Source organism: Schistocerca nitens, chromosome 4 (genome assembly GCF_023898315.1).
Source record: "Schistocerca nitens isolate TAMUIC-IGC-003100 chromosome 4, iqSchNite1.1, whole genome shotgun sequence".
NCBI lineage: Eukaryota > Metazoa > Arthropoda > Insecta > Orthoptera > Acrididae > Schistocerca > Schistocerca nitens.
Window position 1 is genome coordinate 599,627,621 of NC_064617.1, and position 72,089 is coordinate 599,699,709.

Genomic DNA, 72,089 nt, shown 5'->3' on the forward strand with positions numbered 1-72,089 from the left:
TTTCTTAGGGAATATTCGAATTTGTATGAGTCAATAAATCATACCTGTCTTATGACAACGTATATAGCTGGCATCACTTGTAAATCAGTCTGTGTCTCTTAGGATCCTTTAGGCGATGTTGACACAACACTATCTTCTAGTCACTCCCCGTTTTTGTATGTAACGAAGTTGTGCCTAAGGGTGTTTCATTAATATTTTAGAACAGTACTTAACACACTTAAACATTTGGAAACCCTTGTCATTCAGTAATCTCATACAGCGTGAATATAGAGTTGGTCTCTCTCTCTCTCTCTCTCTCTCTCTCTCTCTCTCTCTCTCTCACACACACACACACACACACACACACACACACACACACACTCTACCCCGAAAAAAATCAACATCATAATGTCCATGATGTCATTAACCAAATTAAGAGATTTATAATTTACACTGCTGTTGGTTTATTGAAGGAGCAGTAGCAGCAATTATGTCTGAAATGATAAGGATACAGGGATCCAGGAGTGGTAAGCGGCCAAGACCACATTCAGCAAATGAAAATTTAACAATTTATTTCGCATCAGAAATTTTACATAAGGCATACGCTGGTGGACTCAGCACACTTCATTGTTCAATAAAACACTCTTCAGACAAATATTGAAATGCAGAAGGAGATTTTCATTCAGTAGCGGAGTGTGCGCTGATATGAAACTTCCTGGCAGATTGTAACTGTGTGCCGTACTTAGACTCGAACTCGGTCAACCAACTTCCTCTTTTTTTTTTTTTTTTTTGACCTCATTTTGTTCGTTATTGTTAGTTGCATTCGTTCGGGGATGGACGTCCGATGACACCTGTTCAGGTTCATTGCAGATCCCTTCACTCAGATCTTTTATTACAAAGAGCAGTTAACACTATGACCGAACACGCTGAGCTACAGTGCCGGCAACAGCTGAGCTACCCAAGCACGACTCACGATCCAACCTCACAGGTTCATTTCTGCCAGTACCCCGTCTCTTATCTTCCAAACATTACAGAAGCTCTTATGCGAACCTTGCAGAACTTGAACTCCTGGAAGAAAGCTCTTGCCCACGAAATGCAACACTGTATCTGAATTCGAGTCTCAGTCCGGCACACAGTTTTAATCTGCCAGGAAATTTCAAATACTGGAATGTTTAAATTACCTTTAAGTAAATGAAACACTTTAAACAGTGAAATACTTCCCCTTATGGGATATCTCTGCCTCAGCTTCCAATTAATTCAAAATTGGTAACTGAATGAATTCCAGCATAAAACGTTAAAATAAAATCTGCAAGGTCATTACAGTACAATGCCAAAACAGTAGACCAGTCGCCGACGAAGGAAATTGAAGACTCATCCTGAAAAAGTTCGTTGAGAATCTGGTATAAGTATCATTTACATTCGCCACAGTTCTCAATAGGCCTTCCCACCGGGTTTAGACAAACACAATAAAATATTTAGCCGTTAGAGCTCTAAATCAGATAGAAACAACATTGCCACACATGCCGTAACATCTTAAAACAATTATATACAATTTAAGCTAACAACCAGAGTTGCACCTTTTCCACCAATCATAAATCAATTTACCACACCAGCAACTCTGATTACATGCCTCCTTTGCCTAGTCACACATGTGTACACCGAGTACTGCCGTCGATAACGTATGTCCACATCTCCTCCTGAACCACTGCACATATTTCAACTAAACTTGGTATACATATCATTTACCGTCTGGAAAGAAGCACTGTGGGGTAAGAGCCATACACCTACCAAAGGTGTGGGGATGGAAAAGCAATGTAGTCCACGATGCTAGAATACACACACTTTAGTCGTCCAGTATTTGGGAATGAGAGCACTTAGAGACTTGCAGCAAACCTTACACATAATTTCTAACTTTTACGAAGATTTTTATCGCAGACGGCCAAATTATGAAAGGAAAAAATTTATCGGTTACTACATTTTTGCTGCTCATTCTACAAAACTGCCGCATAAAGCATGACGTTTTAGGTTATTACTTGTTTACTACTAACTGTATTCGTGACAGGTTTTGCAGGCAGTATTCACATTTACCAATGACATTACCAGAGCCGAGTGGATGGTCTGAATCAGAGGCTCAGACAGTTCTGCGAGCGTGTAGGCTGCAGATTCCTCGACTTGCGCCCAAGGGTGGCTAGGTTTCGGGTTCCGCTGAATAGGTCAGGTGTCCACTACACGCAGGAGGCGGCTACACGGGTAGCAGGGGCTGTGTGGCGGGGACTGGGAGGTTTTTTAGGTTAGAGTGTCTCGGGAAAACACAAGAAGGGCTTCAGTCACAAAGGGTGCATGCTGAACACATGAACATAGATACAGGAACCATTGGTATAACAGTTGTAAAATGTCGTAGCTGTTTTGGGAAAGTACCAGGGCTCCAAGCGCTAATAGAAAACACTGATGCTCAAATCGTTATAGGCACAGAAAGCTGGCTAAAGCCGGATATAAGCTCAGCCGAAATTTTTGCGAAGAACCTAAAGGTGTTCCGAAAAGATAGGCTAAACACTGTTGGCGGTGGCGTGTTTGTTGCTGTTAGAAGTAGTTTAACTTGTCGCGAAATTGAAGTAGATACTTCCTGTGAGTTCGTATGGGCAGCCGTCATTGTTGGCAACCGGAATAAAATAATAATTGGATCCTTTTACCGACCTCCCAGTCCAGATGATACAGTTGCTGAAAGGTTCAAAGAAAACTTGAGCCTAATTTCAAACACGTACCCGACTCATACGATAGTAGTTGGTGGTGACTTTAATTTACCCTCTGTAAGCGTATTGTCATATCGCTGGCTTAGTTGTGGAGTATCTTTGCGGGCAGCCGCGTCTGTAGAGTCGAGCGCGGGACACGGTACTGTTATGTTGTGTAGTGTGTAGCTCTGCATGTTTTTTAGTATTCAGGTTTAAGTGTTGCTACAAGTGCTGTTACAGTAAAGTGCTGAAATATGGAAGTGATTCAGAGGAAAGTGCGTCAAGAAGTAATGAAAAAATGAGCAGTGCCGTCGATAACGTATTTATGTCTCCTCTCGTTGCGTGTCGCACAGCATCGATCATCCGCGCCGTGTTCGGTCCCCCAGAATGAACCAATGTGAATCAGTAAAAATTAGTTACCATAAAATAGCGCAGGGAAGTGCCAGCGTCTTGTAGCGAGCGTGAGGAAGTGCGTTCGAACATCGCGTTTCCGCATTATCAACAATCAACCGCGCCGAGACAGGCGCACGCTCATACAAGTGAGAACTGAGAACTGAAAAATTAACTTTACGAAGAGTGTTATATCATTACTAGTGACAGGGAGGACTATTCCCAGGTATCTGTATGTGTGACGAGCATAAGAACTTTCGTTCGATGCAACCTGCGATTTTCCTTTAATCGTCTCAGAATATAGTTGTTCATACCAGACGTCGAATAGTGTTGTGTTTTAACGTTGAGTGGCTCCCCTTATTCGCTTGCATATTTCGATAAATAATTTTAGGCAAGCCAACAGCAGTGTGGAGCAGAAACAGTACGACCGCCGCGGGATTACCAGGTACGTAGTGTGGACAGGGCGCACGGTCACGAAACAACGAAGACAGTTTAAATGTACAATCCCCACCCATTCGTACTCCCGGGCATGTTACATGGCGATGTGTATTCAGGACTTGCAATTTTCGGATAAGAAGTGCCGAATAATTTATTAGGAGAGTGAATCATTTGTGTACAAACACTGATTGTTAGTTTATATTATTGAGTGACGTCATGCAAGCTTTGGGATGTGTAGGTCAAAGAACTTGTATCACAGTGTATATACTCGTCCGGTCCATGACAGTGCAAAGAGCTAGTGCTACGAAGTAAACATACTCCACGCTCGTGCGCTTTTGACGACGCTAGCGGTATCTACGTGCGAAAGGGAACAGTTATTTCGCAGCCATTATGGAAGACGACGCTAGTGGCACCTATGGGCGAAAGTGAAAACCTTTTGGCAGCCGTCATCGTCTACGACGTGAGCGGCGCCTAGGAGCGACGCTGCAAATATTACCACGCTTTGCAAGAGATGGCGCAGTGCTGACAGCCGTACGGCGTCAACTGAGTCGGCGCTACGCAACAGCCTCGACTACGGAGCCAGAAGACAACTCAAAGTAAGTCGCGCATCACAACGTTATCTCACGCAACTGAAGCAACGAGAGTAATTAACTGGCAGTGCAGATTGCGTTCTATAATTATGTAATTACAATCAGTAACAATTGAAATACTTTGTTCACAAAATTACGAGCCATAATTACTTTGCCGATCGTACCTAAAGTAAATGTCACTGTCAGACACTGCTTACTTAGTGATCTAATTTTTAATAACAGTTAATACAATTGCAGAACTATATTTACGTTAGCTTATATTCACTTTTTTTTTCTTTTACGTGATCTTGTATATTATATGTGCTTCTGAGCACGAATTGCAGCGTTGAATGTGTACGGCGTTGTAGTTTGGTTTTGGTTATTGCCATCCATTCTGTGTTGTTGTGATTTGTTTATTGCTCGCTTGCTGTGGTTCAATATGGCAACTAATGAGGTTCGCGCAACTGCAGTAGACAGGGAGATGAAAGCAGACTCTTTAGGCGAAAGTAATCAGGTGGAGACGAAAACAGAAGCAAGGAGTAGTAGAGTGTCGGATTCCGGTATAGGTGACAGTAATATATCAATAGAGATGGGAAGTCCTAATGCAGTGTCGTCACCAATCATGGAAACGCCTAGACGGGATGAGTGTAGATTTAGGTCTGACATGACTATCGTTGACATGTTCAAAACGTTATTACATGATAATAAAGCCGGCCGCGGTGGTCTCGCGGTTCTAGACGCTCAGTCCGGAGCTGCGCGACTGCTACGGTCGCAGGTTCGAATCCTGCCTCGGGCATGGATGTGTGTGATGTCCTTAGGTTAGTTAGGTTTAAGTAGTTCTAAGTTCTAGGGGACTGATGACCACTGATGTTAAGTCCCATAGTGCTCAGAGCCATTTGAACCATGATAATAAACAGTTGAAAGAAGACATTAAGCGCCAGAGGGAAGATATTATGTGCCAAAATGAAGATATTAAGCAATCGGTAGAGCAGATAAACGAACGACTCGGTAAAAAGATTGACGAGACTAATGAGGATCTGAGGAAGCTGGCTGAGTCAAGTCATCAAAGAATAGATGAACTGACCCTTCGGTTTGAGGAGAACGTTGCAGGCAATACTAAACGTTTTGAAAAGGTAGAATCAGAAGTCAAGGAAGTGAAGGAAGAAGTTAATTAAAAGGTTGAGGTTTACGATGAGCATTTCGAACAACTGGATGAGGAAGTGAAACACTGTAAACACAGGATATCAGCTGTTGCGCTAAACCAGGATGCGTACGCACGGCGAGTAGAAGAGGTGTGCAGTGAGTTAGGAAAGACTAAGGATCAGGTCGGTCAGCAGGCGAACACTGAAGTGAAATCACTATTACGTGATGGAAGCATTGCTGGAGATAGCTTAATTGGTATACAAAATGATGAGGTCTTCCTTGGCATAGGGAATTTTAAGAACTTCGAAACAAATGGAAGATGGCATCCTAAAAATTTCTTAGATCAATTTAAGGGCGTGTTGCCTGAATTATGGGATGAGCAAAGAAAGGTACGCTTCGTTGCAGCAAGATTGGAAGGTGAAGCTGGTACCTGGGGTATGAGAATTGGACATAAGTGTACAACCTTTGCTGAATTTGAAAAGGAATTTTTGCAACAATATTGGTCGAGACGGAAGCAAAATGAAGTACGTAACAGTCTATACCAGGGTAGAAGGTTTGAGAGAGGCCGTGGCCAGAACTTAAAGAAGTTTTTTCAAGATTATTATGAGAGGAACTTGTATTTAGATGAACCAATGACGACAGAAGCAATAGTGTCCCTGATCATCAGTAAACTACCGACAGGAGTTCAGGATAAGTTGCTAGCTATCCCTAAAGATGATGCAGAGGCAATGAAATTAGTCTCAAGACAATTAAACCCGTTGTATGAGTCACAAGGAAAAGGAGGAGGAGAAGATGATAGAAGAGTATCAGTAAGCGACGAACCCAATATAGATACTCATTCAAACCATGACAATAGACATAGTGGACGACATTGGAATAATTATAATGACAGGAGACATTACGGTGGTTTCTGTATCCATTGTGGTCATAGAAGCGACGGTGGCGGCTACGGATATCAGAATTCAAGGCACAATGTGTTGGATGACCAAGTGCGAAACTGGAAACATAGCAAGTGGAAAGAGTATATTACCTATTTTGAGGGTATAATCAACAGCACACCTCATGCCACAAGGGCAATCACCAAGTGGAAAAAATTAAATTATACTATAGTGAGCAAGATTAACGACTGAGTGATATATTGTGATGTGTCTGAATCTGTATATATATTACAGCTGCTATTGTCCTTAAGTACAAACATTAATTTCTGGTTATTATGAGGTTTCAAGAGGACACTCGAATTGAGTGAGATTTAACTAGGATGTGTTACAGCCATATGCAATTTTTTTCTTTCTTTTCACCTTCTACCTGTCTAACCTAGATTATATGCATTACATTTCTTCTTGCCCACACAGTGAAATGGTTTGAGTGATTACTAGTGTCTAGTGTATATAGGTTGTGATATCCAAAGGTTTTTCATTTAAAAGTTTCTTACCAGTCCTGCTTAATGATTGCTATTAATTTTTGTACCACTCACTTAGCAACTAAATTTAACTTAGTGGACAACCATATATTTTTCTTCTCAATAGCGTATGTGTTTATTATATCATATAGAACATCGTAATGTCTACTGTAGTAGTAAAAGACTAAGGCTAAGTTGAATAGACATTGCTAGGGCAACACTGAGAGCACCGTTAACCTGTTTCATGTTCGCCAATGGACGGATTACCGCGAGGCGAGAGTGGCGAGCTGACGACTAGACTGCACATCAGCTGGTCGGCGCAGCATCGACGCTACAGTCACTCTCCGCCCCTTTCAATGCAAAGAACGCTCCCTTGTGACGCCGTGTTGTTGTTATTGTTGTGATCTTCAGTCCTGAGACTGGTTTGATGCAGCTCTCCATGCTACCCAATCCTGTGCAAGCTTCTTCATCTCCCAGTACCTACTGCAACCTACATCCTTCTGAATCTGCTTAGTGTATTCATCTCTTGGTCTCCCCCTACGATTTTTACCCTCCACGCTGCCCTCCAATACTAAATTGGTGATCCCTTGATGCCTCAGAACATGTCCTACCAACCGATCCCTTCTTCTGGTCAAGTTGTGCCACAAACTCCTCTTCTCCCCAATCCTATTCAGTACCTTCTCATTAGTTATGTGATCTACCCATCTAATCTTCAGCATTTTTCTGTAGCACCACATTTCGAAAGCTTCTATTCTCTTCTTGTCCAAACTATTTACCGTCCATGTTTCACTTCCATACATGGCTACACTCCATACAAATACTTTCACAAATGACTTCCTGACACTTAAATCTATACTCGATGTTAACAAATTTCCCTTCTTCAGAAACGCTTTCCTTGCCATTGGAAGTCTACATTTCATATCCTCTCTACTTCGACCATCATCAGTTATTTTTCTCCCCAAATAGCCAAACTCCTTTACTACTTTAAGTGTCTCATTTCCTAATCTAATACCCTCAACATCACCCGACTTAATTCGACTACATTCCATTATCCTCGTTTTGCTTTTGTTAATATTCATCTCATACCCTCCTTTCAAGACACTATCCATTCCATTCTACTGCTCTTCCAAGTCTCTGACAGAATTATAATGTCATCGGCGAACCTCAAAGTTTTTATTTTTTCTCCAATGATTTTAATACCTACTCCGAATTTTTCTTTTGTTTCCTTCACTGCTTGCTCAATATGCAGATTAAATAACATCGGGGAGAGACTACAACCCTGTCTCACTCCCTTCACAACCACTGCTTCCCTTTCATACCCCTCGACTTTTATGACTGCCATCTGCTTTCTGTACAAATTGTAAATAGCCTTTCGCTCCCTGTAGTTTACCCCTGCCACCTTCAGAATTTGAACGAGCGTATTCCAGTCAACATTGTCAATAGCTTTCTCTAAGTCTACAAATGCTAGAAACGTAGGTTTGCCTTTCGTTAATCTAGCTTCTAAGATAAGTCGTAGGGTCAGTATTGCCTCACGTATCCCAACATTTCTACGGAATCCAAACTGATCTTCCCCGAGGTCGGCTTCTACTAGTTTTTCCATTCGTCTGTAAAGAATCCGTGTTAGTATTTTGCAGCCGTGAGTTATTAAACTGATAGTTCGGTAATTTTCACATTTGTCAACACCTGCTTTCTTTGGGATTGGAATTATTATATTCTTCTTGAAGTCTGAGGGTATTTCGCCTATTTCATACATCTTGCTCACCAGATGGTAGAGTTTTGTCAGGACTGGCTCTCCCAAGGCTGTCAGTAGTTGCAATGGAATTTTGTCTACTCCCGGGGCTTCGTTTCGACTCAGGTCTTTCAGTGCTCTGTCAAACTGTTCACGCAGTATTATATCTCCCATTTCATCTTCATCTACATCCTTTTCCATTTCCATAATATTGTCCTCAAGTACATCGCCCTTTAATAGACCCTCTATATACTCCTTCCACCTTTCTGCTTTCCCTTCTTTGCTTAGAACTGGGTTTCCATCTGAGTTCTTGATATTCATACAAGTGGTTCTCTTTTCTCTGAAGGTCTCTTTAGTTTTCCTGTAGGCTGTATCTATCTTACCCCTAGTGAGATAAGCCTCTACCTCCTTACATTTGTCCTCTAGCCATGCCTGCTTAGCCATTTTGCACTTCCTGTCGATCTCATTTTTGAGACGTTTGTATTCCTTTTTGCCTGCTTCATTTACTGCATTTTTATATTTTCTCTCCAGAACGTGTCGTTTTTTCTCAGTCTTGGTTCTCGTTTCTTTAAAAGTTCACAGAAGGTGTACTGCGTCATCCTAAAATATTCATAAAACGTAGTCTCATCATCTACGAGGTGAGAAAATAGTGTTCGAAACTCTCCCTATACTGGTCTTGTTTTCCAGGCACTGTGGATCCATAATTTTCTTCTTCTTGTTTGCCTTCGTTCTGTTTCCTCTTCGTCTAAAGCAAGTGCTACAAGTCCTAATTAACTATTACGAAAATTAGTGAACATGTTTTACAGCTTTCACAAACAGAAACACAGCTCACCGCGTCCGAGTCACTACAAGGAACAACAAAGACACGGACGTACCCCGGTCATGTGTGGCCCCTGCTGGAACGGACCGGAGTACGGCCGTCACTCATCCGACGCTCGGCCCTGACACGGCCCGGACGTATGTGTCCCGACCTTTATCCATACGAACGTCCAGCAGTTGAAACAATATATAAGATTAGCGTACCAGGACGGATGGACAAAGTTTTGTGAAGTGTTCCTCCGATTTACGGGCTTATATTTATACAGTTAAACGGCATGGTCTTCTTTCAAGGGATCATTTCCATCTGTAAATAAATGTTTTCAGGAGGATTAAAATAATGCAATACGCATTTCTTGTTTACGCCCAATTCTGATTTTAAGGTGCGAAACACAACCCGAAAGGTAATTTAGCATGTTTTAGAGAGAGTATCTTCGAAACCATGATTCAGAAAACGTGTGTTTCGTATGACAATTGAAATGTAATTACCGTCCTTTAAATCAGCTCAATTAAATTTTGTAATAGTTTCAAATTTTGCAGAATACTTCACCAGCATTCATTAAGTTTGAAAAAAGCATTTCTTTGCAGATTATCATTATTACAATGATAATGTATTATAAAAATGAGTTCATTACAATTTTAAATTAACAGAATACATGTATTTGAAATTGTAAACTAAAAAACAAAAAGAAAACGTGATTGTCAACCGTGAAGTAACAATTTAAAACAGAAAACAAAAGTAAATTAACAAATGATTAGAAGAATAATGAACGTTTACATACTTTAAATAGGTGTTATGAACAGCACTTTGTTCCCACGTTATTTTCCAAAAACGGTATTTCAGAAACCAGCTTTATTACACATGGATGTGTGTGGCGTGAAAGCGTCTTTAATTTATGTTGTAACAAAAGTTTTCATTTGTTTTAAATAATTTTGGTGGCGTATTTGGCAAAATTTCAGATTATTACAAAAGTTAATTATACAGTTTAGAAGAACGTTAATTACTTTTCAACTTTTATATGAAACACCTTTTTAATCTATAATGGGTTCGAAGATATTCCCTCTAGACCTAATATGCCAAAACATCTTTTGGGGTATGTTGTACCCCTTGGGAGTGAAAGTGGGCGATAACGAAAACATACGTATTGCATTATTTTGACTCTTTTACATACCCGCCAAGTTTCATAAAGGTCGTTTATTTACACTTCGGAATGATCCCTTTTCAACCGATTTCTACTTACTTTTAATTTGCGCTGTACTATGTCCCCGGTGGAATGGAGCAACAAGGGAACAGCAGAGTCATCTGTCACTAATCACACATGAAGCATTCATTGCTTGCTGCAAAAACATTGAATCGTGGTTTATTTGGGGTCTCATGGAGCATTATAAATATTACGTTGTTTGATCGATATGGGAACACGTAGGACGCGCCTGCAGCAGAGCCGAATGTTCAACAAAGTGCGCTGAACCGTGCGCTCCGGGAAATTTAAGCCCACACTAGCCTTGTAGTCTGTCGTCAGATCTGCCAATTTTCGATGACTGCTGCTTTACGTTTTTTGATGTCCAATGTCTTTTCGCCTACTACTTGGTTTTGATGACTGCTGCTTTACGTTTTTTGATGTCCAATGTCTTGTCGCCTACTACTTAGTTTCACCGTCCTTCGACCCCTTTCCATAGACGCCCACGACAGCAGCCAGCGAACAGCCGACCGGCTTAGCTGTTTCCGAAATACTCGTTCCCAGCTGCTGGGCTACAGGAATCCGCCGTTTGTCAAAATAGCGTATGTCAGTGGATTTTCCTCTTTCCAGCCCGTATTGTGGCTGCAATGATACCCCGATCGTCTCTGCTCCTCTTATATACTTTTTCCATAGCTCGGCAAGTGTTCGCAACACCAGCATGCGCCATTCAACATCGCGATGGGTGGTGCTCGTATTGTTTTGGTTCATCATTTTAAAACCTGAGTCAGAAAGAACCAAACTCGTTATGCACAGCTAGAATTTCATTCATTAAAAAATTTAGATATGAAAGTAATAGCATACCAATTTAAAAAATGGTTCAAATGGCTCTAAGCACTATGAGACATAACATCTCAGATCATCAGTCCCCGACACTTAGAACTACTTAAACTTAACTGACCTAAAGACAGCACACACATCCATGCCCGAGGCAGGATTCGAACCTGCGACGGTAGCAGTAGCGCAAAACTATTCAGAAAAGTTTGCGAAGGGCTGTCAAATGGTATAATGAGAGGATTATAAAGAGAGACAATCGAGAAAAACTGAACTATTAAGGAAACGGAACAGCTACTGATGCTAGGTGTGCACGTCATATCACATCTCGCAGGATGCCGAACTGGGAGATCGTACTGAAGATGTTCCTTTCCTTTGGTACACCATATAAATTTTTGAAGAAATCTTCAAATGCTCTCACAGTTCATAAATTTTAGAATGAGTACTTTTTGGAAGTAGGACCCGTAGAAATGGAGAAATCAATGCGACATATATAAAGGGAAAAGCAAACTAAACTCTGTCCAAACAGGGCTTGAAGGCCGAATGGTAGGGACCGATGGCAGTGTCATCCTCAACCCACAGGCGCCACTGGAAGCGGATACGAAGGGGCAGGTGGTGAGCACACCGCTGTCCCGGCCGTTGTCAGTTTGCGTGACAATAGCCGCTACTTCCCAATCAAGTAGCTGAGTGCACCCCGCTTGCCAATAATGCTCGGCAGATCCGGCGGTCACCCATCCAAGTACTAGTCAATCCCGACGGTGCTTAATATTGGTGATCTGACGGAAACTGGTGTTAATACTGCTGCAACGCAGTTGGCATGTAACCTGAAACTCATGGGATAATAGCCGAAATGTGTCCTCACTGAGAATTATATACTGGATCTTATCTCATAAAAAGTATACGGTCCAGTCACAAATCTAGTGCTGTATTCGATACTCAGTGTGTTGCTGAGCGACAATTTAAATTGTATTACAGTACGCAAGATTAGGCAGTGCAACATCAAAGTCACTGTTAATGTGACAAAATCTTTATGAAATTCTAGCAGCAGAGCAACATTGGCAACACATTCTATTCTCCTGGTTGTAGCAAATGAGTAGAATGAAAGGCGTTATGTGCTAATGCTGATTGTTAGATATATGGTGGTTCATAGAGACACACACAAAAAGTGATATGCAGTTATAAACGTGTTTGACGATACTGTATGAAGTAGACATCATCAAAAGTTTGTACATCTTTCATGCACCCATTCCTACGAAATGAAACTACACTGTCCCGTTAGACTAATGTGACCACTGCCTATGTTGCACTTCAAGAGTTCAATAACCACTGACAGACGACAAGTGACAGTATTAGCAGTGGAGAGAATATAAAGCGTAGAAGGGGAAGGGGTGCGGCTGGTCACGGCAAACAGTGTAGCCATTACCGTAAGGCGGAAACGAAGCACATTTATCTGTTTTTCAGAAAGGCAAGATCATTGACGTTCTGGCCAAGATTGGAAACATTTCCGAAACGGCAAAATTTTTAAACCGTTCGTGTGCCGCTGTGATAAAAATACACCGTGCTTGGTGAAATGGCTCTATCCTAAACTGACGCCGAGGCAATTATGGTGCACCACAGGCCATATATGAAGGGGTAAACTACGGCTGTGGAAATGTGTACGGGCGAATAGACTCGAGATAATAGACGTACGTACAACTGCTCAACATCTGAAAGCTCAGATGAACCAAGGGCGTCAACAGTGGCTCCTCAGCGCCAGACTAGCGAACGTTGCTCGTGTGGGACTTCGCAGCTGGTGCCTGGTTCATGCTCGCCTGTTGGCTGCTGTTCACCGCCGAGGAAGGCTGGAACATGCACGCCAGTACCGCACGTCCATGTTCACTGAGTGGCGACAGGTGGCCTTTCCAAATGGATCATGTTTTACGCTCCATGGGACAGATGGCCGTTAGCGTTTACTGCGTGTAACGTCTGGAGGAAAACACTCTTCAACAAGGTCTTGGGAACGTGTTCGTGTCATTCTCTAAGTGATGTTCTTCTGGAAGACACAATGGATCAACACAAGTATACATCTATTCTTGGAGATCATGTACACTTCTACACGCAGTCTGTTTTTCCTCGACACGATGACATTTTCCAGCAGGACAATGCAGGACAGCTTGTAATGTACCCGCGTATTTCGAAAAACACCAGGATGAATTTACCGTATTCCCTTGTTCACAAAATTACCTGGATTTAAGTCCAATCGAGAAACTGTGGGACCCCTTCGATCGGCCTCTTCACGTCATGGATCCTCAATCGAGAACCCAGCTGGCGACGTTACTGGACTCGGCATGGCTCCACGCGTCTGCCGGCATCTCCTTCTGCACGCCTCGCAGTTGTCCACGATGCAAAAGGAAGCTTTTCAGGCTTCATTTTGATGTGAATCAACAGTGTATAATGATCCAAGGTGATGAAACGCCTTGCTGGAAGAATGGCCAGGCGAATGGCGTAATCGATTACAGAATCTAATAGATAATCCTAATTTCTAACAATGCTTTTGGTAAGAGTAGTTATTATTTGTAATGAAAAATTAAATTTAACTTTCCAAATCTCTCTACTTTTATGAAATGCTACCACGTGCAGTGAATTTGCGTTCAACAAATCTGCTCTCCGAGTTTCTATTCATGATTACCCAAAATGAGCCAACACACGGTCTTATTTAGGCGTTTCTACTGCTACAAGTAGCACTTCAACAAAATAATAATCCCGTAACCTCACAGGGCGAATATCCATTCAAGAAATTACAGGACGTTTTCGCTTCCAAACATGTTGGCGCCGGCGCAGGATATTTGAAGACAGACAGCTTATCCCCTAAGACAATAAACGTTTAGAAGAAAATACTCATACAACGACCTACGGTTGAAACTTGCAATAGAAATTTCTGGAACGTTCAAAGGAAACCGTGACGAAGTGGCCATAATGTGAGACATGGATTTCGCGCTGATTGAGATACGAAACTTTCAACAAAATGACTGAGTATCGTCGGAACGTTGCACAGCAAAAGCTGCCGAGTTCATGTCTCAGAGACATTCCAACTTCACGCTGGAGTCCCACAGAGGGCAGTCATGAACCAATCCTACTTAATAAGAACGATTTATTGGCGCATTGCATAGTGCGGTATCGCTGAGAATGACATATTACGCCGAAACTGCAATTTCGATTAATAGATACATTTAAGAACAATCCTGTTGAACATGTTGTCCTTTCTAAAATATTGCAAGACTGTGGACGCGAGTAGCCTGAAAAGAATAAACAAAGGAAGTAACCACTAACAAGGAGCGCTTAAGGCAGGTTTCATGAACGCAAGGAAAAAAATGACACAGCATACGGATAAAAATGTAGTAGATCGGTGTTTGTAAATGAAGCTCCTACCATGTACGGTATGACAATGAAGATGCAAGCATTCTTGCCTAGGTAATCTACAGGCCATATATGGAAGATATATCTTAAGGCCTGGCCTTGAAGACAAAACAACTATAAAGGCAAAAGCTAAATACACACCTGCATAGATCAGTTGGTAGCACAAAACACAGCTGAAGGGTTCTCGCTCCTGGCCTCAACCATGTTATTATCCACAGGAAACCAAGCCACATCTGTGTGAAATAACCACCACAAACCGGCTATATTACGGTAGAGAAATGTGTATTAATTCTACCAAATGTGTATAAGGGGATGACACGAATGCTGCTAAACATATCGGATTATGAATCAGCAATCAACCCTAACGAAATATTTAAATTAAGAATAAAAATGTCGGCAAAATAGGACCTAACTGTAGATAATAAGAATCATCTATAACATTAGAATATAATGAACAAGTCAGATTTGGGAATAGCAAAAATACTTTCATGGGAAGCTGTCAACTGTACTCATCAGGAAAGTAGTTGTGCAAACGATATGTAGGTTAACGCTTTGGACTTAACGAGAAAGAAAACCATTGTGTGCACTATGCACCTGCGTGAAGCTGGACACGATTACACATAGGCTACGAAGATACACGAAAGAATTAAAGTAATTGTAAAAGATCAACAGCTATATATAGAAATCAGGTAGAAGTATCAATCTATAAACTGCAGTAAAATCAATAAACTATAAATCAACAGTCAAGTGATATAAAGTAGATGTAATTGTACAGAAGTTGTAATAAAAGTAAGAAACATGAAATACGACCCAAATTAACCGCGTACTTTTTTCAGGGGCGGGGGCAGGGGGAGAATAGCAAGTAAATAAATGAATAAATAAATTTACCAGTTCAGCGTCCCAGTGAACATTTTCCTTTCTCGACACTGCAACTCTTACTTCAACATCTGGACGTCAGCAGGATGCAATACTGTGACTGTTGATTCTCTCTCTACTCTGCCCAAATCGCAGCTGCCACCTATTAAACTGCAAATCCTCGGATTCCACTGAATGTCACAGGGCACAACAAAACTTGGAGCAACACCGTGAGATAGAGCAAATTCAGTTTCCCAGGGAGAATTGGGTTTCATTTACTCGGAAAACCTACTAATCGACCGTAGGTGGAAGTTAGAGCGTCCGGAGTGCAAGAGCATGTCGCTGTCTACACCAGACTTGCCGTGCGGGATTAGCCGAGCGGTCTCGGGCGCTGCAGTCATGGACTGTGCGGCTGATCCCGGCGGAGGCTCGAGTCCTCCCTCGGGCATGGGTGTGTGTGTTTGTCCTTAGGATAATTTAGGTTAAGTAGTGTGTAAGCTTAGGAACTGATGACCTTAACAGTTGACTCCCCCGGAGCAACGTTAACTCTCCAATCTGGAAACACCACGGCAACGCATCAGTCTCTCAGTCTGTTCGTTTGTCTTTCACGTTCCGTGGCATTTTACCTGCCTGGCTGAAGGTATTATCCGTGAATAGTGACCATCACAACATTTCTGAAGAGACTATCTTTACTTGAAGCAACTACACTAAAGCGCCAAAATATTGCTATAGGCATGCGTATTCAAATATAGAGATATGTAAACAGCAGAATATGGCGCTGCGGTCGGCAATGCCCATATAAGACAACAATTGTCTGGCGCAGTTGTTAGATTGTATACTGCTGTTACAACGGCAGGTTATCAACATTTGAACGAGTTTGAACGCGGTGTTATAGTCGGCGCACGAGCGATGGGACACAGCATATCTGAGGTAGCGATGAAGTGGGGATTTTCCCGTACGACCATTTCATTCGTGAATATCAGGAATCCGGTACAACATCAAATTTCCGACATAGATGCAACCGGAAAAATGTCCTGGAAGAATGGGACCAACGACGACTGAAGAGAATCGTTCAACGTGACAGAATTGCAACCCATCCGCAAATTGTTGCATATTTCAATGCTGGGCAGCCAGCAAGTGTCAGCGTGCGAATCATTCAATGAAACATCATCAATATAGGCTTTCAGAGCCGAGGGCCCACTCGTGTGCCGTTGATGACTGCACGACACAAATTGTATCGAGAGGATGGACGTGTGCGGTTTTGGAGACAACCTCATGAATTCATGGACCCTGCATGTCAGGAGGGGACTGTTCTAGCTGATGGAGGCTGTGCAGTGGTGTGGGGCGAGTGCAGTTGGAGTGATATGGGACCGCTGATACGTCTAGATACGATTCTTGACAGGTGCCACGTACGTAAGCATCCTGTCTGATCACTAGCATCCATTCATGTCCATTGTGCATCCCGAGGGACTTGGACGATTCCAGCAGGACAATACTACACCCCACACGTCCATAATTGCTACAGAGTGGCTCTAGGGACACTCTTCTGAGTTTAAAGACTTCCACTGGCCACCAAACTCCCCAAACATGAACGTTATTGAGCATATCTGGGATGCCTTGCAACTTGCTGTTCAGAAGAGATCTCCACCCCCTCGTACTCTTAAGGCTTTATGGACAACCCTGCAGAATTCATGGTGTCAGTTTGCTCCAGCACTACTTCAGACATTCGAGCCCATTCCACGTCGTGTTGCGGCACTTCTCCGTTCTCGTAGGGGCCCTACACGATGTTAGGCAGGTGTACTTGTTTCTTTGGCTCTTCACTGTACTTACCCGGTGTTTCCGTAATGTAATACTTTGCATTAATAATAACAAATGACTGTTGCCACTAAAGATGACATAATCTCAAGAAAATATTGCTCTCTGTTACTAATTTCTTACTTATTATTTTTCATATATTTATGAAATCTGAGTACGAAGTTGATTTTCAGCTTTGTGTAGAAGGTGCATCGTTATGCGTTTTGGATGAAAAGTGTTCTACAGACATCACCGCACTGGAAAAGTTCGTCATTACAACTTAAGATCTCTAATGCTCGATGTATCTGTGTCTGTCAGTGCATTGTGTGTGTGTGTGTGTGTGTGTGTGTGTGTGTGTGTGTATCTGTGTGTGTGTGTGTGTGTGTGTGTGTGTGTGTGTGCGTGAGTATGTGTGTTTGGATTAATCATAATACATAGAACAAGAACTGATGTTCTAAAATTTTAACTAGATGGATACTTTACAATAAACAAAAGTGAGTTTAGGAGGCATAACTTAATTCCAAATGCGGTCATTTCATCTGGGGTCTGTTGACTACAGGAGAATAAATTCATATAAAACATAGTCATATGAAATTTACCTAATAAAATAAAATTTTACAACTCAATTACCCTTCCGAGAGGATAAATTTTGTTGGAGCTTCCGGGAGTTGCGTCGGTCGATATCACTAAAATACAAGTGCGTTGGGGCGAAGCAAGGATCTTGAGGTGTGACATCTGATAGTAACGCACTTTATCCGAAAGTGGTTGAAATAAGCAATCGGGTAAGCAAGGATTTGTATGGAGTGTAGCCATGTATGGATGTCAAATGTAGACGATAAACAGTTTAGACAAGAAGAATGCTGAAGATTAGATGGGTAGATCCAACGCCACCTAGGAACAAGGCCTCACATCGTGAGTCTAAGGAGCCTGTGACGTCACAGGTAGGGGTCTGAGAAGCTAGGAACCGACTACCGACACACGTGATTCGTAGCGTTTCCATATTGTACTTTGTGCTGTTCGTGAGTGGTTATTTGATCTATACTCAGTTACGATGCCCCGAAGGTGTTGTATGCCGAATTGCAGGGGCAATTACGATAATGGACCTAAAGTCAGTGTATTTTATTTTCCATCTGACGAGAATTTAAGACGAAAATGGTTATCGGCTGTTCACAGACAAGACTGGACACCGAGTAAGCACTCTGTTGTAAGTATCAGTGTATTTGTTTGGTTAGTGTGTCGTAGTTACTTGAAATGTAGTACAGCTGAACAAAATACAGTAAACAGAAGAACGTATTTATAATCTCATACCTCATTAATTTTCGTTATATGTTTTAAAGAGAACTGTTTGCTTGTTTTTAGATATGTGAACTGCATTTCAACAAGGACGACATTTTAAGCAGTACCAGCATGTATGACCCGAAAACTGGTATACTCTTGACAGCACCGTTGGATCGTCGACGCTTGAGAAAAGGTGAGTTACGAAACACGCTCTTAGTAAAGTACAGTGGCATAAGAACTATCTTTATTTCACTTATATGCTGTGAGATCGGTTTCATACTTCGTTATTAATTTTTCAGATGCTATCCCATCGAAGTTGCCTGGATGCCCATCTTACTTGTCGAGTCATCAAACTGCAGTACGAGAGGACCCAGAAATTCGTAGGGGGTGTTTAGAAAATCGTGCTCTTCAAATTGCTATCCAAGAAAGTGTGGACACACATGCGAAAATGATTGATGCGATATCGTTCGATAGTTTAGAACAAATGAAAACAAAGTTGAATGAATGTGAAAAGCACAGTGACTGGGTAGTGATAAACAAATCTGACAGTGTGAGCCTAGTGTTACTAAAGCATAATCCTTACCCTAGAATTTTTGGCACGTAGTTATAAGCAGTTGTTTATTACTCAGTGTCTTCAATAATGATATTGAAGTGAAATGTATTGGAAACATGAAATTTCCCATGAAAGTAAACAACATACAGGTGGTAAGTGATGTTCTTAAGAACATTTATCTTCTGTATAATAGTTCTGAGGCTCCTGTAGATAACATTTTGTCTTTAATTGACCAGTTATTGCAAAATTTATTAGAAAATTTGCCAGGAAACGAAACTAAAATTACATTTTTGAAGGAACAGATTTCATTTTTGAAGTGCAGAAGTTCAACTCAATTTAGGTATGATACTAACTCTATGATAATGTGGTCATTAGTACATTCTATAAGCCCATATGCTTACAAATTTTTGAGGAACACTGACAGTTTTTCTATGCCTAGTCCTAACACCCTTTCAAGGCTTTGTAGTAAACTTTCAACAAATCCTGTCATTGAGCAACAGGGTCATCAGTTTATGAGCTACATCACAAATAAGGTAGGTACTTTATCCTCAGATGATAAAACTGTGCTCCTGTTGATGGATGAAATTCATCTGAAGTCTCAGCTTGATTACAAAGCTGGAAATGTTGTAGGATGTCCCTTTAACACTGAAAAATTTTTGTGTGCAACCAGCGCCTATGTTTTTATGGTTCAGAGCATGGAATCACCTTACAAGGATGTGGTATCTATTCTGCCAGTTCATACTATTCAGGATGATGTTCTGTTCTCTTCCATTAAAGCAGTCATTGTTAAATTAGAAGCAGTTGGATTTGAGGTGGTTGGTATAGTAGCAGACAATAATGCAATTAATAAGAAAGCAATGTCTAAGTTTTCTACTCCTCCAGATGTGAAAATAAAGTATGATCACCCTGTACAGTCTTCTCCAAATCGCCCATTGTATTATTTTGTGGACACTGTCCATATTTTGAAGTGTATCCGCAATAACTGGTTTAACCAAAAGGAGCAGATCTTGTGTTTTCCTGACTTCAGTGACAGTTTGAAGGGAGGTTTGTCTTCTGTTGGAGCACTGAAAGAATTGCACTTGATAGAAAAAGATGAACTATTGCAATATGGCAGTTCCTTAACTTTGAAGTCTCTATTTCCTAACTCAATTGAGCGCCAAAATGTCAAGTTAGTGTTGCGTATTTTCAGTGATACGGCAGTTGTTGCTTTGGACACATTTGGTTCAAAGAAAGCAATCAGCAACTGGGAAAGTACTGCAACATTCATAAAAATAATATATCGTTGGTGGGATATTGTAAATGTAAAAACATTACTCAAGGGACAGAGGTTAAGAAATATTTTCCAAGAACCTGTGCCTAGTAAATCCCATCACATACAAGAATTCTTACAGTGCTTCATCTCATGGTTATTTTCTTGGGAAGAGTGTAGTGATGAAAGAAAACTTACTCGAGAGACACAGCGCTTTGAAACACACAACTGCTGCTTTGATAGACTTCAGTGACTACTGGCTTTCTGAGAAAAACAGATCATATTTGCTGTTAGGAAAAGTACAGACAGACAGTTTAGAAGACAGGTTCGGCAAATACCGCCAGCTATGTGGGGGAAATTATCATGTTTCTCTAAGACAAGTTTTGAAACTGAACAAAAGGGCACAGTCTATGTTTTCCCTTGTGCTTCGGTCGAAAGTAGTTGGGGATGTTGTTATTAAGACCACTGATATTTTTTCTACTCATACTGAAATTCAGGGATTAAAAGAAACATCAATACCAGAATTTTTAAATGTAGCAGTAGATGAAAATTATGTTGATGGGGAATACTTGGCCACTGTTGCATTACATAGCAGTTACTGCTCACACCAAGCTATTAAAAAAAACCATTGTGAATATTGTAAGGTATTCCTTACTACAGATGAAATGAAGCAGGGTGGTGATGATTTGATTATGGTAAAAGACAGAGGTGGGTTGACATATCCTGCAGATGATGTAGTAGTGTGTGTGACATATGTCTATTTAACTCTACAGAAAATTCTGAAAGACCAGGAAATTTTATTTTTAGAACAGGCAAATCAGAGAAATGTACTTGTGAAGGTAGCATCCCACAACATTCCCAGCAATCTTTTTTATGGGTTTCACTGTAAAAATAAACACTCAATTGATTCAGTCATGAATTGCATACTGTTTTGCTGTGCAAATATTTTGCTAAACAATTACACCAAGAGGAGAAATGATGAAACTACTGTTAAAATGTAACTGTGTACAAAAGATTGAAAATATGTTAAATTATACTGTTTGGGGCTTGGGAAGATGATGTGAAATAAATGTTTATTTCTATTTTCTGTTTTTATTTCATGCACAGTATCCCATACATCTTGTTGGTAAATGTTATGTATTGGACCCCTTCTGCTCTCTTCGATATGGTGCAGCCGTAAACATGAGGCTTTGCTACAGATTAATTTGTTACCACAAATTCTCTGTGAAACCCCAATCTCATAGAATTAGGGGAATAGTCTTTTCTGTTCATCAGTAAATATATAATTAATGCTGCTCCTGCTCTGTGGTTGGCAAGTTTTTGTATATATTTTTATCCAGTCAGTAAATTAATTATTCTCACAAGGAGAACAATTCATTGCTAGTATTAGCATGCTAGTCTGCCATCATCATAAGTAAATATTAATCTGCAGAACAGGTCCAGTCTGTCAATACAACCAATATTTCGGGGAGGAGGGGGGGGGGACGACAATACATAACTTAAGCCATTCTTCATTTGAGAGAAATTGATAATGTTTTTGGAGTTTGGAATAGCAGTGCTTTTTTTCCTCTGGGACAACATTAAATAGTGAATAGTAAAAGAATTTGTCATTTAGCTATTGCAGCAATAGACAGTCAAATTACAAATGTTTAAAAAGTATACAGCATGTATACAAAAATTACTTTACACAAATTAAAAACAATGTTACAGCAGATTTTCCATGAAGTAAAATATTGAAGTTAAAACGATTTGTGTAGTACATCTTAAATTGAAATCATTAAGGAAATTATGGTACACTCACCGAGCAGTTATCACTGTGATATTTACACTCATACATTCAAGTGAGTAGGGAGGATTTACCGATAACCAACTGTACTACTTGTGCTTGAATAAATCAAATAAAGCTTCTACCCATTCTAGAGGCAGTTTGTTAAACAGCTTCATTCTCACTACATTGCTGTTCTATGATTTAGATAATCTGCAGTAAGGTATGTGAAGATGCATACTATTTCTAGTTCTGGCATTACTGAAGATTGGGATACCACTCATCTGCTTTCACAAATGGCACTATAGATGACATTTTAAATTTTTACAATGCTGTAATACCCATTGCCAATGATCAGTGTATCAAATGACAAGTATTTTAATTAAAAGATGGGGATCAGTATGTGGATGGGGGAATATAAATGGATCAGTTTGTACAGTAAAAAGTAATAACAGGTTCTTAAGATATGTCATTACATGAAGCTGATGGGTGGTGTCCCATTCTTCAGTTAAACCCCAGTTCCATGAAAGTGTAAATCCTGCCTAAGCTGGTATTCTGTTAAGTTAGTCTTTGTATACAGTAGAACAGTGTAAATGTGCAAGTTTATAACAGTTAATATTTTCAAGCTGATAAACAATGGCTTACAGTGGGCAAGTTTGTCAGAGTTTGTAATGATTCTGATGTGTGATTCCCATGTCAATTTATAATACCTAATAACTTAACACTACCTAGTCTTCTACTGGCAAATCTCTTAAACTAAGTAGTATGTAGAAGGTTCAGTGAAATTTACACAAGTTTCTGTACGGTAATGTTTTCTTAAGTATAAAACTGTAGATGATTGCCAAATGAGGTATCTGTCATACGAAACTAGAATTTGACATAGATACAAGTCCCAGAGTACCTGCTTCGATTCATTGTCAGTCTTTCCAATTGCGGTACCTCATTTTCAATTAAATTATGCAAGGTGACTTACACGGTGAAAATAGTGTTGTCAGAGTTCTGGAATTAGAAATTCGCATTTTCAAAACGCAAGTGACGGAAATTACGAAAAAGTATTTTCACCTTTGGAGCTATAGTTTACGAAATTTGAACAATTTAATTCTCCAGTGAGAATGATTAGCGTTTGTTTACAGATTTATGTATAAAACACTGAGTAGTCTACCAGGAAACTGTTTAATGTTTTCATATACGTGGCGCAGAGCCTAACAAGCCGCTCGGTATTTCGGACCCCTAGTCGTGACGTCACGAGTCGCGCTGTGAGGCCTTGTTCCTAGGTGGCGTTGGTACATCACGTGAACAGAATTGGGGAGAAGAGGATCTGTGGCACAACTTGACTGGAAGATGGGGTCGGTTAGTAGGACAGGTCCTGAGGCATCAAGGGATCACCAATTTAGTACCGGAGGGAAGTGTGGAGGGTAAAAATCGTTGAGGGAAACCAAGACATGAATACACTAACAAGGGAACCTCCCCATCGCACCCCCCTCAGATTTAGTTATAAGTTGGCACAGTGGATAGGCCTTGAAAAACTGAACACAGATCAATCGAGAAAACAGGAAGTAGTTGTGTGGAACTATGAAAAAATAAGTAAAATATACGAATTGAGTAGTCCATACGCAAGATAAGCAACATCAAGGATGGTACGAACTCAGGAGCGCCGTGGTCCCGTGGTTAGCGTGAGCAACTGCGGAACGGGAGGTCCTTGGTTCAAGTCCTGCCTCCAGCTGAAAGTTTAATTTTTTATTTTCAGTTTATGTGACAAACTCTTATGTTTCCATCACTTTTTGGGAGTAATTATCACATCCACAAGAAAACCTAAATCGTGCAAGGTAGAAGAATCTTTTTACCCATTCGCCAAGTGTACAACTTAGGTGGGTCGACAACATATTCCTGTCATGTGACGCACATGCCGTCACCAGTGTCCTATAGAAAATATCAGACGTGTTTTCCTGTGGAGGAATCGGTTGACCTATGACGTTGCGATCAAATGTTTTCGGTTCCCATTGGAGAGGCACGTCCTTTCGTCTACTAATCGCACGGTTTTGCGGTGCGGTCGAAAAACACAGACACTAAACTTATTACAGTGAACAGAGACGTCAATGAACGAACGGACAGATCATAACTTTGCGAAAATAAGAAACTAAACTTTTAACTCGAGGGCAAACTTGAACCAAGGACCTCTCGTTCCGCAGTTGCTCACGCTAACCACAGGACCACGACGCTCTTAGCCTCACATCCCCCTTGATGTTGCCTATCTTTCGCATGGACTACACAGTTTGTATATTTTGCTTATTTTTTCATAGTTCCACACAACTTCTTCCTGTTTTCTCGATTGATCTGTGTTCAGTTTTTCAAGGCCTATCCACTGTGCCAACCTACAACTAAATCTGAGGGGGGTGCGATGGGGAGGTTCCCTTGTAAGCAGATTTAGAAGGAAGTAGGTTGCAGTAGTTTATAGGCTGAAGGCCACAACAACAACAATAAGCACGAAACCAAGTAATGTCTTAACAGTTCTTTATAAGCGTCGACTTCTGTAGACCTCTTCATTTCACCACTGCCACTACTCTATTCCACCATTTTCTGAGGTTATATTTCATGTTTATGTATATCACTTGCGAGGATGTGAACAATGCAGATTTTCTGGAAAAACGTTTAGTGGTACTTTGTGCGACCTGTCGCCATTGTATAACATTTACAAATTATTGCTGTAATAACTTTGAACGCTTATCTTAAAGTATGTAACTAACACAGATTCATACATAATATCTAGAATTGCGGTTCAAATGGTTCAAATGGCTCTGAGCACCATGGGACTTAACATCTAAGGTCATCAGTCCCATAGACCTTAGAACTACTTAAACGTAACTAACCTAAGGACATCACACACATCCATGCCCGAGGCAGGATTCGAACCTGCGACCGTAGCTGTCGCGCGGTTCCAGACAAGCGCCTAGAACCGCTCGGTCACACCGGCCGGCAGAATTGCGGTTAAGAGGTACCTTGCAGACGTGCCTGGATATTTAAAGCATGTTCTAAATCGGCATCAGAACATCACATGTTTCTCCTGCTTCCGCTTCTTACGTTTCCTGTCTGTAGCCAGGTGTCTTCTCTTCTGGAACCATATTTTAAGAAGGTCCCACTAGGTTGATGTACATCAACTTAGCAGCAGTCTTCACCTTCACTGGTGGATATTGGTATGCAGTTAACTGTATTTATTAGAGGCAATATAGAAACTGGACGTCCGTTTTCTTATAGTAACTCTCGAAAATATCTTATTACTTTTTTCAGGAAAACTGAATCTTTGAAATAATTTTTCTTTCTTTCACACGAAAACTTACTGCAGGATTGTCAGGCCAGTTAGGATACAGTACTTTAGCGCATGAAGAAATATCTTCTTTATCACTTAAAAGTCTAACTTCTGTTCACTTTTATAACCTTTCATAAAATTATACGTGAATGGAACTAGGGGTAACAGTACACATATTTTCATTTCTTTCCAACAATGTTGTTGTTGTGGTCTTCAGTCCTGAGACTGGTTTGATGCAGCTCTCCATGCTACTCTATCCTGTGCAAGCTTCTTCATCTCCCAGTACCTACTGCAACCTACATCCTTCTGAATCTGCTTAATGTATTCATCTCTTGGTCTCCCCCTACGATTTTTACCCTCCACGCTGCCCTCCAATACTAAATTGTTGATCCCTTGATGCCTCAGAACATGTCCTACCAACCGATCTCTTCTTCTGGTCAAGTTGTGCCACAAACTCCTCTTCTCCCCAATCCTATTCAGTACCTCCTCATTAGTTATGTGATCTACCCATCTAATCTTCAGCATTCTTCTGTAGCACCACATTTCGAAAGCTTCTATTCTCTTCTTGTCCAAACTATTTACCGTCCATGTTTCACTTCCATACATGGCTACACTCCATACAAATACTTTCACAAATGACTTCCTGACACTTAAATCTATACTCGATGTTAACAAATTTCCCTTCTTCAGAAACGATTTCCTTGCCATTGCCAGTCTACATTTTATATCCTCTCTACTTCGACCATCATCAGTTATTTTGCTCCCCAAATAGCAAAACTCCTTTACTACTTTAAGTGTCTCATTTCCTAATCTAATACCCTCAACATCACCCGACTTAATTCGACTACATTCCATTATCCTCGTTTTGCTTTTGTTGATGTTCATCTTATATCCTCCCTTCAAGACACCATCCATTCCGTTCAACTGCTCTTCCAAGTCCTTTGCTGTCTCTGACAGAATTACAATGTCATCGGCGAACCTCAAAGTTTTTATTTCTTCTCCATGGATTTTAATACCTACTCCGAATTTTTCTTTTGTTTCCTTTACTGCTTGCTCAATATACAGATTGAATAACATCGGGGAGAGGCTACAACCCTGTCTTACTCCCTTCCCAACCACTGCTTCCCTTTCATGTCCCTCGACTCTTATAACTGCCATCTGGTTTCTGTACAAATTGTAAATAGCTTTTCGCTCCCGGTATTTTACCCCTGCCACCTTTAGAATTAGAAAGAGAGTATTCCAGTCAACATTGTCAAAAGCTTTCTCTAAGTCTACACATGCTAGAAACGTAGGTTTGCCTTTCCTTAATCTTTCATCTAAGATAAGTCGTAAGGTCAGCATTGCCTCACGTGTTCCAGTATTTCTACGGAATCCAAACAATATGAAGAGTGATATCACGAGCATGCAGTACGAACCTCAGGGCAGACAACTGCTGTAGCGCATCGCACACTACACAGAGAAATAAAAAAATTAATACTGTGTGTTTTTTAAAGGACTTTCATACATTTTCCTGCCAATGTCGTCTCTACTCACATCACTCTTAAGGCCTGGCCAGACAGAATGCGGCCTGGCCGTCCGGCCTGTGGCCTTGAACCGCAGCGGGCAGGCCGCACTGTTGAATCGCTCGTTACTGTACGGCGGCGGTCACACAGAGTGCGGCTCTGCCGCACCGGCAAGCGGCCTGCCGCACCGGCCGCCGCCGGGTTGTCACAGATTACAGATTCGCCGCAAGCCGGAGCGGCTGCTTGCCTCTGTTGGCGCATTCAACTGCTCTGCTGTCACACTAGAAGCAGCGGCGTGAGGCGGTTTTTGTCTTGCAGCTCGTAGTGCACGCATCATGGACACACAAAGACTTACAGAGGAGGTGAGAGAATAGAACTATGATACACGCGATCCTGATTTGGAGGTAGAATACTTTTGCCCTCGATATGCTCTTGATAGAAAGCTGAATTCTCAGAAATAGTGTTGTCACTGTGACGTCCATAACTTCCAATATCAACTACTGTAAACTCCGTAGTATGGATCAACGATCGCCAGGATAACTAGCTAAAAGAACTGTTTGTAACAGAAGAATTGGGATCCACTATCCTTCGGGCATTTTAACCTGATAGGCTTTCCGTCTATGCTTCCAAGGCAGTCCGGAAACCCCCAAAGTTCTAGAAATCCTTCTTCAGATTTCTTCCACATCTCTGTTGTAGGAGTATGTAAATAAATACTTGGGCTGTAGAACAGTCCATATTGCCTGGCACACTTATTTCACAATATCTGAGACTGTTGAACGTCCTAACCGAAAAGAAAAAGCTATGTCCTGGTGACTGTCGCCTGTAGTCAAGTATCTGGAAAAGATTAAAATCTGTTATGCCGATAGGACGAATGGATAAGTTAACGACCAAAGATATGTTTGTTTAAATTCAATGACAATGTTATGAATACCATGAAACAAAACAAACTATTAAGTAGAAAGTTCTCTCTAGCGGGACATACGGAACTAGATGTTACTATCGTTTGCTGTATTCGGAAACACTGCAAATAAATTTATCACTCCACTCGTAACTACGTTGTGAGATAGAACTTTCTTCCGCCGAACCTTTCATATGATACAGCAAAACTGAAATGGAATAATTTATATGACTTCTGTTTGAAGCACAAAGAGGCTACAAACGGTAAAACGTACCTCAAACAAATGGTTAGCCTGTGCCTTGTATCAATTGGCTTTCTCCAGTTCGTTGTGCACTTCTCGGTGCTACCTTTTTATCAGGCGATGCATTTCCTCGAAACATTCTCGCGACATACGAAAATATTTGAAGAACCTATCTTTGTCAGACTCTAGATCAATACACAGAGGATGGTATTCTCCTAAGCTTTCTCTCTTGCTATCAATGTCGTTTACCCAACATCTCCTCTTCTTAGTGCCATTTCGTATCGCTAGTGCAAGCTACTCATTTCTGCAATTAAAAAAAAAAAAAAAAAAAAAAAAGAACTCGCACAAAGATAACGTGTCCCGCGTGAAGCTTCCAAATCGTCTAACGCAAGACAATCTCGCTACGCATGCAAGCTAACAATGGGGTTCGGCCCCTTCCACAGTATAACACAGCTGACGCATCAAGAGTAGCTGCGGCCGGCCGGCCGTTGCCTGTGTGGCGTCCCTGGCCGCTGACGGGTCCGGCCCACCGCTGCGCCGTCCGTCGCATCGGCAGGCCGGATTCTGTCTGGCCAGGCCTTTAACGCTACAAAAAGTAAAATTAGTGTCTCGAAGTTTCCCCAGACAATTGAAACACTTTGTGCTGTGTCATTTAGAACAACGTACTTTATTTATTTTATCGCCTTTCCATATTGAAAGAGACATTTGGATACGTGTTAAAACCCAGGAAATGTTTATATGAATGTTTCTAAAACCGTTTAATGTTTATTTTGCAACTATGTTGCAAATGTCATAACGTCAAAATACCATACGTACCTGTCCGTGACTCGCTGTGGTGTGCGGAAACATGTCACTCCCACAGTCCAGATAGGTTAGAGCCCACAATCGTAGCTGGCCGCTGAGGATGCCGCCGACAACCTTCACTAACAATACTAAAATCTTCAAAAGGGATAGCGGTGCCGAACATTTTTTCAAACTATAATATTTCTCATATTACTAGACGCAATTGATAGCCACTAACATTTGTTCCGAACGAGAAGTTGGTTCCTGTCGAGCAGTACATACACTGAGCTGACAAAATCATAGGACAGCGATGCACATATGCAAACGGCAGCAGTATCCCGTACACAAAGTATAAAAGGGTAGTGAATTTTCGGAGCTGCCATTTGTACTCAGGTGATTCATGTGAAATTGTGTCCGACGGATTAGCCGAGCAGTCTAAGGCGCATCGCCGGCACGGTAGCTCAGCGTGTTCGGTCAGAGGGTTAGCAGCCCTCTGTAATAAAAGAACTGAGTTAATGGATCAACAACGAACTGAAACGGGTGTCTTTCGACGTCCGCCCAGAGCAGATACAACGAACGAAAACGAACAAAATGAGATTAAAAAAAAAAAAAAAGAGGGTTACGTACCCTTTGTAATAAAAAACTAAATTAATGGATCATCAACGAACTTAATCGGATGTCTTACGGCGTCCGCCGTGAGCAGATACAAAGAACAAAAGCGAACAAAATGAGTTGTCCGGCGCGAATATGGCCTCAGGACGAGGATTAACAGGCTTTGAACGCTGGGTGGTAGTTCGAGCTAGACGTATGGGACAATCCATTTCGGAAATAATTACGGACTTTAACATTCCGAAATCCACAGTGTCAAAAGTGTGTGGAGAACACCAATATTCTGTCATTGCCTCTCAGCACAGACAGCACTGTAGCCGACAGCCTTCTCTTAACGACCGAGAGCAGCGGCGTTTGCGTTGTCAGTGCTAAAAGAGAAGCATCACTGCGTGAAATAACAGCAGAAATCAATGTGGGACGTACGACGAACGTAGCCGTCAGGCGAAATCTGGTGTTAATGCGCTGTGACAGCAGAAGTCCGTCGCGAGTGCCTTTGCTAACAGCACGATATCGCCTGCAGCGCTTCTCTTGGGCTCGTGGTCATATCGGTTGGACCCTAGACGACTGGAAAGCCGTGGCTTGGTCACATGAGTCCCTCTCGATTTCAGTTGGTAAGAAATTTCTGCTAAGGTCTTATGGGACCAAACTGCTGAGGTCATCGGTCCCTAAGCTTACACACTACATAATCTGACATAAACTAATTTACGCTAAGGACAAAACGCACATCTATGCCCGAGGGAGGACTCGGAACCTCATACGGGGAGAGGCGCGTGAACCGTGACAAGGCGCCCTAGCCCGCGCGGCTACCCCGCCGGATAAGAGCTGATGGTAGGGTTCGAGTGTGACACAAACTGATGAAAGCCATGGACTCAAATTGTCAATAAGGTAGTGTGCAAGCTGGTTATGGCTCCATAACGGTGTGGAGTGTGTTTACATGGAGTGGGATGGTTCCGGTGGTCCATGGACCGATCATTGATTCGAACTGGTAAAGTTCGGCTACTTGGAGACCATTTGCAGCCATTCATGGAGTTCATGTTTCCAAACAGCGATGGAATTTTTATCGACAGCAATGCGTCCGGTCAGCGGGCCCCTCAATTGTTTGAAGAACGTTCTGGACAGTTCGAGCAAATAGTGTGGCCACACAGATCTCCAGACATGGGGCATAATTAAGAGGTCAGTTGGTGCACAGACTCTTGCACCGGCAACACTTTCGCAGTTATGGATGGCTATAGACGCAGCATGGCTCAATATTTCCGCATGGGACTTCCAGCGAGTGGCTGAGTCCATGCCACGTCCAGTTTCTGCACTACACCGGGCAAAAGGAGTCCCGACACGATGTTATGAAGTACCCCATTACTTTTGTTACCTCAACGTATATTTGGGTACACGACTTGTCGGGAGCGAAATAACGTGTGCGGTGTGTCATAAGAACAGGAGACCTCCAGACATATACCTATTTTCAAATTTCCTTCTGTGGTAAAATTTGGAAGGATTTGGTTTGCTGATTTCGTGGTTGATTAGTTAGGTTTTTCGTAACTGGCACAGTTATGCTGGTAGATATCTGATTATAGTTTGCAGTTTGCCGGACAATAAAATATTTGCAATTATTCGTTGGTAGAGAAGTATTTGATGATCTGTAACGAACAAGATTTAAAGATTGTGATTTTTGGTTTGAGGATAGCGGACTAGGATCCGTATGATTCCGTGCTGTAAATCTAGGGATCCTGTAACCACACTCAAACGTAGTTGATTCGTGGCTAGTTCGTTTTGTGGCACACTCCGAGGTAATATAGTTGTGACTGTTTTGTTGACGATGCATTGGTATTCTTGAGCTTGAGCGTATTTTATTGTGATGCAACCTAGAGTACGAACGTTGAAGTTTGGCTTGTTCGTACAGTGTTAATTTGCACGTGCTTTAGTAAAGATCTGCCTTAGGATTGGTAGGGAAAGACTATGGACATTGAAGGAACCGTTAATAGGAGCAAATGTACAGCAAAGTTGTAACTTATTAATTGTGTCAAGTAACCATTCAACCCCGCGTGACCGCTACGGTCGCAGGTTCGAATCCTGCCTCGGGCATGGATGTGTATGCTGTACTTAGGTTAGTTAGGTTTAAGTAGTTCTAAATTCTAGGGGACTGATGACCTTAGAAGTTGATTCTCACAGTGCTCAGAGCCATTTGAACCATTCAACCTAGCGAATTAGCGATGACGCTGCGAGTTTTGAAAAGATGTGTAGTTGTATGGTTAAAAGTAGTGGTGGTGGTACCAATTTTTGGTCAATGTTTGCATTGTTGTCCGTTAATGGGATTCTACAGTTTTGCCGACCCTCTGACACTACGACGATTTTGGCTGCACTTTATTGGAATAAAAACAAAAATAAAGCTACGTTTCTAAAAATTGTTCCCAATTATAATTCTGAACAGAATTCCTTTCTTGATTTATATTTTAAATAAAGACGAAAGGTCTTAAGAACCCAGAGAGGTGGCGCAGTGGTTTGCGCACTGGACTCGCATTCGGGAGGAAGATGGTTCAAACTCGCGTCCGGCCATCCTGACTTAGGTTTTCTGTGATTTCCCTAAATCGGCTCTGGCAAATACACCGATGGTTGTTTGAAAAGGTATGGACGATGTCCTTTCCCATCCTTCCCCAACCCAAGCTTGTGCTTCGTCACTAATTATCTCGTGGTTCACGGGACGTTAAGCATAACCTCCTTCCGTCAAAGGTCTCAAGAATATATAATTTGGAAAATGTCCTATGACAAAAGCAGAGATAATCGACATTTACTAGGTAGTCGTAATTGCGCTGAAGTTGCCATACATAACTTATTGAAGTTACGACTTTCTAGTTGTGGAAAGAGAAACTTCCATTCTTAAAAGAAATTAACTGAGAAGCATAGTTTCAGATATTCTTTTCGAATGATTCATATACTGCAAACAGTTTTATTGGAGGTAAAGATACGCAAAAAATTTGCAACAGAAGAAAAGAAAGCCAGTATAGTTAGCCTTGCTTGTAACGTAATCTTTTGCACAATATCTAAATGATAGAAACAAAGAGCGTAATTTCCTCTGGATTTAACTTTTTTTACGAACAAGTTTACGTAAGCAATTTTGCTATTGAAAGTGACACACCATTACAGAGTAAAAGGTTTTATTTACGGTATGCAAACCAGTATTAATTTTAAAGTGGATTAGCCTCTATAGATAGCACGCTTTATTAATGCAAGTACACGACACACAATTCACCGTGCGATCAGCTTTAAAGTGGTTTATGTTTCGTATATCGATGCAATTAATTCCATCCAGCTACAGATCGTATTACTAGGCGGATAATTACATTTAACTACATTTTTCGTAACACGCCGGCTATCTGTGAGTGCTTCAGTAAAAGCGCTTGTGGGGAACTGTAGAGCACCACCGTGTTTGCCTTTAACAGCTTTACACATTGCTGTTTATCTGTTCCTACAGGAAATTAATTTAAATTACTGGAAAATTATGTCTATGAAATATGCAGTTGACGCAGCAGAACGTTAAAGTATCTGTTGTTCTTCTGCATACTTAACTGCTGCTGAAAAACTGCGATTTAAAAGTGCTTCAGCAGGACCAACTTTCATTCTACTGTAATGCGCTGGTCTTATTACATTTCCTCGTAGATTCGAAGCAATGTTCAATTTGTGCTGTTTGTAAAATCATACCATTTTACGATAGCCTCAATGGAGACAACTGGCAGTTTGCCAATTATTTTCAGCGACTTGTTTGGGAAGAATAATGAGGTCGGAAATTGTTAAATGATTTCTTCTCAGACTCTTCAGGATAATAGATGCCTCATACATGAAACTCAGTTTCTTAACATCACCCTTGTGATTCATTTCCAATTAGTCTGGTGTAAAATGAAACTAATAAATGAAAATATAATGTGATATGAAATTTAAAGCTTTTAAATTATTACGAATAGAGTAAATTTCTGAAGACAGTAGTATTAAGTGAAGGAAACAGGTAAGAAAAAGAAATGAAAAAAATGCACTGAATGAGGATCGATCTTGTGAACTTGTAACCCAGCACGCTACCAATTACAATAGAAACGACAACAGCTCGTTCAGGTTAAGTAATAGAGTATATAAGTCTATTGTTAAATAAGCCTCAAAGAGAGAAATGTTTATTTGGCTTAGCCTAGCAGACTAGTTTCGAAACGTACCTCCCTGCCAGTTCGATGCAGTCAAGTATTGCATCTTTTCTCAATTCTTTGGCCTTTTGGAATTCGGAAGAAAACATGCTACCACACTCTGCCCTCGAATAGCTATTTACTGCACAACATTCTTCCACATAGAAAACTTGAGACGTTTTGTTAGGCCTCTAATTTACTATAAAATGAATCTGTATCTTTCACATACCCCTCCAAACTAACATAACCGCTAATTGTATCAGTTCTCTCGCTTACTCCGATGTAGTACTAGAGTCTAAAACGGCTGCCTTGTATCACGTGACGTTCAATTGACCAATAGTAGTTCTCAATAGTTCCAGACTGTTTCTACTTCCTCTGTTCAGGTCTGTAAAAATAATGTGTTTAATTTGCCAATTAAGTATTGTTTTAGTACCAAATTCCGCAACTTGGAACGACAGAAAGTTGAAAATCAAAATGGCAGACTTCACACGACTTGAAGATGTTCGTTGCGTGTTTTGGATGGAAGAAACAAAATCGGCAAAAAGGGTTCAACCTAAATTTCGTACCGAGTACCATAAGGATTATTCTACTAGGCGTATAATTTATTCCTGTCATCAGACTTTTGTTCAGACTACTTATCGAATTCGTCACACAAATCTCCATGTCGGTCATGAATTTTCTCTGGCTGCCGTGGAGCGAGTGACAGAGTTTTGTCCACAGCGCCAGGGTATCGACGCATTGTGCGCCGCGAGAGCTTAGAGTTATCAAGTTTGGAGAGTGTTACGTGAAAGATCGCACCTGAAGCCATACAAACTGACACTACACGCCTCACAGACGCAGATGTGGAGGCACGTCACGAATTTTGTGCAGAAATGCTACGTCGGATAAAAGGAGATAAGACACTGCTTGGTTTTTAGTCACCAATCAATAGTTCATATCAGTCTGAGTGAAGATGAACATATGGAATGAAACTTCCAGTATTTTACTTCTAGATGATGTCTTACTATCTGCATAAGCCTTCTCAATAAAGTTTTATATGTAAGTAAAGTAGTAAAGTCCTCTTAGGATTACCCAGTAGTGGTAAAATATATGGAAATCAACACACATCATACTGAAAGAACAAGGTGATGCCATTTTATATTTTCTGGAGAAAGCAGCTGTAATAAAGAATATGGAAAGTAGCATTACGACAGCTGTGGAGAATCTATAAATTTTGGCTCCAGAAAATTAACTTTACAAAATAAATGTACTAGAAGCAAGAGGACTCAGTTTCATGTACAGCTTTCACACTAAAATTACATGTTACCTGAACATTATATAAGCACCTGTTTTTTATCTCACATAATTTACTCTATTAAAGTTTTCACACTATTACTAAAATCGTGCATATTATGAAGCTCAAGATCAGCTGTAATTGAATAGTGTAAAATCAATTTGTCGTTTCATATTTGGTTAGTTTGTCAAGTTATTGAAACAAAAGTGCCAAATTTTTAAGTCATTCGTAGATTTAATTTTCCTGCAATACACTAGAAGCACTCGTGAATGTAAAAAGGCGACACTTTTTCGATAGAGTAATCTTTCCTTTTCTCGGTGAGATAGGCATCTTTGAAGTAATAAGTGAGCATTTAAAGTTCACAAATTCCTTGAAAGTTGTTATCGATGGACCATGGAGTGTCCATTTCATTAAATGGGTGTTTTCACTTCCAGACTGTGTGCCTATACAATTCGGGTTGATTATGTAGGAAAAATTGAAAACTATTCCACTTCCTCGTTTTGCATGGGGAAATATAAGCTGATAGAGACTGATTCCAGGCTTATTTGGACTAGTCACATATGAAGTGCAAGAGAGGCTAGAGGTTATTTGCAGATGGACCTCAATAGTCATCTACTCGTACCTACATGTGGTCTGACGCATCTTGCCATGCTTCCCCCGTCGGAGGTTCGACTCCTCCTTCGGGCATGGGTCTGTGTGTTGTTGTCCATAGCGTAAGCTACTTTAAGTAAGATTAAGTACTGTGTAAGCCTAGGGAACGATGACCTCAGCAGTTTGGTCCCGTAGGAACTTACTGCCACCACCACAACTCGTACCTAATTGGCACGTAGCGCTCTGGATGTTGCGATTTTTTAAGAGGAATTTTTCCTGTCATTGAGATTCAGGTGATGACGTAAAGATCTGTATTCCCTGAGACATGCCCTGTTCTCGCAGAGGCTAACAGGCCTCGGTTAGAAACCTCAAGTCCTCCCAAGACATACTCAGCCCAGATTTTCCTGAGATATTCGCCATCTTTCGTCATCTTACATAAACCAGGGGACACATGTGGCTCCTCGAATGATACGAACGCTGCAATCATAAATACCCAGATGTGTTTCAGTTCTTGCTTTTGATACTCTAGGTCGTCCACTACATCTGAACAGACGTAACAGTGTACAATGGGATCTTTCCTATAGAGTGACAAGAGATCCTGTTGTCAAACACCTTTAACATGGAATGCATTTGATAAGCTAAAATCACCACTCATTTTTTGACCCAGAGAATAAGAATAACATGAACAGAAAGATAATAAAATACCTCCATGGCTACGGAGCCACCTCTATATAGTTCGTAGCACAGTGTCATTTATGAAGCCAATCTATAGGTAGACTCAAGGCAGTAGATTACTCACTGGAGCGTGTCACTCTGTTATTTTGTGATTTGCGGTTTCGACATGCATCATGTGTTCTTCATAGTAATCAAATGCTCAGAGCTTGTCAACCGGTCACAGATAAGTTTTGAAGCTGTTGTTGGACTGAGGGTTTCCCAATGATCATTGTGTTCTAAAGGGTGTTCTGTGTTTACTCCATTTCAGGTGTAAACTACCTTCAATATCCTGTGACCTCGACTACAGAAGATGGCTCTGGTATTTTAATTCTCTAGTTGTGCCTTGCCGCAGCTCCATGTAGGCTATTCCGTCATCGTATTGGCTGCTGTTGCTCACTTCAGGCAACACAATAACTGTCAGTGATGTTAAACGTTAATGATAGAGCGTAGTAAGTCTGTAAACATTAAAATTCGATAGACCGTTGCACACATCATTTCTGTAATGAAAACTGTGATTAGACTCCTACTGATTAATTTTGTAGAGTGAACCTGACGAACAGATGAATTAAAAACGGCATCATTTCCATGCGACGTAGTCAGATAATTTGCTTAAGTGATTCTAGGGATTAGCTTTAATGCACCCTTTTTGATTGAAGTACAGAAGTACAAGATTTTCGCTGGATGGACCTAAAGTACGTTTAAGAAGGGAAGCAAGTCTTGTGTCGACAGACGGTTCCACTTCCGAACAGGAAGCTAGGGACGTAAAGCACGACATACAGAGCTGCCATTCCCACGTTATGTAGCATGATAAATCTCTTATTTGGCGGTCAGAGTTTGTCATGTGTGGAACACCATGAGAACAATAGAAGTAAAAATTGTTTAGATGATTCGTCTCAGTTAAATATTAGTGTATAAGCCACAAAGAAATTGTAGTGCGACATTTGCTATGTAACAGCTACGATGGTCATTCAATAAATAGACAAACGTATCCAGTGAAAGCGAAGCCTAATGAGAGAAATTGTAACTTTTGTGCTGGTTGGCAACATTGTGTATGGTGTTAGCCATTTTGTTTGATTAATATTCACGAAAACGTAATGCCTAAGGTCGTAGTTAGAAAGATGTGTCTGCTCGAAGAAAGTTCTTTTGAAGAAGAGCGTCCGATGAACCGATTTTAACTTTCGGAATATGTACAGTCGTCAGAAATACTCTCTTTGACGAACAAACAGTACAGCAGTGGTGCATGAGCAGTGCGACGTTTCACACAGTCTGGCAAATTTAAAAGTGGCTGCAAATGCGTATACGGAGGGTACAGCTCCGGGCGTCCGCTAGCAGTATCGACCTCCATTACATCCTCGTGCTGACTCACTTATCCAAGAAAATCGACGATGCCAGTCGAACAAATTGCTACCGAGTAGGTGTTTAAAAATCTATTTCATCTTTCAAAATAACTGAACTAACTTAATACTTGTACAAGGTGGTTTCTTAGAGAGCTCACCGTTCAACGCAAAGAACCAAGATTTCGTATCTGCAAGTAAAGCTGTCATCAGTCTGGAGATTCTTTTGAACACGACAGAGCGTTACTGTAGATGAGTCGCCGAAGCTGATCGCTGATAGCTGCTGTGGATTGGGCTCAACAGCTTCAACAACCTCCCTCAACCAATAACGTAACGCGATTTTTTAAACGTCTCTATGGCAACGTCTCGTTGTTGTGACAGCTACGTAGCCAGGTACTGGTTTCGCTTGCAGTCGTTAGCGTTTCGCAGTTGAACGCTAGCAACAGTGGTACAAGGTGTCAGGGATCTTCTTACGCCATTCGACTATAGTCATGGTCCTGATGGAGGTGGTCTGCCATTGTCTTCCTCTGAACTGACTTATCCAGCTAGCTGTAGGGGGTTCTACAGTTGAACTTGGATTCCGAACCACAAGGTAACTGGGCATTTTTCACATCAACTAAAATTGCCAGAAGTGAAAGATATGATAAGTGACTGACCATTGATTGAACTTGGGATCTTTGGATTTTCAGTTTACTTTAACACTGAGCCATTCGTATTTGCACGGAATTAAACATTAATTTTTAAAGAAAATGTGATACGTTTTCGGACAGGATTTTAACGTGTGATGAAACTCGGATACACCATTTTGAACCGCAGGCCTAACATCAAATAATGCTGAGTAATTACCCTAGATTGGTTATGTCTAAGAAATTCAGAACGCAACTATTAACTGGTAACGTCATGTTAACCATTTTTTGAAGTGACCATGGTCCAATTTTCAGTGGTTTGGTGAAGGAGCAGCGGACTATCAAGGTGCTATTCCGCTCAGGCATGACTGAGAAAAAGATCGAGCCTACTCTGAAGAAGAAATGTCCGCTATGACAGAGGAAAGGACTGATTTTTCTTCAAGGCAATGGCAGAAACGAAACTTACATTATTGGTAGAGGAGTTTGAGAACTCCTGCGTCATCTTCCTTAAATCTCTAACCATGAACCTCTGGAATTTTTTCTGTTTGGTGCTATGACAGAAACTCTGTGCAGAGTCACGTTCCATGACAACGAAAAAATACGAAACTGTTTTTGAGTAGAAGGTTAAGAGTTATTTGCTGAGAGGATAATAAAACTCGTAAGAAGATGGGACAAGTGCTTAGAAGAAAGTGCTTAGAAGCTTGCGGTGATTGGGAACAAAACACAAAAAACTAAATTGATTTAGTAAACGACTTGTGCTGTATAGCTATTTTTGTGTCTAATTATTGAATGGAACTCGTAGGAAAGGTGCACACAGGGGAATTAAAAGTTTCTACAGTAAAATAGTGTACGTATGGGTTTCTAATGGAATCCACATGGAACGGAAAATGGCTCTGAGCACTATGGGACTTAACACCTGAGGTCATCAGTCCCCTAGAAGTTAGAACTACTTAAACCTAACTAACCTGAGGACACCACATACATCCATGTCTGAGGCAGAATTCGAACCTGCGAACGTAGCGGTCGCTCGGTTCCAGACTGAAATGCCTAGAACCGCACGGTCACAGCGGACGGCCTAGAAGTTAGAACTACTTAAACCTAACTAACCTAAGGACACCACATACATCCATGTCCGAGGCAGAATTCGAACCTGCGACCGTAGCAGTCGCTCGGTTCCAGAGTGAAGTGCCTAGAACCGCTCGGTCACATCGGCCGGCGTGGAATGTAAAGTTGAACAAAAACCATATGGTCTAACAAGGATAAGGTTACCGCTGTGAGTGTATCTGCTGTACAGTGACGAACAAAAACCGCCTATAATCGCAAGTTATATTTTAATAACGCACAATGCATCTCGAACTCTGGGAGTTAATGCTCATGTACGATTTACACTCAGATTTTAATCTTGGTATTTTGGTAATTTCTATTCTGCTTACTAAAATACTTTTAAATTACAACTTTCTCATCAGCATGAAAGTACTTTATGGATTTTTGAATGTAAAGGCGAAAAACAAATTGAGATTTTTCATGCTCCTTTCTTTCCACAATACTTAAACTGTAATACCTGTCAACACTTATTATTTTGACGTATCGACCGACACTCATGAAAACATGACAAAGAAGAGCAATACAAGAAGCTGTTGCAAAGATCTTCTAATACCGCCGTTTACAGGGGTGGTAATCGTGTATACCTCTTAGTTATTTGTAAGTTAGAGGAATGTTGTACTCTTTGGCCAAAACAATGAGTTTTGGCGGTCGGGTTCTCTAAATGCTGAGGCGGACACATGCTGTCAATCATGTCCCTTCTCTCTCATAAGCCACATCCTCCTTCCTAAGCCACACACCACCCATTCTCCTTTTCTCTCCCCTCCCCTGTCTCCTCGTCTCTTCCCCTCTATGCCCTTTCTTGCTAAGCCCCAACCATTTTTAGGAAATGAGCCAATCAGAGAGCTTCTAAGTCAACTACAATTATCTGTGCCACTGACAGCACATATGCTCTTCCAAACACGACTCCTTCTGAAGTTGCGTCCAATCTATATTTTATTTTTATTTGTTTACTCCGAGCTTCCTACACCAAGGGTGACATTTTCGTTCAGCTGTGATGGCAGCTGCGTAATGTCTGCGTGGTGACGGCCATATTAACCGATACATTGCGCCCTTTGCGAGTTAATTAGCGCTCACGTTAGCCAATCATGCCGGTTGCGCACGCAAATTCAAGCGGCCCCTGATGGACGCTGTCGACAAACATGTGTTTTGTTCGGTTTCCTAAAACCGAACAAAAGAGCGATACCAAAATTGGACATGGGACTGTCAACATGCTATAAGAGCAACTGACACTAATCGTATCTGGCTGGCCGCTTGTATTTGCGCACGCAATGGTCTGACTGGCTAACTTCAATGCTAATTAACTCGGAAACGACACAATGTACCGAATTTTTTGTGGATTTCTGCGCAACCTACCCTGCAACTTCCTTAGAGGCTTTCCAGAGTGTTTCTGACGATCCTGTATAATTGGCGTTCTTGACTGGCTGATACAGCTTTCATTACTTACTGTTTTAGGTCTTATTGAAGGCATGTTCAACTTGCGGTACAAGAACGAACTTTCATCTGAAGTGTTTTCATGTCTTTTAGTAATGGTTCACTTGACCAACGCCGGCCGAAGTGGCCGCGCGGTTCTGGCGCTGCAGTCTGGAGCCGCGAGACCGCTACGGTCGCAGGTTCGAATCCTGCCTCGGGCATGGATGTGTGTGATGTCCTTAGGTTAGTTAGGTTTAACTAGTTCTAAGTTCTAGGGGACTAATGACCTCAGCAGTTGAGTCCCATAGTGCACAGAGCCATTTTCACTTGACCAACCACTGTTTCTGGGGAAGGGGGAGGGAGAAGATGCTACTGCATCATGTTATACGCTACAAAAACTATAATTGTCGTTTCGTCGTTATTTTCTGCTTAATACAGGATGGTATTCCCCTTTTATTGGTTTCGATTTTGGGGCCTAAATAGGTGAAAAGTATACTACAAGCGGTTTCGGAGAATATTATTGACTTATTTTGGTGCATTTTATGTTGTAGATATAGCTATTTTGAACTGTATGTGGACAGACATATTTATGTTGACCATGTAGACGTCACCAACAGTACTCCGCCGTTTTAGGAGAGAAATATTTCGGGTTACATTCATTTCCACGACTAAATCATTAACCTGCTTTTATTTGTTGAATATCTTGCTATAGTTTGAAGTATTTGCGAATAAAACGTAAAACGCTTTGTTTACATAGTTTAATATAGTAAGTAAACAAAATGCAGTAGATTATTCTATAGTTTGCGCTATTAATCCTGTACCGCATGACTTTTTTGAAAACCAATTTGAGTGAAAAAATTATCTGGGGCATAGGTCGACACACAAAATGCTATGTAAGAGGTTGAATATACAAATTTGGCTTCAATTATGATTTTTTCTATTTCTTAGGTTTATTTCCATACGGTAACATACCGAAAATATTGATTAACTATTAACCGTTCAGTTAAAGATACATGGAAACATAATCTGTGCTATCATTAAGCATCATTTTACATACCTTAGAAATCAAACTAGATGTGATCAAAGTGACAGAAATAATTAACTCTTACAGCTGCTTATGCACATGCTTATGTACACTCGACTTTCAGAAAAGATTACCGATCTTAACTGTTTCTGCGAACCTAATGACGCTAAACACAGACTAGCTAGACGCAGCCAGACTGTGTGTGTTGCCAGACGGCCACATCACGTCTATACGACTGGTTTCGTTCACTTTAGACGTAAATTTACAGTTTGTTGCCAAACGGCATCACCTTGCTGATCAGGTATCGAAACTGAGACAGCTGTTTGTATTGACGTATAAAATAATCGCCTCATCGAAACTTCCTGGCAGATTAAAACTGTGTGCCGGACCGAGACTCGAACTCGGGACCGTTGCCTTTCACGGGCAGGTGCTCTACCACTTTTTTTATATTTTTTTAAAGTTCCATTAGATTGATAATTTCAGCCGATAGCAGAATTGCGTTTTAAAAAATGTAGCACTGAATGTACTCGAACTCGCGACGTCTTATCGACAGTGCGCGACACTTACCCTTATACTACTTTTTTGTTTTTTTTATTATTATTTTACACTCTATGCATCTGAGCCACCTTTATTTTATTTTATTTTATTTTTTATAAGGAAGGGAAAATAAACATTTTCTCCAATTTGTAATGAGAATAGAATGAACAAAGTATATATCATTGCTAGGCTGCCGTTGCCGTTGCCCAATATAAGAAATGAAATTTCTTCTTGAGTTTTTTTTTCTTCCTTTAGTAAACAGAAAATTTTATGGTGCACAAAAGTCTTATCACTTCATTGTTGAAGGAAAGTTGCTCCGCTGCTCTGCGAGAGAAGGAAAATGTTAAAACGAAAAACGGAAAGAAAAAATGCCTTCTGCATTGGTGAGTGTTTGGATAGTATCTTAAAATTCCGACAAGAACTAAAGTCCCAGGAAGCAAATAGGATTCATACATACAGATCACTGGGCACCTCTGCTATCCAAAATATTGTATTTGAAGCATTTAACCGTTAATTATGATTTTCAGCATATTTCCAAATATCCTCCTGTAGTCACAATGTTGGCTCATTTTAAAAGTGTGCAATTTCTATGTAAGAATAATAGTCTAGGAAAGTAGCATGCCTATTGTGCATAGTAAAACGATGCTGTGTGGCCCATGATCCATGTTGCTGCGTTGTGTTTTGCTCGTGGATATCTCAGTTTTTGTGGCTGAATGATCTCTAAAAGGTCTACACCGCTGGGCGTCGTACGGTCTATCACCGACAATCGTTGACGAAGAAATTTTGTAATTTCGTTTGCATGTCCGCACGTGAGCCTATGAATAAGCGTATCGACTCTTCCGCATGCGTCACAGTTGGGCGTTAGATGAAGGCCTATTTTATGCAGCTTTTCATTCGTTGGTACTTTATCGTTGACTGTCAGATACCAGTCGGCTATGACGCGTGATGGTAACATGTCGCTGTGCGCATTCCGCCATACTATACTCCAATGTGTATGTGGATGCTTTTCTTCGAGACATCTCCTGTGGTTTGTTGTCATGAGAAGGTCGTAAAGCTTCCTGTTCGTCAGGCTTCCGTTATCGACGATGTTGTGTCGAATGTAGCTCATTTCCATGTAGTACAGTCGCACTTGTCGGTAAGAAAGTGGAAGGCCGGCGATATTAACGGGTGGGTCAAGGCTATGAGGCTTCCACCGCTGAATGAGGTTTATGATGATACTGGTTCTCCGGGTAAGAAACTCCTTTCTGATGCGATTTAGGAGCAAGGTGACACATTTTTTTGCACCTTAGCGAGGTTAAGGCCACCTTTGGACGAAGGTAAGGTTAAGGTATCGAACTGAACTTTGAAAATGTGCCCCTAAAAAGAAACCAACATAACGCTTGTTGTATACTCTTGGATAGATGGTCGGAGATTGGAAGAATTAGCGCCAAATAATTCATCTTGCTCGTAATGGCGATCTCGATAGTCTTAACTTTCTGTAGTATGTTCAAGTCACGGTCGGAGTGAAGTATCAAAGCAGCACGTAATTTATTAAGCATGTGTGACCAGTTCTTCGTCAGTAATTTGTCTGGTTTGGCCTCAAAGGTAACACCGAGGGTTTTGTGATAATCCTTTACCTTGCACCAGGTAACATGGGATACGTCTCCGATACCGCCTCCCATCTGCAAAGCTGTGGTTTTAGTTCTATTTAGTACTGCTCCTGAAAGAAACGTGAACGTTTGTAAAAAAGTTTCCGCTGACAGAAGTTGTTGCGATGATGACACAGTTACGCATATATCGTCAGCATACGCAGTGCATGGGATAGCGACAGACGCAACGCTAAGCCCGATCCCGCTATGCGCTAAGTTGTTCAGTAGCGGCTCTACTGCAATGGCGTACAAAATCATTGGCAGAGGACATCCTTGGCGGATGGATTACCCAATGGAAACTTCTTTTGTAAAATGGCCATTAATGAGAATCCGTGAAGAGGTGTTTGCGAATTAATTCTACGAGATGAGGTCCAAATCCTAGTTTCATCATGCTTTTAAAGTGGAAGTCATGACGTACACGGTCATAAGCCTTCTCAAAATCTAGAAAGATCAGCATATGAACAGATGATGTCCCTCAAATCGCAGGCAGCTGAGATTGCACTTCGGCCTTGCACTGCACTGTACTGGTAACTGCCTAAAACCTTGTACATAACGGTTTGCATCCGTAGCTTAATCGATCTGGTGATGATTTTGAAATCGGCATTCAGGAGTGTGATGGGTCGCATGTTTTCGACCTTCCTGCTGTTACCTTTTTTCGGTAAGGGGAAGATGATACCTTCCGTAAATGCCTTGGGTATTACTGCCACGTGCCAGAGTTCATTCGCTATTTCGAGGAGTGTTGGACCGAGGAGGTTCCAGTATCGCTGGTAAAACTCGGCGCTGAGACCGTCGGGTCCTGCTGATTTCCCTTTCTTTGCACTGTGGACCGCCAGTCGGATTTCATCCTCTGTGAAAACAGATTCCAGATTTGCATTATCCTGTTGTGACAAACGACAGCTCAAGGTCCTAAGAAAATCGTCGCACGAGTGTTCGTCAACGGATTGCTTCTTGTAAAGTTGATTATAATAGTCGTAGACGTGCGAGATGATGTGACGTTGCTTCGTGATAGCATTCTCAGCGTCATCAACGACGGCTTCAATCAACATGGCTTTACATCGATTCGTCGTTCTCAGGATGTGGTAGAGAGAGGCCCGTGCTTCGGCGGCAACGTCCTTGGGGTGGGCTCGCACGATGATGCCTTGCATTCGTTGGCGTTGTATCGCCGTGATTTTCGCTTTATATCGTTTGATCTGTACATCGATATCGCGAGAAGGATTGGAAGTGCGACTGTACAGTTCTCTCAAACAGCGATAATAAAATTCAATAGTCTGTTTCTGCCAAAAGCTTTTTTGTCGGGCGTAGCTCATGAGGGTGAGGCGTAATTTAGGCTTAGCACACTGAATCCACCACTGTAGAGCGCTAGCGTAACGACGTCGGTGCCGCCGGAGCTGTTGCCATGTTATGTTCACATCCTCTTCAAGTTGGGCATCCTGCAGAAGGCTGACATTCCATTTCCAGTAGCCTTTCCCGCGGTAAATTTGCTGGCGTTGTAGGTTAAGGTAACACTGATGTGCGCAATGGTCGGAGAAGTTGACAGGAGCTATGTCACAGTTCACAGTGTGTCGCTGGAGGGCATCTGACACATAGATCCTATCCAGCCGACTGGCAGAATGACTGGTTACGAAGGTGTACGCTACCCGTTCACCGTGCAGTTGTTCCCATGTATCGTGAAGATGCATGCCATGAATTAAATGTTCAAGTTGGATGCATCTGTTTGTGTTAGGAGTTTGGTCTCTGTCGTTAAGCACACAATTGAAGTCACCACCAAGGATGAGATGTGCACGATAAGCGCTAAGAAGAATGGGAACCTCGTTTCTACAAAAATTTGAACTGTCTCTCTTATGAGTGCTACCTGAGGGGGCGTACACGTTAACAATCTGTACACCATTCAGTCGAAGAGAAATGCCACGACCTCTAGGCAGCCGCTGCATATCCGTAAAGGGTGTACCGTCACGCAGAAGTATGGCAGTGCCTACAGCATCCTGGAGATTGATGTTATCAATAAGAACGTAACCGGGCACTTCTAAGACCGTGACTACCTCCTGTAGGAGGGCAATGTCAACGCTGGTACCATACAAGAAATCAGTTAGCGAACGGAGTTTCACCGCACTTTGAATCCTATTGACGTTAAGTGTGGTAATGTTGTAGGTTTGAGCCCGCATCTCGTGGTCGTGCGGTAGCGTTCTCGCTTCCCACGCCCGGGTTCCCGGGTTCGATTCCCGACGGGGCCAGGGATTTTCTCTGCCTCGTGATGGCTGGGTGTTGTGTGCTGTCCTTAGGTTAGTTAGGTTTAAGTAGTTCTAAGTTCTAGGGGACTTATGACCACAGCAGTTGAGTCCCATAGTGCTCAGAGCCATTTTTTGTTGTAGGTTTGGCTGCCGCACATGATGGCTCAGAGGACAAATGAGCCCTGAGTGTTGGATCGTCCTTTTCGACCGCTTTGAACCGAGCTCGTTGGTAACGTCTGGAGTATGAGGCGAAATGTCAAAACCAATAACGGGTCAGGGAGTGGAAAGGTCGCAGCGCGATGGTCATGCGCGAGAGCAGCTACTGCTGCATCTCCTCGTTCTGCTGCCACCACGGCTCATTGCTGTCGGGGTGGTGCGCGATGCGCGCGCCAGTCGTGTGAAGTTAGCACCCCTTTTTCGAGAAATATACATTTTTTTCACAGTTCTTGATAGATGTAGCATAGTTCTAGAGTTCTTTGTACAAAATTTCAATAGTTCTGCAGAATTTAGCGACGAAAACAACAATACTCGAAAAAATTTTCGTATCGAAAATGTTCTTTGGCAATTTCCGCAAAATGTAAATAAGTAAAAGAGTTCTGAGCACAGTTCTGAACAGAGCTTCAAGAGTTCTTTCGAAAATCCCAGTAACATTTTTTACTGCAGCTAATATTTTACGAGATAATTGCATTTTAATGAGAAAATCTTTTCACTTACTGTGAAGTTGGCACCCTTTTTTTCAGAAATATATATTTTTCAGAGTTCTTTATAGATATGGCATAGTTCTAGAGTTCTTTGAACAAAATTTCAATAGTTCTGCAGAATTTAGCGAAGAAAACAACAATATTCGAAAAAATTTTCGTATCGAAAACATTTTTTGTCAATTTTCGCAAAAATTAAACTTGTACAACAGTTCTGAGGACAGTTCTGAACAGAACCCCAAGAGCTCTATCGAAAATCCCAACAACATTTTTCTATGGCGATAATGGTTTGTGATAAATTGATTTAATATGGGACACACTTTCTTTACGGAAAATATAAATATATTCGTACAACAGTTCTGATGACAGTTCTGGACACCACGTGAAGAGTTCTATCGAAAATCCTAGTGAAATGTTTTTGTGCAGGTAATAGTTTAAGAGGTAATTGCAACTTAATTAAGAATTCCATAAGAGCTCCTACTGTGAAGCTGGCACCCTTTTTTTCAGAAATATATATTTTTTTCAGAGTTCTTGATAGATGAGTCATAGTTATAGAGTTCTCTGTACAAAATTTCAATAGTTCTGCAGAATTTAGCGAAGAAAACAACAATACTCGAAAAATTTTCGTATCGAAAACATTCTTTGGCAATTTCCGCAAAATGTAAATAAGTACAAGAGTTCTGAGCACAGTTCTGAACAGAGCTTCAAGAGTTCTTTCGAAAATCCAAGTAACATTTTTTACTGCAGCTAATATTTTACGAGATAATTGCATTTTAATGAGAAAATCTTTTCACTTACTGTGAAGTTGGCACCATTTTTTTCAGAAATATATATTTTTTTCAGAGTTCTTGATAGATATGGCATAGTTCTAGAGTTCTTTGTACAAAATTTGAATAGTTCTGCAGAATTTAACGAAGAAAACAACAATACTCGAAAAAAATTTCGTATAGCAAACATTCGTTATTAATTTTCGCAAAAAGTAAATTCGGACAACAGTTCTGAGGGCAGTTCTGAACAGAACCCCAATAGTTCTATCGAATATCCTAATTACAATTTTTTGTGCAGCTAACACGTTACGAGATAATTGCAATTTAAGGAGGGAACCTCTTCACTTACTGTGAAGTTGGAATCCTTTTCTTCAGAAATATATATTTTTTCATAGTTCTTGATAGAAATGTCATAGTTCTAGAGTTATTTGTACAAAATTTGAATAGTCCTGCAGAATTTAGCGAAAAAAACAATACTCGAAAAATTTTTCGTATCGAATACATTCTTTGTCAATTTTCGCAGAAAGTAAATTCGTACAACAGTTCTGAACAGCACACCAAGAGCTCTATCGAAAATCCTAATATCTTTTTGTGGCGATGATAGTTCATACGGTAACTGCTTTGATGTTAGACCCACTTTCTCCACAGAAAAAGTAAATTCGTTCAACAGTTTTGATGAACAGTTCTGGTTAACACCTCAAGACTTCTATCGATAATCATAATAACATTTTTTGTGGTTATAATAGTTTGTATGGTAATTGATTAACTGTGGGGCACTCTTACTCAAAAAAAAATGCCTGTTCGTATGCTCTGATGCCAGCTCTGGATAGCATTGTAAGAGTTCTATCGAAAATACTAGTAACATATTCTGTGCAAGTAATTGTTTACGTAGTAACTGCCTTTATTAAGGAATGCTTATGAGCATTTCCCGTGAAGTTTGAACCCCTTTTACGATAAATATAATTTTTTTTCACAGTTCTTGATATATATGCAATAGTTCTAGATGTCCCTGCTCAAAACACGAATAGTTCTACAGAATTTCGGGAAGAAAACAATAACTCGGCAAAATTTTGGTATGGTAAAAAATTATTTGTCAGTTTGGAAAAAATAAATTTGTATAACAGTTCTGTTGGCAGTTCTGGATAGCACCGGAAGAGTTGCATTGAAAATGATAAGAACATTTTTGTGGCGACAATAGTTTATACAATAATTGTTTTAATCTGATACTCACTTTATCTAATATAGCAAAATTCGTAGAATAGTTCTGATGACAATTCTGAATATCACCCACAGAGTTCTACCAAAAACTATAGTAACATTATTTGTGACGATGACATTATATGAGATAATTAATGTGGGACTCACTTTTGTCATGTAAAAGTAATAAATTCGTACAAAAGATCTGATGGCATTTCTTAATACGACCCTAAGAGTTCTACCGACAACTGTAATAACATTTTTTGTGAGGATAACAGTTAATGAGATAATAGCATTTTCGAGAGACCCACTTGGTCTACATTATAATAAATTGGCACAACCCTTTTGCTGACAGTTCTGGATAGCACCGAAAGAGTTCTTTTAAAAACCATCATAACATTTTTATGGTGCCAGTAGATTATGAAATAGATTGTGTGTTCACTCTGCAGTGGGTGTGCGCCGATGTGAAACTTACTGGCAGATAAAAACTGTGTGCCGGACCGGGTCTCTAACCCCAGGCTGTGACGAAAGAATATCGTCACAATATCCTTTCGTCCAGGAGTGCTTCTTCTGCAATTTTCGTAGGACAACTTCTACGAAATTGGGAACGCAGGAGATAAAGTACTGCTGGAAGTACAGCTATGAGTACGATCGTAAATTCTCACTTTTGTTTTGGAAAATCGAAAACCCGGATGTATATTCTACTAAATACAAAAAGTCTAAATGTTCAGCACTATACAAATGCCAGTACACCTTCTTAAGACTGACTGTAGTAACTGTAGGTGGAAGCGTGGGATGTGCACGCTTAGATGATTCAAGGAGAGAAGGCTCGTCAGTGCAAAACAAACAGATGGCTGAGAGAGCAGATACATTCACACGCGCCACTAACCAGATGGTGTCACACCTGTCGAGAATCGCACCAGAGGTACAATGAGCTGTGGTGGAGTGCTGTTGGCGTGGTTACTATGCAACTTACTTGATGGGCATCAATACACCGTTATATTAATGTACAATACTTGAGAAACAATGTCATTCACACTCTCCGAGTTCCTTATCACTCAGTACTAGACTACATTGCCGGCCGCGGTGGTCTCGCGGTTAAGGCGCTCAGTCCGGAAACGCGCGATTGCTACGGTCGCAGGTTCGAATCCTGCCTTGGGCATGGATGTGTGTGATGTCCTTAAGTTAGTTAGGTTTAAGTAGTTCTAAGTTCTAGGGGACTGATGACCACAGATGTTAAGTCCCATAGTGCTCAGAGCCATTTGAACCATTTTTAGACTACATTACCGGCCTAGTGATAAGCAGCCTATTTACCTCACCGACTACACATCTTCGTGTTATAAGAAAAAAAGAGAAAAATACCAAGGGACACAAAATATGAATCCGGATAAACCGGAAATCCGGATTACTGAGGACCAAATAAACGAGGTTCTTATTTACAAATTTCGAAGTTCTTATTAACTTTAATACTGTATCCCCTCAACATTATAACACCTCTATCAGTCATGTATTGAATTATGATTTAAACATACTACTTAGTTCGTTTGTACGATATATTCAGTAAATATACTTACATTTCTATACATTGTAAAGACTTTTAACTCTCGCTGTAGTGTAACTCATCAAACTTCCACACTTCCTTTCTAACTAGAACAAATGTTTGCAACAATATTAACGACAGCAATTTCAAATTTATTCGTTACACACAGCACATGTTTTTATGTATCCTAGCGGCTGGTGATGTTGCCACATAACTTTCATCCATGAGGGTCCTGGGCATATGTTTAGCTGTTAGTGGGTCCTGGATGTCATGAGAGCTCAAAACAATTACTGTTTTACGTAATAAAATTCATCTGGTTCTTCCTGATTCTAAAAATGTACACTTCATGTGTGCCTTTCATTGTTGTATGATTCAGTATCGACGCTAATGCTCTCTTGATGAGATATGAGCCGATTGCTTGTTTTTATCCACTGTGCCCTTTCGTATTTCATTTCAGCGATTAATTTATTTGTTTATCAACGTAGTAAGTAGTACAAAGCTAATCCAGAATGTAAACTGCACTTAAATTCTGTTTGAACTGTTTAATAGTCAGTGTCCGCTGTCTGAACGTCAAATTTCAGATTAATACACTGCGCGTGGTTGCGTTATTTTATAGGAATTTTATTATTGTAAGTGGGAAGTACTAGATAATGTTGAAGAAATCGAAAGCATATTGTTCGAAGAGCATAATATTATTCGAAATTTACCTGTACCAATAGGTGCAGCCAAAGCAGCATTTGTGATGCTGTAATTACCTCATAGATAACGATATTTGTCTATTGTAGTTTTGTATTCCAATCAGAATTTTGAGAGCATCAAAGCCTCATTTCAGCGTGAGAGAGGGGTAAAATCAATAGAGCCTGGAAGATCTGTGTGGAACTGATGGTGATGGCATTGAAAAATTTCACCTCGCAAATGAACATAAAACGTTTCAAATTTATTCTGGAGAGCCTTAGATTTTACAGTCGCGCTATTCGTGATGAAAGGAGACAATTAGACAAGCTAACAGCTATTCGGGAAATATTTACTGTGTTTGTACGCAACTACCACAAATCTTACACCCTTGGAGAAAATGTTACAGTAGACAAGAAGCTGGAAGGATTCTGTGGAAGGTACAGTTTTCGCCAATATGTATCAATCAAAACAAACGAGTATGGATTCTTAAGTGTGGATTCTTAAGTATTTTACCTGTACAATTTGGAAATATACGCTGTGTTGCAACCAGAAGGATTTACCAACTGAGCAATAAACATTTTTATATTGTTCTGTGACTGTGTAAACCTATATCAGTCAGGTCGAAATGTGAAAGCGGACAACCGGTTTACTAGTACTGGAATGATAATAGAGCTATGAAGGGAGAATTTTTCTTTTCTTGGCATGATGAAGAAAAACAAGCGTGGAGATTTCTCTAGAGTTTGCTATCAGTAAAAGAAGGGCTGCCCACATTTCCTTTTTTGGCTTCCACAAGACTGAACTCTAGTTTCCTCCGTACCTAAAAAGGGTACGTGAGTGATCCAGGCATCACGTTTGCATGAAGATAATTCGATAGATGCTGACATTGTAGATAAACGGAAGCCATCCACCGTAAATTTTAAAATAGCGTTAAATGTGGTATTTTCACAGCGGATAAGCCGAATGCTTTGTACAACGCTGCAAGAAATGTGCGCCGCTGGTCAATGGTTGTATTTTTGTAATGATCAGTACAGTTGGAATCTATGCACAAGTGATTTATTGTGGCAGCAGTAAGAATTGTATCAGAAGGAAAGGGTTCCTGAATCAGCTTTGTTATACAATGTTGGTTTTTCGCTAAATTCTGCATAACTATTGAAATTTTGTACAGAGAACTCTATAACTATGACTTATCTATCAAGAGCTCTGAAAAAATATATATATTTCTGAAAAAAAAAGGGTGCCAGCTTCACAGTAGGAGCTCTTATGGGGTTCTAATTAAGTTGCAATTACCTCTTAAACCATTACCTGCACTAAATAATTCTACTAGGAATTTCGATAGAACTCTTCACGTGGTGTCCAGAACTGTCATCAGAACTGTTGTACGAATATATTTATATTTTCTGTAGAGAAAGTGTGTCCCACATTAAATCAATTTATCACAAACTATTATCGCCATAGAAAAATGTTGTTATGATTTTCGATAGAGCTCTTGGGGTTCTGTTCAGAACTGTCCTCAGAACTGTTGTACAAGTTAAATTTTTGCGAAAATTGACAAAAAATGTTTTCGATAGAAACATTTTTTCGAGTATTGTTGTTTTCTTCGCTACATTCTGCAGAACTATTGAAATTTTGTACAAAGAACTCTAGAACTATGCCATATCTATCAAGAACTCTGAAAAAAAATATATTTCTGAAAAAAAGGGTGCCAACTTCACAGTAAGTGAAAAGATTTTCTCATTAAATTGCAATTATCTCGTGAACTATTAGCTGCAGTAAAAAATGTTACTTGGGTTTTCGATAGAACTCTTGGAGTTCTGTTCAGAACTGTGCTCAGAACTGTTGTACTTATTTACAATTTGCGAAAATTGACGAATGTTTTCGATACGAAAATTTTTCGAGTATTGTTGTTTTCTTCGCTAAATTCTGCAGAACTATTGAAATTTTGTAGAAAGAACTCTAGAACTATGGCATATCTATCAAGAAATCTGAAAAAAGTATACATTTGTGAGAAAAAGGGTGCCAACTTCACAGTAAGTGAAAAGATTTTCTACTTAAATTGCAATTATCTCGTAAGCTATTAGGTGCACAAAAAAATGTTACTTGGGTTTTCGATAGAACTCTTGGAGTTCTGTTCAGAACTGTGCTCAGAACTGTTGTACTTATTTACAATTTGCGAAAATTGACGAAGAATGTTTTCGATACGAAAATTTTTTCGAATATTGTTTTCGTCGCTAAATTCTGCAGAACTATTCAAATTTTGTACAAATAACTCTAGAACTACTGCATATCTATCAAGAACTCTGAAAATAATATACATTTCTGAAAAAAAGGGTGCCAACTTCACAGTAAGTGAAAAGATTTTCTCCTTAAATTGCAATTATCTCGTAAACTATTAGCTGCACAAAAGAATGTTACTTGGGTTTTCGATGGAACTCGTGGAGTTCTGTTCAGAACTGTGCTCAGAACTCTTGTACTTATTTACATTTTGCGGAAATTGTCACAGAATGTTTTCGATACGAAAAGTTTTTCGAGTATTGTTGTTTTCTTCGTTACATTTTGCAGAACTATTGAAATTTTGTACAAAGAACTCTAGAACTATGGCACAGCTAACAAGAACTGTGAAAAAAATGTCTATTTCTCGAAAAAGGGGTACTAACTTCACACGACTGCGCGCGCCGCCCTGCCCGCCACCGCCGGCAGCGTCTGTCAACGTGGTCGCGTCCGCCTGGCCACCACGCGGGGCTGCGACTGACGTCAGCGAGTTCCTGCGGGAGCGCTGCTGCAGCTGCTCGCTGCTCTGCTCGCTCTTCCTCTTAGCTGTTACGGTGCTCAAATCATGCAGTTGTGAATAATATTGCGGTCTTTCAGGCACAAGTCTCCTGACTGCATTTCCGCTGAGTTGCGCTGTCGTCGTGGTGCACATTGATGGCCTAGTTTGATGGTGACTGTTTCGAAACTGAGTGATGAGGCGATTGAAATTTTCACTATACAGCGGAGTGTGCGCTGATATGAAACTTCCTGGCAGATTAAAACTGTGTGCTGGACCGAGACTCGAACTTGGGACATTTGCCTGTGAGGACGGGGCGTGAGTCGTGCTTGGGTAGCTCAGTGGTAGAGCACTTGCCCGCGAAAGGCGAAAGTTCTGAGTTCGGGTCTCGGTCCGGCACACAGTTTTAATCTGCCAGCAAGTTTCATATCAGCGCACACTCCGCTGTAGAGTGAAAATTTCGTCTAGAAACATCCCCCCAGGCTGTCGTAAGCCATGTCTCCGCAATATCCTTTCTTCCAGGAGTGCTAGTTATGCATGTTTCGCAGGAGAGCTTCTGTGAAGTTTGGAAGGTAGGAGACGAGGTACTGGCAGAAGTAAAGCTGTGAGGACCGGGCGTGAGTCGTGCTCGGGTAGCTCAGTGGCAGAGCACTTGCCCGCGAAAGGCAAAAGTCCCGAGTTCGAGTCTCGGTCCGGCACACAGTTTTAATCTGCCAGGAAGTTTCATATCAGCGCACACTCCGCTGTATAGTGAAAATTTCAATCGCCTCATCACTCAGTTTCGAAACAGTCACCATCAAACTAGGCCATCAATGTGCACCACGACGACAGCGCAACTCAGCGGAAATGCAGTCAGGAGACTTGTGCCTGAAAGACCGCAATATTATTCACAACTGCATGATTTGAGCCGATTGTTGGATCTGGTGTTGTAAATAGTACGATAATTATACTCAGTGAGATAAATACAGAACTTCAAAGGAAAAGCCGGCCAGGGTGGCCGAGCGGTTCTAGGCGCTACAGTCTGGAACCGCGCGACCGCTACGGTCGCAAGTTCGAATCCTGCCTCGGGCATGGATGTGTGTGATGTCCTTAGGTTAGTTAGGGTTAAGTAGTTCTAAGTTCTATGGGACTGATGGCCTTAGAAGTTAAGTCCCATAGTGCTCAGAGCCATTTGACTCATTTTTTTCAAAGGAAAAACCAAACCGTCATAAGTTTTATGTCTTCCATGAAGTGTTCCATGCAAAAACTTGATCTTTGAACTGCTCACTTCGATAAATCAAATGTGAAACACTTACTTCATATACAGTCAGCACTGTTGTATAAACAAGCATCACTTTATCAAGAAGCTGCAAAGTTGTATACAGCCAATCTGAGAGCATTGAAGATAATTCGAAAACCAATTTTCAGATTTCAACGCAATGGAAGCTGTTCTAGCTTTCACAGCGCAATTTTTCAGCAAGTGGATGTGGTAGGTATTTCAAAGGAAATGAGTATTCTTTTCCCTTGTATTAGAACTAACTTGAAAAGGAAATAATTTGATTTCAAAATAAGATTTCCTTAACCGTTAGAGCACAGTGATGATAACTTTTGGAAATTAGTGAGTGGAAAAAGCCTACTAACCTATGTTTCATCCTTTTTTTTAGATCGATGTATGTGTGTACGACAGGGTTTACGATGATGGGCATAGCAAAAAATAAGCGTAGAAGTAACCTGACTAATTCTCAACTTTCAGGCTGTGTAAGGCTGGCTCCTATAAATTATTCACCAAGTAATAAAAACTTGTCAATGATATGCAATGCCAAGTATTTCACCAAACTTTTTTCATAGTTTATAGTAGTGTGTAACTCTCTCACGTGTGTGATATCCTGAAAATTGAATAGTAGGTCTACAACGTCTGGCAACGGCCTTGCCGCAGTGGATTCACCGGTTCCCATCTGATCACTGAAGTTGAGCGCTGTCGGGCGTGGCAGGCACTTGGATGGGTGACAATCCGGGCCGCCATGTGCTGTTGCCATTTTTCGGGGTGCACTCAGCCTCGTGATGCCAACTGAGAAACTACTCGACTGAATAGTAGCGGCTCCGGTGAAAGAAAAGCATCGCAACGACCGGGAGAGCGGTGTGCTGACCACACGCCCCTCCTATCCGCATCCTCATTGAGGATGACGCGGCGGTCGGATGGTCCAGATGGGCCACTTGTGGCCTAATGACGGAGTGCTACAATGTTTGAAGGATAGTAAATTACCTTTTAATTTTTTGTGTAATTAAAATGGTTGATTTTGCCCACAGTGTTGTTTTGTACTTATGGACCAAAGTGCATGGAGTAGATCTCAATTCTAAGAAGGTTGAGTACCCCTGCAATAGAGGGTTAAGTCAGTTTCAGCACTCGTCACCAGGCCTTCCTTCACTGTGTCGAGCTTTACACCTTATTTTCCACTAGACAGGCCTTCCAATGAAGTCCAGAGATGCAAATACCGCGTTCATTTGCCAGGCTGGGGCTAGAAATAGATTTTCTCCGAGCGGGCAAAGCGCGCGTCCCATTGGTCAACTGTTTATAGTTCGCGGTACGCACGTGTTGGCTAGCTACTCTCTCGCGTTCGCTGAACGAGTTCAGCAGAGACTGCGTCACACAGCCGGGAAGCTGTTGCCCGAGAAGTGTTACGTAACCCACCTGGGCAGCTGGCGCTGCGTCCCCGGCCTTGGGGCTGCGTAGCGTCGGCAGGCACCGGTCTCGCCTCTACGCCTGCCAGTTGAGGTCATCAGGAACGGTGCCTCCCCGGCTGCTCACGATGCTAGATCGTTTCTCCATAGCGCATTACCGTCAGGTGCTAGGAAGCGGAGACTTTGCTAGAATAATGCTATCGCTGCTCTCCCAGCACGGCCACGACTACTTAGTCACTCTTACGTGTTTGGAAAACACGTTTGAGTCACGGATATGTGATGTGTGACAAAGGTTTTGGGTGAAGCAGTTCGGTGTTTGCAGCATGTAATAAGCACTGATCTGTCTGTCATCCTAAGTTACACATCTAATAAAATGTGTATCAAAATAGCCGGCCGGAGTGGTCGAGCTGTTCTAGGCGCTGGAGTCTGGAACCACGTGACCGCTACGGTCGCAGGTTCGAATCCTGCCTCAGGCATGGATGTGTGTGATGTCCTTAGGTTAGTTAGGTTTAAGTAGTTCTAAGTTCTAGGGGACTGATGACCTCAGAAGTTAAGTCCCATAGTGCTCAGAGCCAATTTTTTGTGTATCAAAATGACATTATTCGCTGCGTGCAAATGTTTCAGAGTTTCTTCTGTCTGTATGCAGTAGTCAGTCATATTAGTGCTGCCCAAATGAAACTGTTCAACTGCTTCTTGCAATGGAGTGTAACTAAATATTACTCCTTCTGACGCTGGACTCCGGTACGATAACTTGTCAAAAATGGTTCAAATGGCTCTGAGCACTATGGGACATAACTTCTGAGGTCATCAATCCCCTAGAACTTACAACTACTTAAACCTAACCAACCTAAGAACATCACACACATCCATGCGCGAGGCTGCATCGGTTCCAGATAAGCGCCTAGAACCGCTCGACCACTCTGGCCTGCGATAACTTGTCTTTGATCTTTAATTTTTTATCTGAAGGACATTGTTGGCGATACACGTATTGGATTCAAGAAAATGCCATACAGTGAGAACAATACATGAAAAAATGGTATCATTTACATAATTAGAAAACCTTTACTGTCTCAAAGGGTTCTTACTCATGTTCACTGACCCATTTAACGCGTGCCTTGTTCTAGTTTAGCGAGCTTATAGGGAAGCATATTACAACCTGCAATATTCGGAATTATCATTTCAGTTTACAGCTTACCATAAAAATTAAGGTACGATGGTAACATTCAGCTCGGTTGACGTACAAACGCGCTGTAGATCGCGTGATACGCAGCCAACCCCACAGAAGAGATAAAAAAAGAATCTGTCTCCAAAAAATAAAGTCCAAAAAATAAATTTAATTAATCAGTAAATAATAATCACACATATTAAGTAAAAATGGTGATCTTAGACTAGGACCATCATAGCTTGTAAAAATATTCGTTGCATTATTGTATGCCTTGTATGCAGCCACAGAACGTGCGGTAAATTCTGCGCTGCCTCGCTCTTTTCATAATCCAAACGAATGCACACACTCGTTGCAAAGGAAATGACGTTGAAATGAAAGTACATGATTGTTAAAAGTGGACTACATTTGGACCTCACACTGCGAGAGACAGTTACAGGAGCGTGCGTGCTGCTTGGCGGTCACGGCCCGTTTCCTTGTCCCGGCCAGTTCGGCCGTGCATTGTGTGAACGGCCGGGCAGAAAAAAATTCTTACCTCCAGCGAGTGTCAGATCGCTGCTGCGCCCTTGTGGCACGTTGCACCAGCACAGAACATTCCGCCACGTAATTTATATAAATTACACAATCACAAATAATTTAATGCAGCACAACGTACACCAAACAAGGACATAAAACGATTGAAGAATTCGTGTCCATTGTAAACAAAACAAGCACTTCAGTTAGCTATTTAATAGTTATGTGCACTAGAATGTATGTTGCCTGTGGGACAACACAGATCTTAGACACATGGTCGTTTATAAGTTCCCGTTGCTGTGCACACTGGAACAACTCGTACCATACCTTCTGGACCAGCGTGTGTACCAACAGTGACCCCAGACCGCCACACGAGGGGTGAAAAATTGTCTTCCTTCAGGAGAACCAATGAACCTTGCTGTAGATTGTCCTTTGTTGATGACCAATTAGTTCTGTGTTGTAGCTGTAATAGGTTGTCCTTTGACCACCGTTTCGATAGTTTCTGCTTGCACTGCTGGATGAGCTGCCATCTTGAAAACCTGGATGATGGCTCTGAAAGCAAGCCTGGCTCTGGGATAGTTGTTAAGGATTCGCCAATAAACAATGGCCTGCAGTAAGGTATGAGAATTTATCTGGGTTGTCAGGAAGTTCACCGGCCGAAGTGGCCGTTCGGTTCTAGGCGCTACAGTCTGGAACCGCGAGACCGCTACGGTCGCAGGTTCGAATCCTGCCTCGGGAATGGATGTATGTGGTGTCCTTAGGTTAGTTAGGTTTAACTACTTCTAAGTTCTAGGGGACTAATGACCTGAGAAGTTGGCTCAGAGCCATTTGAACCTTTTTTTTTTTTTTGTCAGCAAGTTCACCAATAAAAAATGGCCTGCAGTAAGGTATGAGAATTTATCTGGGTTGTCAGGAAGTTGTTGAATGGGTGGGGAATTCAAACACGCCTCAATTTGTGTCAGAAGTGTGTATAATTCTTCAAACGTCAGCACTTTGTTTCCCACGACCCTCTTCAAATGTGTCTTGATGGATTTTATGCCTGCTTTCCACAGACCACCAAAATGTGAGTCATGAGGTGGTATAAAATGCAAGTTTGTACCATTCTGCGATGCATAGTTCTGAATTTGGGTTGTGTGAAACTGACAGCTGAACAGATCATTCCTTGCACCCACAAACGTCTTCCCATTGCCACTATACACGTTTGTGCAAACTCTTCGTCGTGAAATGAATCTCTGAAGAGCAGCAGTGAAAGCTGGGAGGACAAATCAGGGACAAGCTCAATGCCTACTGCCTTTGTTGCCATGCAAACGAACAAGGCAATGTAGACCTTTGTCGTAGTTTTTCTCCTCTTTCCTCCATTCCTTACATTTAGTGGCCCTCCATAGTCAACCCCACAATTTAGGAAGGGTCTGCTTTGCTCGACACGTACTGAAGGAAGTCGTTCCATGAGCTGTGTTGCAGTGGTTTCCCTAAAGTGCTAGCGAGGAAGGCACTTGTGGATTATTTGTCTGATTACAGATCTTCCATTGGGTATCCAGTGCCTTTGTCTGAGGCTTTCTAACAGCAGCTGAGTTCCTGCATGCAACAAACGAAGATGCTCGCTCATGACTATTACTTTAGTGACACGATGCGTAGCAGGAAGGATCAGGGGTGTTTCTGACTGTAAGAAACTTTTGATTGTTCCAATCTGCCACCCACCCTTAACAACTGCTCCTCGTCCAGAAATGGATGAAGTGAGTTCAGTTTGCTTTTCTTAGGTATTGGTCGGCCATGTTGTAGTTCAATTTCCTTGTAATAATTTTGCTATTGCACCATACGAGTAACTGCATTCGATGCTGTGAAGTTCTTCTTATCTGTGGTCACCAATTCCATATGATCCAAATCTTCATATTCGCTCATAAAACTAACATACTGTAACCTTAATTCTGCCTGTTGCTATAGCCTTCTCTCTGAGTTGTAAGCAGCATGTAGCATTATTTATAAACTCTCCCAGTCCTGCATGATAATCTTTCAATGGTAGTTTCACCACGAATCTGCCATTTGCATTCCCCTGAAAGGTTTTTGCAAAATGCTCCTCGCGTAATCGCTCTTCTTTTGTGTGACAGAAACAGACTTCATTTCTTCTTTCTGTCAGAACCTTTCGACCTGAATGTTAAGGTTGGTATTGCGTGCACGGCATGACAGTGCTCTTCGAGCATTGGACTTAACTGAATGAGGAGGTATCTTTCCTGACACAATCCAGCCCAATTAGGTTTCCTGTAAGGCTGGGTGGTTATCTCTTTTCAGTCGACCAGGCTGCAATACTTCAAAAAAGATCTATGCTAGAAGCAGAAGGTCAATGTCACCAGATCCGCTAACCTTGCGTGCTTAGGAAGCTGCCAGGTGGGGGTTTCAAGGGATGCTGTTGGGAGAGACCCTGTTATACGCGGCAGTAATGCACAGACTGCATGTGTGGCGTAGTCAGCAACTCTTGAGGAAATGTGCGCACTGCAAACTTGCGACGATTCTACCGTTTGAACATCGCTGATGCCACTTATTACTATCGGATGCCGACTGAGCTGTAGTTCCATCTGATCTGCTAAGCTCCTAGACATAAAGTTCATTTGTGAGGCACTGTCAAGAAGTGCCCTGCATTTGTACACCTGCCCATTTTTGTCGGCGATGTTCACAAGTGCAGTAGATAATACATAATACTTCTGCACGTTGGTGGTCTCCTTTCGCTGTGCAGTATGTTTGCTGTTGTTGTACATCCGTTTCTTGGTTTCTACTGTCACTATTACTGGCTTGTTCCTTGTGCAATAATGTATTGTGGTGCTTGTTACAAACATGTCAATTGCCAGCACGACATTTCTTCTGCCTATGATTCGAGCCCAGACAGTTGAAAAAAAAGTTTTTGTATGTTCACGAAGTCTATTCTGCTAGCAGTGTTGCTCTCTTTGAACTTAGGACACCTACTTAGCTTATGTTTGAGTTGCAGTACGCACAGTCGGGAGCAGTCGTGAGAAATGTACCGGGTGATCAAAAAGTCAGTATAAATTTGAAAACTGAAAAAAATCACGGAATAATGTAGATAGAGTGGTACAAATTGACACACATGTTTGGAATGACATGGGGTTTTATTAGAACAAAAAAAAAAAAAAAGTTCAAAAAATGTCCGACAGATGGCGCTTCATCTGATCAGAATAGCAATAATTAGCATAAGAAGGTAAGACAAAGTAAAGATGATGTTCTTTACAGGAAATGCTCAATATGTCCACCATCATTCTTCAACAAAAGCTGTAGTCGAGGAATAATGTTGTGAACAGCACTGTAAATAATGTCCGGAGTTACGGTGAGGCATTGGCGTCGGATGTTGTCTTTCAGCATCCCTAGAGATGTCGGTCGATCACGATACACTTGCGACTTCAGGTAGCCCTAAAGCCAATAATCGTACGGACTGAGGTCTGGGGACCTGGGAGGCCAAGCATGACGAAAGTGGCGGCTGAGCACACGATCATCACCAAACGACGCGCATCTGACGGACATTTTGTGAACTTCGTTTTTTTTAGTTCTAATAAAACCCCATGACATTCCAAGCATGTGTGTCAATATTTACCTCTCTATGTACATTATTCCGTGATTTATTAAGTTTTCAAACTTATACTGAATTTTTGATCACCCGGTACGTCGAGAACTGTACTCTTCTGCCTTAGTTTGCTTCGCGGCTGGCTGCTGGGACTGAGGCAGCATACTGTCTGAATGAATGAGCTCTAACGTCTGACGGCTGGTTTCTAGAAATGACACCAGGGGAAATGTGGTGCCAGCTGTTTTACATTCCCACTGTTTCCTCAGACTCACACTAATGTGATCCAACAAAATGTGCGAGAGCAATATTTCTTGCAATGGAATGCCGTTCTCCATTACCTCAATCGCTTTTACGTATCTCATTAGCTGATTAATTAACATCCGTAAGTTCTTAGCAGATCCTTAGCAGACTCAGCTTTGACGTTGGTCAGATTCAGAAGTTCTTCTACATGCAAATCAACAATTAACTTGAGATTGTTGTACGTTTGACCCATCAGACCCCACGCAATCTTACTTTCTGTAACCGGTAAGTTTTCAACAAGCTTACGAGGTTCACCAGGCACTCATAAGAATAAATAATAATATCGCTGGACATCAGTTAAGGATTCATTGCTAATAACTAGTGTCTTAAAGGTATCGAAGAAATGTATGAATTCTGCTAGAATACCGTTGAATTTTGGTAATGAAATTGCTTGGAGCTTTATTTCACGTGCACTGCATGAACGTGCAGACTTGGGTGGTAAAACAACATTTGACTGGAGCAGTGTCGCTAACTTTGATTCTAAATCTAAGCAAAAGTCTTCAAATGACTTCCTGTCTGCATCATGAGATTCTTCTACGTCGTTGGATGTCGTTATATCCATCTTTGCTTGTATTTAGCTCTGAGTCACTGAGATTGGATCCTTTTTGAAAGCTATTAACAAATGTGGAGAGTCTAATCACTCGTGACTTGATTACTGCTCATTTATTAATTAAATTTCGTTTCTCGATAGGATCCATGCTTCAGGATCTTAGCACAAATTATAATAGTTTAAGGAAATAGAGCCAGGCTGCTCACAGGGCTGGAAGACGGTACCTGACTGGGCTGCTACTGCTGGCGGAGACGGCGACGAAGGGTGCTTACTGATGCACTGGTGTCTTGTTGTCGGAACTGCTTGGCTGTGTTACGACGTCTCCTGGCTTGAGATGCACTTCACATGATTCTCGTGGCGTTTGTACGATGGAGAACTCCAGTGCGGATGTCTGTCACTGCTGATGCTTGAGAAAAATGCGGAGCGTATGCTAATCTCGGAGAATCACACAGAAAGCCACGATAACCGGATACTCATAATTCACGGTACGTGCAAATCAAAGCACATAACTTTTGTGCTGGAACATGTTCCAACAGTTGTATCCGGCCAGAAGGACCAAAATGTAGGCAGCCACAAAACGCGCGGTAAATTCTGCGCTGCCTCGCTCTCTCCACAGCCCAAACGAATAGACACATTCGTTGCAAAGGAAAGGCGGTTGAAAATGGAAGTACAAGATTGGTAAAAATGGACTATATTTGCACATTACATTGCGAGACAGTTACAGACGTGCATTGTGTGAATGGGTGGGCAGAAATAATTCTTACCTCCAGCGAGTGTCTGATCGCTGCTGCGCCCTTGAAGCACGTTGCACCAGTACAGAACTGTGTGTTTATTTCGGTTACACGCATTGTAAATATTGTGGAGGATGAAACTATAAATCTGAAAACTTCGTCTGTGGAGCTTTAGTTACTGAAAATTGAGGTGTTCAGGACAGTCATATCTCTCAATTGCAATACTCACTTTCGAAGACATAGTTTGTCGTAAACTCCTTTTGATACGCATGTTCCCTGACCTGTAAATAAAGTGTGTATTATAACGACAATCCCTGCTTACTACTGCCATTTCACGGTACAACAGTTTGTCTCAAGAACCGGGAGATCTGATTCCCACGATTGACGCTGTGAACCACGACCTCTGAACGCACTTCACACACAATTGCAAGGAAGGCTTCACTGCAACGATTTGTCACGCCACGCAACCAACTCTCCGACGACAACCGCCAGAATACCCAGTTCAGTTCAACTGAAATAACACCCCACATACTTTGTGGTGCCATCTATAGGCGCAGTGAATTAGTGTATTGCCCCTCTCTACTACTGCTGCATCTGTTCGATTTGCGCTTTAACGGATTATCTGATCTTACGCTACGCCTGTAGATTGTTAAAGACTGGTGCTGCCATCTGTTAGTTGTTTACTAAACTACTTACCATCTTGACCCGTTCAGTCGATTACAATTACTTCACCATGACTGAAACAGAAAACGCTGTAACAACAATCAAGTACAGCACCTAAAGAGAGTACGGACGAGAGCAAGAGCTAATATCAGACGTATTTTAGAATGAAGTACACAAATGTAATGACACAATTCCCATTGAAGAGTATGAATAAAGATCGACTACAGGAACTATTGTGCGCATTAACCGATCTCTGTAACAAAACACATGATCTTCCTGATTACGGTAATTGAGCTGTTTGATCCGACGTTTTCCCGGCGTACAGAAATCTTGAAAATTTCTCGGGTATTCAGCCGGGTAGCGTTGTCCAAAAGGCACGATATTTCGGCAAGCCGACTTCTTGCCATCTTCAGGCGTTCTTGGTGTCTAATTGATCTCTGTTGGATGCCGACTTTATATAATCTCCACCCTTCTCCCGCAGCCTCCGTGTGGGCGCTTCCGAGCGGTCCGCCGCCGGTGGTGGGGGAAGGGCGGCGTTGGGTGGTGGGGGAAGCGCGGCGCCCCGCGAAAGATCCGGGGCCGCAGTCCTTCCGCGGCTACGGCCGCCGTTGTTCATGTCATGTCCATGTGAGATGCAATGCTCTGCCACGGTGGACTTGGTCGGCTGTGCGTCGTCTGTGTGACGTTTATGTTCCTAAATCTCTCCTGTACCGTCCGGATGGTGTGGCCTATATACATTTTCCCGCACTGGCAAGGGATCTACATCTATATCTTCATGATCACTCTGCAATTCATATTTAAGTGCTTGGCAGAGGGTTCATCGTACCACAATCATACTATCTCCCTACCATTCCACTCCCGAACAGCGCGCGGGAGAAACAAACACCTAATCCTTTCTGTTCGAGCTCTGATTTCTCTTATTTTATTTTGATGATAATTCCTACCTATGTAGGTTGGGCTCAACAAAATATTTTCGCATTCGGAAGAGAAAGTTGGTGACTGAAATTTCGTAAATAGATCTCGCCGCGACGAAAAACGTCTTTGCTTTAATGACTTCCATCCCAACTCGCGTATCATATCTGCCACACTCTCTCCCTTATTACGTGATAATACAAAACGAGCTGCCCTTTTTTGCACCCTTTCGACGTCCTCCGTCAATCCCACCTGGTAAGGATCCCACACCGCACAGCAATATTCTAACAGAGGACGAGCGAGTGTAGTGTAAGCTGTCTCTTTAGTGGACTTGTTGCATCTTCTGTCCTGCCAATGAAACGCAACCTTTGGCTCGCCTTCCCCACAATATTATCTATGTGGTCTTTCCAACTAAAGTTGTTCGCAATTTTTACACCCAGGTACTCAGTTGAATTGACAGCCTTAAGAATTTCTTTTGGAACTCATGTGGATCGCCTCACACTTTTCGTTATTTAGCGTCAACTGCCACCTCCCACACCATACAGCAATCTTTTCTAAATCGCTTTGCAACTGATACTGGTCTTCGGATGACCTTACTAGACGGTAAATTACAGCATCATCTGCGAACAACCTAAGAGAACTGCTCAGATTGTCACCCAGGTCATTTATATAGATCACGAACAGCAGAGGTCCCAGGACGCTTCCCTGGGGAACACCTAATATCACTTCAGTTTTACTCGATGATTTGCCATCTATTACTACGAACTGCGACCTTCCTGACAGGAAATCACGAATCGAGTCGCACAACTGAGACGATACCCCATAGGCCCGCAGCTTGATTAGAAGTTGCTTGTGAGGAACAGTGTCAAAAGCTTTCCGGAAATCTAGAAATACGGAATCAACTTGAGATCCCCTATCGATAGCGGCCATTACTTCGTGCGAATAAAGAGCTAGCTGCGTTACACAAGAACGATGTTTTCTGAAACCATGCCGATTACGTATCAATAGATCGTTCCCTTCGAGGTGATTCATAATGTTTGAATACAGTATATGCTCCAAAACCCTACTGCAAACCGACGTCAATGATATAGGTCTGTAGTTCGATGGGTTACTCCTACTACCCTTCTTAAACACTGGTGCGACCTGCGCAATTTTCCAATCTCTAGGTACAGATCTATCAGTGAGCGAGCGGTTGTATATGATTCCTAAGTAGGGAGCTATTGTATCAGCGTAATCTGAAAGGAACCTAATCGGTATACAATCTGGACCTGAAGATTTGCCCGTATCAAGCGATTTGAGTTGCTTCGCAACCCCTAAGGTATCTACTTCTAAGAAACTCATGCTAGCAGCTGTTCGTGTTTCAAGTTCTGGAATATTCCATTCGTCTTCCCTGGTGAAGGAATTTCGGAAAACTGCGTTCAATAACTCCGCTTTAGCGGCACAGTCGTCGGTAATAGTAGCATCGGCACTGCGCAGCGATGGTATTGACTGCGTCTTGGCGCTTGTGTACTTTACATACGACCAGAATTTCTTCGGATTTTCTACCAAATTTCGAGACAATGTTTCGTTGTGGAACCTATTAAAGGCATCTCGCATTGAAGTCCGTGCCAAATTTGGCGCGTCTGTAAATTTTAGCCAATCTTCGGGATTTCGCGTTCTTCTGATCTTCGCATGCTCTTTCCATTGCCTCTGCAACAGCGTTCGGACCTGTTTTGTGTACCATGGGGGATCAGTTCCATCTCTTACCAATTTATGAGGTATGAATCTCTCAATTGCTGTTGCTACTATATCTTTGAATTTGAGCTACATCCCGTCTACATTTGCATAGTCAGTTCGGAAGGAATGGAGATTGTCTCTTAGGAAGGCTTCTAGTGACACTTTATCCGCTTTTTTAAATAAAATTATTTTGGGTTTGTTTCTGGTGGATTTGGAAGAAACGGTATTGAGCTGTAAACTCCCGGTTTCCGGAGTCCTAAATCGTCTTTGACTGATCCTAATAATGTTTTCGATTTGGATGGAGGGCGAAACACGTACTTGGCATTATATTTTGTGAGTATTCTGCCGATCTTTGTGCTGTTGATGCGTGCAGATGTGACAACAAAGCGTGCACTTTTACACACGCTACGGGGAATAGAAAGGAAACGTTTGATTTTTTATGGTTTGCACTATTGCCAGTGATGAACAACCTGCCTCAACAGTTAGTCCATCACTTAGTATTAGACTGCCCACGATAAAACTTGAGACATTTTCAGGAGATTTTTTAGGATGGGCTTGATTTTCGGAATAGTTTCAGCAACCAACTGAGTAAGACCCTACGATATTCGTCATACATAAACACGTATTTCTGCGAGGCTACTTAGAAGTGGAGCCAAAGCATTTATTTGATGGTATCGCTATGACTTCGGACACATACGAAGGATTTAAGAGAATTCTCACAGAACGCCATGGCGTTAAAAAGAGAAATTTACAAGCTCATCTGGACTTTTTGGTAGCTATAAAACCCACGCATTTTGCGATTCGAGACTCCATTAATTCTACCTTTATCGAGTGCAACCACCGCGCTACGTCCAAACTTCTCGCGCGCTCGTTGAAGATGTAATTCCTTGTGGCAGCACACTAGTGCCAAAAATTCTCTGAACTTTTCCTGGTGATATACACAGACGCTGACCTATTCATGTCAAAGAAACCGGCCTTTCAGAAGGGGACAGACTTCAGTTAGTGGAATTGATAGGAACGGAAATAGAAATAGCGCTTACTTCACGTAAGATCCGTTGCGATAATAAAAGGTTGATTTACCCATCCACTGCTACCGCCCATCATATCGGCACCAATCAGAAACAAACATCACCCAAGGGTAATAGAAATTACGGCCCATTTTGCTCCTTTTGTGAAGAACGTGGCTATTGGGCACAAGAATAAGGCTACTGACTTCACACAACGAAAACAGCAATTAAAATCCGCAAACCTGTGTTCTATATGCCTAAACAAAGGATATGTAAGGTGTCAGATAGCGGAAAGTAGGGTCGAGCTTTTTTTTGATAAATGTAAAAAACCGCAGCTCAAGTCGATGTGCATCGAAGGTACTGCGTCTTACACAGCAGCAAAGAGCAACGGCGCTTCTGTTAGTAAAATGAACCCACCTTCATTTTCGTGCCAACTGCCCAGCTTATTCGATGTGTGCTAGACAGCGGAAGCCAAGCCCCTTAATAGAATATTTGAAACTACCTGCCTTAGACCGATGACAACTTAATGTTTGCACGTTCGAAGCTCTTAGTAGTTATGTAAATTGCGAAATTAGAGGAGTTCTCGACTAACTCTACCACGTATACCGGTGCATATGAAAGTGACCACTATTTGACTCCTCAGCCCAGCTCGCCACAAGAGATTAAAGATATAACACACGTCCGCCCATTACAGTTAGCAGATCCACAGACAGATTCAGAAGAAGATATGCCCGACGATTTTTTAACTGGTAGTGCTCAATGCTGGAAGATTGTCCCAGATAGTCTACCGATCGGTATTCCTAAATCTATTGTTCTGTTCCCCACCATATCCGCTTGGATCTGAAATGGGTGCAGATCTACCATCTATGCGAATTTGGCGGTTGTTATCTTTGTACTTCAGGAACACTTGTCCACAGATTACCAGCTGAGAACATTCTAGGATCTAGAGAGTATCGGCATGACTCCGAAGCGTGATACGGTGGAGACCAATAAAACTTCTGTCCTTCTTCAAAATTCCAGGCTTCTTGTCTTGCTGTTGATAATCGAAGAGTCGTTCGTCTGCCTAGGAAACAAAATATCATTTTATAATCCGCCAGCCAGTTGACTGCAGAAAGTATATTTCTTAGCAACGATTCCTCAATGAACACTTACCACACTCTTATGTTGGACTACAATACAAGGAACCTTATAGAACTCACTTCTCCGGAAGACGCAAATAACACTGTTTTTTATCTTCTGCGTCATGCAGTTGAGAAGGAGAAATGTGGTAGAATAAAGTGGAGAATTGTTTGACGCCTCCTCTTACGAACTCGACACACCCTATCTCAACAGGTCCAGATCTTCTGCCAGGAACACTTGCTGTCCCGTTACGGTTGCGGTTGCACCCGTGGCTACTATTAGCGATATCACGCAAGCATTTCTGCAACTTATCCTGCTTGAAGACGACAGGGATTTGACAAGATTTTTATGTCAGTTTCTCAAGATAGACAAGGAAACTACCATACGACGAACGAAGTAAAAACTTGCCGTTTCATTAGACTTCTGTTTCGTGTGACATGTAGACCATTCTTGTTTTCGGCAACGCTGGAAGAACATGCCTCTAAACAAGGGACCCCGTTTCCTGCCAGCGCGCAGATACAAGCCAACAATGTTTTCATGGATGACTTCCCATTTGGTGCAAATGACAACAGTTAATCTATTGGTGTGTATTATAAAGTAACAGTACTCATGAAATTATTGAGCTTCCGATTGGCGAAATGGGGCACAGGACATATGGAGAACCGAAGGGCGAGAGATCACTTGAGCTACTCAAGTTTTAGACGAATATTGGAACACAACAATCGACAGTTTATACACGGTTGATATCACAAAACATTTATCTGATTGACCCACTACCACAAGGAAACTGTTACAGTCTACTCCCTATCGTGTCAATCACTGTTATTCCAAGAAGCCTGGTGTAGCGGAATTGATCGGAGTGAATTGCTACCCAATAATCTGGCAACACAATGGAATACTTGGGTGCCCGTTTTACCTCCATTGCCCTGTATTCTTATCTAGTGATGGACATTAGGTACTGCAGATTGCGATGTTCAGATTGTCGTATTTTGAGATGCTTCGGAAAGAGCGTGTGGGGCAGCTCTGTACATCCCCAATGTTTTTTTACACGGAAACACAATCATTCACTTAGCCTGTAGCAAGAACAAACTTGCACCTGTCAAAAGGATAATATTAGAACGTCTGAAACTCCTACGTGCGCTATTACTAAGAAATTTCAGCGCATCTACATGGTACGACATTTCTCATGCAACTTTGTGGACAGACGATAGAGTGATCGTCTGCTGGAGACACAATGATGCAAATCCATGAAAGACGTGATCCGCCCGCTAAACCCGCTGGGCAGAACAGGTGATTAGTATTGTGGAAAGGGCCAAAAAAGGTGTCGGTCAGACTCACTTCAAAGTTGTAATTTATTGTAATTTAATAACACCTTTAAACCAAAACGGCACATAGCCGAACCTTTACAACTACGAGTTTCAAAATCCAGTTCTTTCACGGCTGAGGGCCTCCAAACAAGAAATCTTAAAAAGCAGCAAGATAAATTTCAAATGACTGAAGACATGCAGTTAAAATTGCAAATAAAGTACAAGGTGCAATACAAACAGCTGAAGGCCACAATTAAATTTCAAAATTTTAAAATATATTCCCATAATCTTTTAAGGCAGAAGGCCGCTATGTTTTCGCTTAAGGGGAAATTTTGAGAATAAGGCTTTAAGCGGCTGAAGACCCACAATTGATTTACATAAATCAATTTACATAAAACACAATAAAAAAATTTTCTTTTAAGATATTCGCTATCATACATTACCAACAGACCATTAAACACCTATAAAAAGGAAAGTATAGTGAACGGCACTCAGACGTCTCCAGGGGGCCAGGAAGTGGGCCTGCCCTCGAAACATTAACGTTCACTGATTTGAGACAGGTAGTGGGCCCAACTACACTTGATCCGTCGGTAACCCAACCAAGAGACAGTCACGGACCGACCGACCAAACGACTTGCTAGTCACCAATCGGTACGTAAAAACTCAGAGACCAAACTGTTAAGTACGTGATTATCCACAATGAAATATGTATTAAGCTGCCAAAACTACGCACCATGTTGGACAGCGACAACAGGTGAGGAAAGGATGCTGCCTGAATTTACGTCAGTGGCCAGGGCAGGCAACCAGAACACTAACGGCCACAAGGTAGAAAATTCCGCTGGTGCACTTGAATTGTAGTGAACCAATATAGCTAATTCCACCTCACGGTGGCTCTATTTCACCACTACAAACACTCCGTGTTGCTCAAAGGAAAAGCTCCCCAACAGCGAACCACCGAAACGAACGAAACAACATGAACGAACGTAGCTTGGGTACTTAACACACCGCCGGCCGCAGTGGCCGAGCGGTTCTAAGCGCTACAGTTTGGAACCGCGCGACCGCTACGGTCGTAGGTTCGAATCCTGCCTCGGGCATGGATGTGTGTGATGTGCTTAGGTTAGTTAGGTTTAAGTAGTTCTAAGTTCTAGGGGACTGATGACCTCAGCAGTTAAGTCCCATAGTGCTCAGAGCCATTTGAACCAAATACTTGAAGAAACGCCTTTCTAACACTTAAGCCTATACTAGATGTTAACAAATTTCTCTTCTTCAGAAACGCTTTCCTTACCATTACCTGTCTACATTTTATATCCTCTCTACTTCAACCACGACCAGTTATTTTGCTCCCCAAATAGCAAAACTCGTTTACTACATTAAGTGTCTCATTTCCTAACCTAATTCCCTCGTTTTGCTTTTGTTGATGTTCATCTTATATCCTCCTTTCAAGACATTGTCCATTCCATTCAACTGCTCTTCCAGGGCCTTTGCTGTATCTGACAGAATTACAATGTCGTTGGCGAACCTCAAAGTTTTTATTTCTACTCCATGGATTTTAATTCCTTCTCTGAATTATTCTTTTGTTTCCTTTACTGCTTGCTCAATATACAGATTGAATAATATCGGAGATGGCTAGAACCCTGTCTCACTCCCTTCCCAACTACTGCTTCCCTTTCATGCCCCTCGACTCTTAAAACTGCTATGTGGTTTCTGTACAAAGTTTAAATAGCCTTTCGCTCCACGTATTTTACCCTGCTACCTTCAGAATTTGAAAGAGAGTATGCCAGTCAACATTGTCAAAAAGCTTTCTCTAAGTCTACAAATGCTAGAAACGTAGGTTTGCCTGTCCTTAATCTATCTTCTGAGATGAGTCGTAGGGTCACTATTGGCTCGCGTTTTCCAACATTTCTACGGAAACCAAACTTATTTTCCCCGAGGTCGGCTTCTACCAGTTTTTCAATTCGTCTGTATAGGATTCGTGTTAATATTTTGCAGCCGTGACTTATTGAACTGATAGTTCGGTAATTTTCACATCAGTCAACACCTGCTTTCTTTGGGATTGGAATTATTATATTCTCATTGAAGTCTCATGGTATTTCTCCTGTCTCATACATCTTGCTAATCAGATGGCAGAGTTTTGTCAGGGCTGGCTCTCCCAAGGCTATCAGTAGTTCTAATGGAATGTTGTCTTCTC

General features: G+C 41.6%; 1 long non-coding RNA gene across 1 annotated transcript; it reads left to right on the forward strand.

The window, feature by feature from the left end:
- The first annotated feature begins 4,044 nt into the window (after positions 1 to 4,044).
- On the forward strand, positions 4,045 to 19,061 carry LOC126251344 (uncharacterized). The gene is made up of 3 exons (XR_007545724.1): positions 4,045 to 4,132; positions 18,606 to 18,717; positions 18,824 to 19,061. It is a non-coding gene; the product is annotated as an uncharacterized LOC126251344 (long non-coding RNA).
- Positions 19,062 to 72,089: the final 53,028 nt, after the last annotated feature.